At 42.2% G+C, this 71,256-nt stretch overlaps 3 protein-coding genes, 1 long non-coding RNA gene and 2 gene segments (V, D, J or C); 1 reads left to right on the forward strand and 5 right to left on the reverse strand.

Annotated features, from left to right (window-relative positions):
- Positions 1-21,502: 21,502 nt before the first annotated feature.
- Positions 21,503-24,534, reverse strand: LOC139172778 (uncharacterized). Its single transcript, XM_070762002.1, is given in 5 exon segments — positions 21,503-21,559; positions 21,562-21,875; positions 22,051-22,180; positions 23,819-24,216; positions 24,397-24,534. Coding segments are annotated over 5 exon segments (948 nt in total). The 5' UTR covers positions 24,446-24,534.
- A 10,213-nt stretch (positions 24,535-34,747) lies between these two features.
- LOC139173224 (uncharacterized) lies at positions 34,748-39,028 on the forward strand. 2 transcript variants are annotated; one of them, XR_011559998.1, is made up of 3 exons: positions 34,748-34,998; positions 36,149-36,200; positions 38,296-39,028. It is a non-coding gene; the product is annotated as an uncharacterized lncRNA (long non-coding RNA). The 2 variants fall into 2 exon arrangements; XR_011559999.1 differs by having other exon boundaries at positions 34,751-35,018.
- A 901-nt stretch (positions 39,029-39,929) lies between these two features.
- LOC139172779 (immunoglobulin lambda variable 6-57-like) lies at positions 39,930-40,489 on the reverse strand. The segment is given in 2 exon segments: positions 39,930-40,270; positions 40,441-40,489. Coding segments are annotated over 2 exon segments (390 nt in total).
- A 1,459-nt stretch (positions 40,490-41,948) lies between these two features.
- LOC139172780 (immunoglobulin lambda variable 3-12-like) lies at positions 41,949-44,330 on the reverse strand. The segment is given in 3 exon segments: positions 41,949-42,162; positions 43,008-43,380; positions 44,275-44,330. Coding segments are annotated over 3 exon segments (633 nt in total).
- A 13,498-nt stretch (positions 44,331-57,828) lies between these two features.
- On the reverse strand, positions 57,829-65,686 carry CHCHD10 (coiled-coil-helix-coiled-coil-helix domain containing 10). Its single transcript, XM_070762281.1, has 4 exons — positions 65,534-65,686; positions 60,312-60,540; positions 58,977-59,127; positions 57,829-58,029 (listed from the first exon to the last, which is right to left on the reverse strand). The coding sequence occupies exons 1-4, from the start codon at positions 65,572-65,574 to the stop codon at positions 58,010-58,012; spliced, it is 441 nt and encodes a 146-aa protein (XP_070618382.1). The 5' UTR covers positions 65,575-65,686; the 3' UTR covers positions 57,829-58,009.
- Positions 65,687-67,835: 2,149 nt separating this feature from the next.
- PEBP1 (phosphatidylethanolamine binding protein 1) overlaps positions 67,836-71,256 on the reverse strand; it is a 6,517-nt gene continuing 3,096 nt past the window's right edge. The window contains exons 2-4 of the mRNA XM_070762869.1: positions 70,218-70,327; positions 69,988-70,088; positions 67,836-68,943 (exon numbers count right to left, since the gene is read on the reverse strand). Of these exons, the coding sequence (XP_070618970.1) occupies positions 68,726-68,943; positions 69,988-70,088; positions 70,218-70,327 (429 nt within the window). The 3' untranslated portion in view covers positions 67,836-68,725. The remainder of the gene's footprint in view (positions 68,944-69,987; positions 70,089-70,217; positions 70,328-71,256) is intronic.

The raw sequence follows: 71,256 nt of genomic DNA on the forward strand, positions 1-71,256 counted from the left end.
TTGACTTTGTCTCAGATTGGTCTAACACCTGGCAACTTCAAATATCAACCAACAAATGCTCTGCCCTCCACATCGGCAAAAAGAATCCAAACCTCATATATAAACTGAATAAACAAATTCTCACAGCCAACCCACACTCAGTAAAAGACCTTGGAATGCTAATATCAAATGACCTAAGTGCTAAAGCCCACTGCAATAATATCACCAAAAAGGCTTCTAGAGTTATTAACCTGATCCTACGTAGTTTCTGCTCCGGCAATCTCACACTACTCACAAGAGCCTACAAAACTTTTGCCAGACCCATCCTAGAATACAGCTCATCTGTCTGGAACCCATACCACATCTCGGACATCAACACCCTTGAAAAAGTCCAAAGATATTTCACCAGAAGAGCCCTTCACTCCTCCACTCTAAACAGAATACCCTACGAAAATAGACTAACAATACTGGGTCTAGAAAGCTTAGAACTACGACGTCTAAAACACGATTTAAGTATTGCCCACAAGATCATATGCTGCAACGTCCTACCGGTCAATGACTACTTCAGCTTCAACCACAACAACACAAGAGAACGCAACAGATTCAAACTTAATATGAACCGCTCCAAACTTGACTGTAAAAAATATGACTTTAACAATTGAGTTGTCGAAGCGTGGAACTCATTACCGGACTCAATAGTGTCAACCCCTAACCCCCAACATTTCTCCCTTAGACTCTCCACGATTGACCTCTCCAGCTTCCTAAGAGGTCAGTAAGGGGCGTACATAAGTGCACTAGTGTGCCTTTCGTCCCCTGTCCAATTGTCTTTCCTTTATCTCATATATCATATATATTTTTTTCCTTTCATATATCTTCTCCTCTATTTTTACATATTATCTTTATATATATATTACTTCATGTCTATTCCCTCCCATATGTATTGTGTAATGGACAAATGAATAAATAAAATAAATAAACAAACATGAGGAACTGTATTAAGGGGCTGCAACATTAGAAAGATTGAGAGCTCATGCAGGAGCTTGTCTTGGGTCTTCTTCTCAATTTGAAAGTCCCCAGTCACAAGTCAAGGCATGTTGATTCTTGGTCCGGGCCAAAGAGGAAGAGAGGAGGTTTTTGTCACACTTCCCCATAAGAGTTCACCATCGTGCAACTGATTGCCTGCACTGTTCCAGCTGGCACAGTAATAATCTCCCTCGTCTTCAACCTCCACATTGGTGATGGTCAAAGTCCCTATACTCCCAGATTTGGTGGCGGTGAACCGATTGGGGATCCCTTCCCCTCTGCCTTGTCCGCTACATTGAATATGGCGAGGTACTTCTTCTGGTTTATGTTGATACCAGCTAATGCCATAAGAAGTCTGACTAGTTGTGCAGGAGAGTTTAATGGTTTCACCCCGGGATACAGAACTTGTCGTAGGTTGAGTCCAACTTAATTGAGCATCAATGCCTTTGAAGCGGAAGATGGAGAGAGAGAAAGAGAGAGAGAGAGAAGGGGGAAGAAAGACTGTTAAACTGATATATCTTCCTTTGCTTTGAGCCATTTAGAAGGGTCCATATTCTTTTGGGAATCACAACCAAATCCTCTCTTTTCCTAGGAAAACTTTACCTGTGCAGTAAATGAGGAGTGCAAGCAAGAAAATGGACCAGACCATGGTCATCTTTGTCAAGAAAGGTCCTTCTAGAAAACAAAATTGTAACCTTCTTCAGATCTTCTCCTTTCGTTTCCTTAAATGCCCCTGTCTTTCTCCTTTCATGCAAATGAGATCTCCCTTCATTGGTTCTACTCGACTATTTTATTCCCCAAAAGGATGATGAAGTTTTCTAGTGAAGTCAATGAACATCAGAGAGATTTCCATATGCCAGATATGGAACCACGGAGAGGGTCAATGTCTGTGGAGATTATAAGTCATGTGGATCACTCTTGTCTCAAAGGTGTTTTTTTCAAAAGGCAACTGGACTGTTTTAGCCTTGAGGAAGAATGAGAAAACATTTTCACTTCTTATGCAAAGAAGCTTCATCAGTTCATTGGTCCAGTTGCCTTTTGCAAAAGCACCTTTGAGACAGGGAGGCAATAAAATTAAAAAGTTCCCAATTAAAAAATCAAAGCATGTGGTTTTGGGAAACAGAGAAACATCTAGATAGGTTCACTAGTCAGATAAAGAGATGTACAGTGGTACCTCATCATACGAACTTAATTGGTTCCAGGAGGAGGTTCGTAAGGTGAAAAGTTCGTAAGATGAAACAATGTTTCCCATAGGAATCAATGTAAAAGCAAATAATGCGTTCAAATCCTTCAGGAAAATCCCAAACTTTAGAAGGGAGGTGAACAGAGGGCAGGGAGGAGCAGCTAAAGGGGGCGGGTGGAAGAAGCAAGGCTAGGCTAAAGGGTGAGTGGGAAGGAAGAAAGGCAAGGGGGCGCCCCTCCCTTTTCTTTCTTCAAAAGACACCCTTTCAGTGCCTTTGCAAGCACGTTGTTCTCTGCAAAATCTTTCCTCCTCCAAGCCGCCCCTCCCTTTTCTTTCTTAAAAAGACACCCTTTCAGTGCCTTTGCAAGCACGTTGTTCTCTGCAAAATCTTTCCTCCAAGCTGCCCCTCCCTTTTCTTTCTTCAAAAGACACCCTTTCAGTGCCTTTGCAAGCACGTTGTTCTCTGCAAAATCTTTCCTCCTCCAAGCCGCCCCTCCCTTTTCTTTCTTAAAAAGACACCCTTTCAGTGCCTTTGCAAGCACGTTGTTCTCTGCAAAATCTTTCCTCCAAGCTGCCCCTCCCTTTTCTTTCTTAAAAAGACACCCTTTCAGTGCCTTTGCAAGCACGTTGTTCTCTGCAAAATCTTTCCTACTCCAAGCAGCCCCTCCCTTTTCTTTCTTCAAAAAAAGGGGGGGGAAAGAAACCCCTTCATCCTAGCCGCAGCTGCTTGGGTTCATAAGGTGAAAATAGTTCGGAAGAAGAGGCAAAAAAATCTTAAACACCGGGTTCGTATCTTGAAAAGTTCGTTAGAAGAAGCATTCGTAAGATGAGGTACCACTGTACTATTTTTCCCTGAATTTGACCCGGGAAATGTGAAAAGCTAATCTCTAAAGGCAAACACCGAGTCCTGGGAAATACGAGTTCTTATCAAACTTCCCTAAGCTTTCAGTAAGGAACAGGAAAAGGATCAGAGCAAAAAGGTGTTGCTGGACCTTCTAAAGGAAGATCATTGGGATAGGGTGGTCTTTTCCTCCTCCTCCTCCTCCTCCTCCTCCTCCTCCTCCTCCTCATTATTTAGACTTGTATGCCACCCTTCTACGAAGACTTGAGGCAGCTTAAAAGGTACAGTAGAAAACAATGTGTACACAATGTGTCTTTCTTCTATGGTGGTTATGTCCAGAGACAAAAAAATATTGGAAAACAATTGGTTATGTCAAATAACAAACATAAAAATAGAATATACACCAGAGGGTTTTTTTTACTTGGCATTATGAGAGGGTTTTACTCTAAAAATGTAAAATACTAAATCCTGCATATAACAACAGCGGCAAGGATTGTATTCGCACAGAATTGGAAAAACCCACAACTACCTGAAGACAACGAGATCATCAAGAAAATATACGAGTGCGCAGAGATGGACAGATTGACAATGGAATTAAATAATCAAAAAGATTCGGACTACTATGAAATCTGGACAAAATGGTATCAATGGCCAAAAAAAAAGAAACTCAAACTAAACACCGAAATAAAACACCAAGAAGTTCAAAAACAATTAAAAGACAATGTTGATTAAAATAGAAACATAGAAACATAGAAGACTGACGGCAGAAAAAGACCTCATGGTCCATCTAGTCTGCCCTTACACTATTTCCTGTATTTTATCTTACAATGGATATATGTTTATCCCAGGCATGTTTAAATTCAGTGACTGTGGATTTACCAACCATGTCTGCTGGAAGTTTGTTCCAAGCATCTACTACTCTTTCAGTAAAATAATATTTTCTCATGTTGCTTTTGATCTTTCCCCCAACTAACTTCAGATTGTGTCCCCTTATATATGATGCTGATTATATGCTGTATATATGATGCTGATTCACCTGTAAATATGATTATGTATTGTTTTTAAAATGGAAAAAAATTCAATAAATATATTTATATATTAAAATAGAAAACAATGTGTACACAAATCTAATTAATTAAAACTATAAGCTAAGATCCCACTATTTTAAAAACAGTCAACCAACTCAACCACACAACCACACATCACATTTGGTAGTCAGGAGGGGGGCGTGATCTAATTGCCCCAAGCCAGACGACATGACTTAAGACTCTTGTGGAAGGCGAAGAGAGTGGGGCCAGTGCGAATCTCTGTAGGGAGCTGATTCCAGAGGGCCGCCACAGAGAAGGCTCTTCCCCTAGGCCCCGCCAGATGACATTGTCTGGTCGACAGGACCTGGAGGAGGCCAACTAAAACACGATTTGAGTATTGCCCAATACTCATATGCTGCAACATCCTACCGGTCAATGACTACTTCAGCTTCAACCGCAACAACACAAGAGCACGCAACAGATTCACACTTAATACGAACCGCTCCAAACTTGACTGTAAAAAATATGATTTCAACAATCGAGTTATCGAAGCGTGGAACTCATTACCGGACTCAATTGTGTCAACCCCTAACCCCCAACACTTCTCCCTTAGACTCTCCACGATTGACCTCTCCAGGTTCCTAAGAGGCCAGTGTGCCTTTCGTCCCCTGTCCAATTGTCTTTCCTTTCTCTCACTTATCATATATATTCTTTCTTTCATATATCCTCTCCTCTAAGTTCACTTTTACCCTTATATATATTACTACATGTCTATTTTTCTTCCTATGTATTTGTGTATTGGACAAATGAATACATAAAAAAAAAACCTCTGTGGGACCTAACCGGCCGCTGGGATTTGTGTGGCAGATTTATATCGACTATAATTGTTCATTGGTCCTCGCATCACATTTCACAGAAGCAGGCAGGGCGGAAAAAGGGAAATGAAATGAACAGGAGAGTTTTTGTCTCACTTCCTCATCTGAACGAACCACTGTGGAACTGGTTGACTGACCAGACACCACAATAATAGATGGCTTCATCTTCAACCAGAACCCCATTGATAGTCAAGGACATCGTGTTTCCCGATCTGGACCCAGAGAAACGTCTGGGAACTCCTGGTGCTTTGCTAGTGGTATAAGTGATGATTCCTCGATGCCGTTGTCCAGGGAGCTCCTGGGTCCACAAAGGGTAGTGTCCATCCCCAAGAGTCCCTCCGTCATGTCGACAAGATAGGGTGACCGTGCCTCCAGCTGGGACAAATTCTGCATCCCTCAGGGTATGCAGTTGTTGGAGGCTGGGACCTGAAAGAGAGCGAGACGTTGGTTTGTACAACAGAGAGTCAAAAATGGCCAACTCAGCAACCCAACAAGGAGGTTCTTCTGAGTTTAGCTCTAGACAGGGTTGTGCTTCCTTCCAAAGAGATTTCTCTTACCAACAGAGATCAGGATGATGGAGAGAAGAAGTAGCTGGGACATGGTGGGAGAACTCGATGGTCCAAGCCCGTCTCTAAATCAACTGGATTTCCCACTGCCCACCTCTCCTAAATCCCCAAAGGACAAGAGACCAGCCCCTCATGCAAATGTCTTGCTCTTCAACTACCAAGCCAGCCCTCTGGGTGTCTGGTTAAAGAGGGGATGACCAATTGCTAAGATACATCTTGTCTAAAATTAATAATTTCTTGAAGCAGGAGGAAAGGAAGAGACGAGAATGAGCTATGTAATAGATGGGAAGCTGCCCTGCATTCATTCCATGGACCTGTCTTGATCTTTTTGACTTTACGAAGCCCAAAATGTAAACGCAAATTAGATTTTTAGGTGTTTCAGTAGTGAATTTTTAGTACATTTAAATATTAAATATTAGATTTTTTTTCATGTATTGTATTCTTTGTTGTGAGCTGCTCTGATAAATAGATAGAAATCAGATAGATAGATAGATAGATAGATAGATAGATAGATAGATAGATAGATAGATAGATAGATAGATAGATAGACAGACAGACCTGTATTTGGACAAATAGGGGATGTATTGGAGGTTATGTATCCCACACTCTATTTGGCATGTGGACTAGGGCTGGTCATAAGTCATCCACATATTTTTTTTTCCCTTAATTTCTGGACTATTCCCTTGGAAGCAGAATTGTTGGACCTGACCATTTCCTATAATCCTGCACTATTGACTTATTCTGCGGAGAATCAGTGTCCTTTTCCCTCCCCCACTCTCAAGAGCCACATCTGGCCATGCTTTTGCTTATGTTATATGTAGCTCAAAGATGAAAGGGCAGCAGCACCCCCTACTGGCCACAGATTTTGCAACATCTGCAATTTTATTTTATTTATTATTTATTTACTCATTTGTCCAATACACAAATACATAGGAAGAAAAATAGACATGTAGTAATATATACAGTATAAGGGTAAAAGTGAACTTAGAGGAGAGGATATATGAAAGGAAGAGAATATATAAGATAGGTGGAAGAAAGGAAAGACAATTGGACAGGGGACAAAAGGCACTCCAGTGCACTTATGTACCCCCCTTACTGGCCTCTTAGGAACCCGGAGAGGTCAATCGTGGAGAGTCTAAGGGAGAAATGTTGGGGGTTAGGGGTTGACACAATTGAGTCCGGCAATGAGTTCCACCCTTCGATAACTCGATTGTTGAAATCATATTTTTTACAGTCAAGTTTGGAGCGGTTCGTATTAAGTTTGAATCTGTTGCGTGCTCCTGTGTTGTTGCAGTTGAAGCTGAAGTAGTCATTGACCGGTAGGACATTGCTGCATATGATCTTCTGGGCAATACTCAAATCGTGTTTTAGGCGCCGTAGTTCTAGGCAATCACCTGTAGCTTCTCCAATTTTAAACCTTATCCTTTGATAGTTTTTACTCAAGCAATGGAGGACACAGACCGCGGATCTGTGGGCTTTCTGTTTCCTGTTGCAGTAGTCCCCCTCCCTCTTCACAGGGACAGAGAGACCTCTGTGCAAATGGAAATGAACCTGCAGAGGTTTCTCTCCAGTAGTTTCCCCAGCCGCCAATCAAAGTATCTTGCTTCTTGTTTCAGACTGAAGAGGAAGAGAGGAGGTTTTTGTCACACTTCCCCATAAGAATTCACCACTGTGGAACACATTACCACTCCAGCTGCCACAGTAATAATCGGCCTCGTCTCCAACCTCTGCATTGGTGATGGTCAAAGATCCTGTTCTTCCAGACTGGGTGGCAGTGAATCGATTTGGGATCCCTTCTCCTCTGTTGCAGCTGCTACAGTGGACAAAGTGAGGGGATTCTCCTGCTTTCTGTCAATTCCAGTGAATGGTGTCGGTACTCTGGGTTGTGCAAGAGAGAGTAACGGTTCCACCTGGGGACACAGAACTTGTCGGAGGCTGAGTCCAAATTAACTGACCATCAATGCCTTTAGGGGAGAAAAAGAGAGAAATACTCTTTGATTCCTTTGCTCTTAGACATTTCCAGGGAACCAGGTTCTTATGAGAATCACAGCCAAATCCTCTCTTGGCCCAGGAATACTTTACCTGTGCAGTAAGTGAGGAATGCGAGGAAGACCACAGCCCAACCCTTGGTCACCTTTGGAAAGGAATGTCCTTCTAGAGATGAAACTTCTAACCTCCTAAATCTCTTTTCCTTTCCTTAAATGTTTCTGCTTGGCCACTTCATGCAAATGAGGTCTACACCGATTGTTTCCGCTAGAATATTTTAAATCCCCCAACGCATTCTGAGATCTTCTAGTTTAGCCAATGAGAAGAGGACAGATTTGCAAAATGTTCTGAAAATTAGGGAGACTTAAAAGCTTGCCATTAAACCTGACCGCATTATTGGGGATATAGGAACATGATCTTGAATGTTTCTTTGAAAAACCTACATTTGACATGAATGGGTCATGGAAATGCTTATATCGCCTGGTGTACCAGTTGCGGCCCTATCTGGACCGGGACTCACTGCTCACAGTCACTCATGCCCTCATCACCTTGAGGTTCGACTACTGTAATGCTCTCTACATGGGGCTACCTTTGAAAAGTGTTCGGAAACTCCGGATCGTGCAGAATGCAGCTGCGAGAGCAGTCATGGGCTTACCTAGGTATGCCCATGTTTCACCAACACTCCGCAGTCTGCATTGGTTGCCGATCAATTTCCGGTCACAATTCAAAGTGTTGGTTATGACCTTTAAAGCCCTTCATGGCACTGGACCAGAACATCTCCGAGACCGCCTGCTGCCGCACGAATCCCAGCGACCGATTAGGTCCCACAGAGTGGGCCTTCTCCGGGTCCCGTCAACTAAACAATGTCGGTTGGCGGGCCCCAGGGGAAGAGCCTTCTCTGTGGCGGCCCCAGCCCTCTGGAACCAACTCCCCCCGGAGATTAGAACTGTCCCTACTCTCCTTGCCTTTCGTAAGCTCCTTAAGACCCACCTTTGTCGTCAGGCATGGGGGAACTGAGACATCTCCCCCGGGCATATACAATTTATGAATGGTATGTCTGTATGTATGTTTGTTTAGAAAATGGGGTTTTTAAAATATTTTTAAACAGTAATTTAGATTTGTTGTAAATTGTTTTCACTTTGTTGTGAGCCGCCCCGAGTCTGCGGAGAGGGGCGGCATACAAATCTAAATAATAAATTAATAATAATAAATAAATAAATATGTCTAAACAATGTCATTTGGCGGGACCCAGGGGAAGAGCCTTCTCTGTGGCGGCCCTGGCCCTCTGGAACCAGCTCCCCGAAGAGATCAGAATTGCCCCCACCCTCCTCGCCTTTCGTAAGCTCTTTAAAACCCACCTCTGCCATCAGGCATGGGGGAACTGAGATATTCCTTCCCCCTAGGCCTATACAATTTATACATGGTATGTTTGTGTGTATGTTTGGTTTTTAATAAGTGTTTTTTAGTGGTTTTAAATATTATATTTGTTACATGCTGTTTTAACTGTTGTTGTTAGCCGCTGCGAGTCTACGGAGAGGGGCAGCATACAAATCAAATCAAATCAAATCAATCAATAAATAAATAAATTTATTGTTAGAGTTGAAAGGGACCATGAAGGCCATCAAGTTCAACCCCCTGCCCAAGCAGGAACCCTAGAGCACACCAGTCAAGTGGCAGTTCAATCTTCTCTTAAAAATGTCCAGTGTTGGAGTTCACAACGTCCGCTGGTAGGTTGTTCCATTGGTTGATCGCTCTGACCGTCAGGAAGTTCCTCCTTATCTCCATGTTGAATCTCTTCTTGGTCAGCTTCCAGCCGTTGTTCCTCATCCGGCCCTCTGATGCCCTGAAAAATAAAGTGATCCCCTCCTCTCTGTGACATCCCCTCGTATACTTGTAGACTGCTATCATATCCACTCTGGCCCTCCTTTTCTCTAGGCTATCCATGCCCAGTTCCCTCAATCTCTCTTCGTAAGTCTTGGTTTCCAGTCCCTTAATCATCTTATTCTCCTTACAGAAGGTGTCCCAAGCTCTTCCTTAATGTTTTTAACACTTTGATTCCAGGTAGAGATCATATGTATGTCCTGAGCATTATGCTTGTTTGTGTTTTCCCTTCTTGACTTCCATGGTGAGGTTGAAGTAAAGAGGTACCTGCTCATCAGAAGAGTTTCATGGTTTCAGTGGCCCATTCATCTCCCCCTGTAAGAACATATAGCACATGGTTTATGCAGTTCAACATCTAAAGTATGAGAACCACATCTGAGTGTGCCAATCTTTGCAAGGTGTTCATCCTTACATCCTCTAACCTTGACCCAAACATGCCCCAGTGGCCACTTTTTAACCTGTGTCAAATTTCCAATCTAGCGTTGACCCAGCAAAAATCGTCTGGCGGGACCCAGGGGAAGAGCCTTCTCTGTGGTGGCTCCGACCCTCTGGTACCAGCTCCCCCCTGAGATTAGAATTGCCCCCACCCTCCTTGCCTTTCGTAAACTCCTTAAAACCCACCTCTGTCATCAGACATGGGGAAATTGAAACATCTCCCCCTTGCCCATGTTGTTTTGATGTTTGATTGATTGTGTGCTTGTTTTTTATATATGTTGGGGTTGTTTTTATGAATTTCTTAACCTAAAACTGTAATTGGATTGGTGGGTATTGGATTTGTCACTATGTACTGTTTTTGCCATTGTTGTGAGCCGCCCCAAGTCTGCAGAGAGGGGCGGCATATAAATCCAATAAATCTAATCTAATCTAATCTAATCACCGGTAGCTTCTCCAATTTTACATCTTTTCTATCCACAATTTGTACTTATACCAGGGAGGATTGAGACCATGGGTCTGTGGGCTTCCCTTCACCCTTCTCATTCACACTCCTGCCTCCATCCTCCCTCTTGCTGGGAATTCTTTGCAGATGAAGATGAACCTGCAGGAGCTTAGCGGGGGTCTTCTCCTCAATTTGAATGTCCCCAGTCACAAGTCAAGGTATGTTGCTTCTTGTTTCGGGCCAAAGAGGAAGAGAGGAGGTTTTTGTCACACTTCCCCATAAGAGTTCACCACTGTGCAATAGAGAAGCACCACTGTTCCAGCTGGCACAGTAATAATCTGCCTCGTCTCCAGTCTCCACATTGGTGATGGTCAAAGTCCCTATACTCCCAGATTTGGTGGCGGTGAACCGATTGGGAATCCCTTCCCCTCTGCCTTGTCCACTACATTGAATATAGCGAGGTACTTCTCCTGGTTTATGTTGATACCAGCTAATGCAGTAAGAAGTCTGACTAGTTGTGCAGGAGACTGTAACGGTTGCACCCAGGGATACAGAACTTGTCGTAGGTTGAGTCCAACTTAATTGAGCATCAATGCCTTTGAAGCAGAAGATGGAGAGAGAGAGAGAAAGAGAGAAGGGGGAAGAAAGACTGTCAAACTGATATATCTTCCTTTGCTCAAAGCCATTTAGAAGGGTCCAAATTCTTTTGGGAATCACAGCCAAATCCTCTCTTGGTCTAGGAAAACTTTACCTGTGCAGTAAATGAGGAGTGCAAGCAAGAACACGGGCCAGACCATGGTCATCTTTGTCAAGGAATGTCCTTCTAGAAAAGAAAATTGTAACCTTCTCCAGATCTTCTCCTTTCGTTTCCTTAAATGCCCCTGTCTTTCTCCTTTCATGCAAATGAGATCTCCCTTCATTGGTTCTTCTCGACTATTTTATTCCCCAAAAGGATGGTGAAGTTTTCTCGTGAAGTCACTGAACACCAGAGAGATTTCCATATGCCAGATATGGAACCACGGAGAGGGTCAATGTCCGTGGAGATTCTAAGTCATGTGGGTCACTCTTTTCTCAAAGGTGTTTTTCTCAAAAGGCAACTGGATGGTTTTAGCCTTGAGGAAGAATGAGAAAACATCTTCATTTCTTATTCAAAGAAGCTTCATCAGTTCATTGGTCCAGTTGACTTTTGCAAAAGCACCTTTGAGACAGGGAGGCGACAGAATTAAAAAGATTTCAATTAAAAAATCAAAGCATGTGGTTTTGGGAAACAGAGAAACATCAGCAGTAGCCACGGCGAAAGTGATCTCGGAGTCTTGGTGGATAATCAACTAAACATGAGCCAACAATGTGCAGCAGCAGCCAAAAAAGCCAATACAATCCTAAGCTGCATCAACAGGGGAATACACTCCAAGACCAGGGAAGTCTTAATACCACTCTACTACGCCCTGGTCCGACCACACCTGGAGTACTGTGTTCAGTTCTGGTCACCACACTTCAAAAAAGACATTGAAACTCTTTAATCTCAATTAAAAAATCAAAGCATGTGGTTTTGGGAAACAGAGAAACATCAGGATAGGTTCACTAGTCAGATAAAGAGATGTACTATTTTTCCCTGAATTTGATTGATGTGGGTCATCAAAGGTGTCTCAAAGGTGAATTTGATTGATGTGGGTCATCAAAGGTGTCTCAAAGGTGTTTTTTCAAAAGGCAACTGGACTTCTTTTATCCATGAGGAAGAATGAGAAAACATTTTCACTTCTTATTCAAGAAACTTCATTTCAAGTTTCAGATATGCAGGGAAATTTTTTTACAGAGCCTCAAAATTCATTTCGGGTCCTTTTAGACCCAAGGAGAATACCACGATTAAAGTATTAAATCCCCTATTGAGTTTGCTTTTCAGAGGATGGCTGGGAAGGTCATATAAGGTGACCACATGAAAAGAGGATACTAAAAATGTCAAAAAATATATTCCGTGGCTGTGTGCGATTCTTTTTATTCATTTATTTTTTTATTTTGTCCAATACACAATGAGCGTTTTAGTGGGTATATATCTATATACACATAGTAAAATACATGATGAAGGTTATAGAGGAGATACTCATAGTAAAATATATCTAAGAAATAATAGAAAAGAAGATAAAGTAATAGAACATATCAAGGAAAGAATAGAAGAAGAGATATAGGAATAGAAGAAAAGTATAGGAGATATAGGAGAGCAATAGGACAGGGGAAGGAAGGCACTCTAGTGAACTTGTACTCGCCCCTTACTGACCTCTTAGGAATCTGGAGAGGTCAACCGTAGATAATCAAAGGGTAAAGTGTTGGGGGTTTGGGGATGACACTATGGAGTCCGGTAATGAGTTCCACGCTTCGACAACTCGGTTACTGAAGTCATATTTTTTACAGTCAAGTTTGGAGCGGTTAATATTAAGTTTAAATCTGTTGTGTGCTCTTGTGTTGTTGTGGTTGAAGCTGAAGTAGTCGCCGACAGGCAGGACGTTGCAGCATATGATCTTGTGGGCAATACTTAGATCTTGTTTAAGGTGCCTTAGTTCTAAACTTTCTAGGCCCAGGATTGAAAGTCTAGTCTCATAGGGTATTCTATTTCGAGTGGAGGAGTGAAGGGCTCTTCTGGCGAAGTATCTTTGGACATTTGTTAAACCCTCTGCAACCAATGTTGAGCGAAGGCCTTCAAGGAAGGCTGTGGCACCTTCTGGTTTTTGTCACAGTTCCCCATAACATACAACTACTGTGTACTGAAAATCGGTGTCACGAGTCAAACAGTAATACTCAGCCTGGTCTTCTGGTTGAACGTTGGAGATGGACAAGGTGGCCGAATTGGAGGGAGAATCGATAGAACCTGAAAATCGCTCAGGGATGCCATCAGGTCTCTGAGTATCTAAATAGACCACCACTTTGGGTTTACTGCCACGTTTCTGCTGATACCAGCTGACATACTGGTCAGAAAGAAAACCCCCAGCCCTTATACAGGTGATCCTGACATTTCCTCCAGGGGCTACCATCAGGTAAGGGGGTTGAGTCATGGTGAACTGGGCCAAGGCACCTGCAGGGGAGGTAGAAAAAGAATGAAATGCAACCAAGATGCACTCAGAGGGAAATTATTTACAGTAAGCCCTTACCTATCGCTGGTGTTATGTTCCAGACCCGGCCGCGATAGGTGAAAACCGCGATGGGGAATTTATCGACTGATAGTACTTATTTAAGTATTTATATTGTAATTGTTTGGTAAGTTTTCATTGTTTTAAGTGTTTATAAACCCTTCCCACACAGTATTTATTTTAGATACAGTATTTAAATACAGTATTTATAATTTTAGATTTTTTTTTTTTTTAAACCTGCCGATCGAGTTCGGCTGGCTGTTTAAATCTGCCGATCGGCTTCCTCAGGAAACCGCGATGAAGTGAAGCTGCAGTAGGTGAAGCGCGGTATAGCGAGGGACTACTGTATTTTATTATTATTATTATTATTATTATTATTATTATTATTATTATTATTTTATTTTATTATTTTACTTTACTTTACTTATTTTATTTTATTTATTTATTTATTTATTTATTTTTTATTTTATTTTATTTTATTTTATTTTACTTTACTTATTTTATTTTATTTATTTTATTTATTTATTTATTTTTATTTTATTTATTTTATTTATTTTATTTATTTTATTTATTTTATTTATTTTATTTATTTTATTTATTTTATTTATTTTACTTTACTTTACTTTACTTTACTTTACTTTATTTATTTTATTTTATTTTATTTTATTTTATTTTATTTATTTATTAGATTTTTATGCCGCCCCCTCTCTGTAGACTCGGGGCGGCTCACAACAACAACAAAACAATTCATGACAAATCTAATAATTTAAAAACATCAAAAAAGAACCCATTATTAAAGCAGATATACACACAAACATACTATACATAAATTGTATAGGCCCGGGGGAGATATCTCAATTCCCCCATGCCTGACGACAAAGGTGGGTTTTAAGGAGTTTACAAAAGGAAAGGAGGGTGGGAGCAGTTCTAATCTCCGGGGGTAGCTGGTTCCAGAGGGTCGGGGCCGCCACAGAGAAGGCTCTTCTCCTGGGCCCCACCAAACGACATTGCTTAGTCGATGGGACCCAGAGAAGGCCAACTCTGTGGGACCTAACCAGTCGCTGGGATTCGTGCGGCAGAAGGCGGTCCCGGAGATATTCTGGTCCGATGCCATGAAATGTTTTTATTCAAGTGAAGAAAGTAGCGAGGAGAAAGGAACAATTCCAGCAAAGTAGAAATCTTCAAAGAAAGAGAAGAGAATGCTAGATCTTGGCCACTCAACAGGATACTTTACCAGTGAAGTAGGTGAGAGGGAGGAAGAGGAGGAAGAGAAACGGTTGGGCCATGGCAGAGAAACGGGCAAGGACTGATCTTCTGAAAGCGACGTTCCTTCTAGGTGGACCTCTTCTCCTCCCTCTTAAGTTGAGCTGCAAGAAAGAGAGGCTGCAAAGGAATGCAAATACTCTTCCTGTTTCTCCCCTTTTAAAGCCTCTCGATCAGTGATGGTGAACCTTTTTTCCCTTGGGTGCTAAACATGCGAGTGCCCATACCCATAATTCAATGCTCGGAGAGGGCGAAAACAGCTTCCACCACCCTCTGGATGCCCTCTGGAGGCCAAAATTGGAGGCCAAAAACATTGGGAAGAAGAATCTGAACTCCAAATACGAACTGAATAATCAAATTATCACAGATAATCCCCCCTCGGTTAAAGACCTTGGTATACTAATAACAAAAGATTTAAGTGCCAAAGCCCACTGCAACAACATAGCCAAGAAGGCTTCCAGAGTTGTAAACCTAATCCTACGTAGCTTCTGCTCTGGCAATCTCACACTACTTACCAGAGCTTACAAAACTTTCGCCAGACCCATCCTCGAATACAGCTCATCTGTTTGGAACCCATATTGCATCTCCGACATCAACACCCTTGAAAATGTCCAAAGATACTTCACCAGAAGAGCCCTTCACTCCTCCACTCAAAACAGAATACCCTACGAGACTAGACTCTCAATCCTGGGCCTAGAAAGTTTAGAACTAAGACGCCTTAAACAAGATCTACCGTAAGTATTGCCCACAAGATCATATGCTGCAACGTCCTGCCTGTCGGCGACTACTTCAGTTTCAACCACAACAACACAAGAGCACACAACAGATTTAAACTTAATATTAACCGCTCCAAACTTGACTGTAAAAAATATGACTTCAGTAACCGAGTTGTCGAAGCATGGAACTCATTACCGGACTCCATAGTGTCATCCCCAAACCCCCAACACTTTACTCTTAGATTATCCACGGTTGACCTCTCCAGATTCCTAAGAGGTCAGTAAGGGGCGAATACAAGTGCACTAGAGTGCCTTCCATCCCCTGTTCTATTGCTCTCCTTTATTTCCTATACCTTTCTTCTATTCCTATATCTCTTCTTCTATTCTTTCATTGATAGGTTCTATTACTATACTTTCTTTTCTATTATTTCTTAGATATATTTTACTATGAGCATCTCCTCTATAACCTTCATCATGTATTTTACTAGATAGATAGATAGATAGATAGATAGATAGATAGATAGATAGATAGATAGATAGATAGATAGATAGATAGATAGATAGATAAATAAATAATGGTCGGTTTCCCAACTCCTGGTGGGCCAAATAGGCTCATGTTTCGCCCTCCCCAGGATCCAAAGAGTACTAAAAAGGCGAGAGTAAAAACGTTATCCCCCCATCCTCCTGGAGGCTCTCTGAAAACCAAAAATGCCCTTCGAGAGCCTTGCTGCAAGCCAAAAATCAGCTGGCTGGCACACACATGCACATTGGAGCTGAGCTAGGTCAATGGCTCCTGTCCCAGCAGATATGGCTCTACGTGCCACCTGTGGCACCTGTGCCATAGATTCACCATCACTGTTCTAGATGTATTTCAAGGACAAGGGCAAGAGGTGATTGGCAGGAGATGTCATTGGTGAATCTCCACTGGAGGAAGGAGAAAGGCAGAGAGGCCAGTCCTACCTCTCTTCCCATAACATCCAGAATTCACCTGTATTTTAGGATGCCCAAATTTCATTGTAAGGCACTGAAAGAGTGGATCAAACACCAAGTAACCACACACAACCATACAAGACACACACATTTTTCTCTGCTTACATCATCTCCATTTCAGGTTCTCCAAGACTGCTTCAATGCCTTTTTTTACAGCAAGACGACAAACCTGTTATTTATTTATTTATTTTTATTTATTTATTCATTTGTCCAATACACAAATACTTAGGAAGAAAAATAGACATGTAGTATTATATATAAGGGTAAAGTGAACTTAGAGGAGAGAATATATGAAAGAAAGAAATTATATATGATAAGTGAGAGAAAGGAAAGACAATTGGACAGGGGACGAAAGGCACACCAGTGCACTTATGTACGCCCCTTACTGGCCTCCTAGGAACCTAGAGAGGTCAATCGTGGAGAGTCTAAGGGAGAAATGTTGGGGGTTAGGGGTTGACATTATGTTATTTTTATTCTTTACTAAAAAATCGACATGCATAGCCACCTGCCCCAATGTGAAATGAAACTTCAGAGAAAGCTTAAGATATTTTCTTAGTTCTTTGCCAATTTCTGTTTTGACTGTGATTCTGAGGACCCCATCAGGGCGCAAAGAGTAATAACCAGCCTCATCTTCTGCATGGAAGTTGGAGCTGGACAAATGGCTGAATTGGATGGAGGGTCAATAGAATCAGAAAAATCACTCAGGGATTCCAGAAGAGAAAAATAACTGTGGAAACTGAAGGGAGATTTCCCAGTGGAAGATTGCATGTTTGGACTAAGAAGGCAAAGAGAAGCTGAGTTGCCATCAGACAGAAATAGAGTTTATTAAAGTTAGGAAAATAGAAAGGAGGAGGAGGTCCAAATTGCCACACAACTAGAAATGTTCCTTGGATGAGAAATCAACACTGAGCTACTCATACGTAGAAAAATCATATTACTGGTGTAGGGGAGGAGTAAGACCCAAGGAGAAAAGTTTGGGCCATGGCAGAGAAGTGGGCAACAATCAAAACTGTGAAAGCAACATTTCATTTCAATTGTCCCTTTCTCTATTTTTATATTAAGTTGCAAGAAGAGGTGTTGCAAAATAATAAAAATAAATAATCCAACAATCCATTTCTTTGGGGTCCCCTTCATTCATTACTTCAAGAACTAAAAAGGGATTCGCATAGAATCTCATTTTAAGACTCCCCTATGGGGAGGGGTGGGTATTGAAATGGGTCAGCTGCTCCCCCCAATTCAAGGAAGTCACCCGATTTATGAAGTTAGTACAGGGTGTGCTGAAAATAAAGGGGTGGGATTCACCCCAAACATGCTCCGAGTCTCCAGAGAGGGGCGGCATACAAATCTAATAAATAATAAAATAATGATGCTAACCCCTCCCGAAATTCAATTCAGCATGTGGTCATCTCCATTAAGGGACCTGATTCCTTCTTGAATGTACACCTTCTGCACAGGCACCCATAAATTTATGACACAACTGAAACCAGCGAGGAGGTTCCATTTCAAGACTGCTTCAATGCTTTTTTACAGCAAGAATTCAAACCTGTTATTTTTATTTTTTACTAAAAGTCGACATGCATAGCCACCTGCCCCAATGTGAAGTGAAACCTCAGAGAAAGGTTAAGATATTTTCTTAGCTCTTTGCCAATTTCTCTTTTGACTGTGATTTGGGGGACCCCATCAGGACACAAACAGTAATAATCAGCCTCATCTTCTGCATGGAAGTTGGAGGTGGACAAGTGGCTGAATTGGGAGAAGGGACAATAGAACTAGAAAAATCACTCAGGGATTCCAGAAGAGAAAAATACTTTTGCAAATTAAAGGGAGATTTCCCAGTGGAAGATTGTATGCCTGGACTAAGAAGGCAAAGAGAAGCTGAGTTGCCAACAGAAAAAATACAGATTATTAAGGTTAGGAAAATAGAAAGGAGGAGGAGGTCCAAATTGCGACAAAACTAGAAATGTTCCTAGGAGGAGCTGGTCATACGAAGCAACATCTTATTAGAATAGAATAGAATAGAATTTTATTGGCCAAGTGTGATTGGACACACAAGGAATTTGTCTTGGTGCATATGCTCTCAGCGTACATAAAATAAAATATACATATAAAATAAAATATTACTGGAGAAGGGGAGGAGTAAGAAGCCAAGGAGAAACGTTTGGGCCTTGGCAGAGAGGTGGGCAACAATTAAAACTGTGAAAACAACCTTTCATTTCAATTGTCCCATTCTCTATTTTTATATTAAGTTGCAAGAAGAGGTTTTGCAAAACAATGCAAATATATTCTCTATCGATTTCTAAGGGGTCCCCTTTCATTCATTCCTTCAAGAACTAAAAAGGGGATTCACATAGAGTCTCATTTTAAGACTCCCCTTTCGGGTGGGTTAGAGTATTGAAATGGGTGAGCAGCTCCCCCAATTCAGGGAAGTGACCCGACTTATGAAGTGTGCTAAAAACAAAGGTGTGGGATTCACCCCAAACACGCTAACCCCTCCCCAAATTCAATTCAGCATGTGGTCATCTCCATTAAGGTCCGTGATTCCTTCTTGAATGTACACATTCTGCACAGGTCCCCACAAATTTATGACACATCTGAAACCAGCGAGGAGGTTCTTACATGAGTCACATCCAACTTTATGACTTCTTTGACCATGGTTGCTAAGGAAATCACCAGTTGTTAAATGAATCTTGCAGTCATTAAGGGAATCTGGTTTCCCCCCACTGGCTTTCTTTGTAAAATGCAAGATGGGAAGATGATAGAGGGGATCACATGAAAAGATGATGCTCAAAACATCAAAAAGACATCCCCTGCCTGTGCAATTCTTTTGTAAAACCACCTGCAACTAATGTTGAGTGAAGCATTCAACGGAGTCTGAGACACCTTATGGTTTTTGTCCCAGTTCCCCATAAGGTTGAATCACTGTGGGCTGATAATTGCCATGATAAGACGAACAGTAATAGTCAGCCTCATCTTCTGGCTGAACGTTGGAGATGGACAAGGTGGCCGAATTGGAGGAAGAATCGACAGAACCCGAAAATCGCTCAGGGATTCCAGAAGGTCTGGAAGTATCTTGATAGATCACTGTTATGGGTTTAGTGCCAGGTGTCTGTTGATACCAGCTCACATAGTAGCTGGATATGCTGCCCCCTGCCCTGGTACAGGTGATCCTGACTGTTCCTCCAAGAGATACCGACAGAGAAGGTGGCTGAGTCATGGTGAACTGGGCCAGGGCACCTGCAGGGGGAAGAAAAGGGAATGAAATACAACTGAGAGGCAACCAGAGAGAAAAGTTTTGATTCAAGTGAAAGAAAGGGAAAAAAGGGGTGAGGAGAAGGGAATAAGTCCAGCAAAGTAGAATTCTTCCAAGAAAGAGATGCTAGATCTTTGGCAGCCAACAGGATAGTTTACCAGTGAAGTAGGTGAGGAGGAAGAGGAGGAAGAGAAACCGTTGGGCCATGGCAGAGAAATGGGCAAGGACTGATCTTCTGAAAGCAACGTTCTTTCTAGGTGGACCTCTTCTCCTCCCTCTTAAGTTGAGCTGCAAGAAAAGGAGGCTGCAAAGGAATGCAAATACCCATCCTGTTTCTCCCTTTTAAAGCCTCTATGTGTATTTCAAGGACAAGGGAAAGTGGTGGCAGGAGATGTCATTGGTTGGTCTCCACTGAAGGAGGAAGGAGAACGGCAGAGACTCCAATCCCACCTCTCTTCTCATGACATCCAGAATTGATCTGTATATTAGGGTGCCCAGATTTCATTGTAAGGCAGTGAAAGAGTGGATCAAATTCCAAGCAACCACACACAATCACAGGAGACGCACAAGCTTTAGTCTGCTTACATCATCTCCGTTTCACGACTGCTTCAATGCCTTTTTACAGCAAGAAATTAAACCTGTTATTTTTATTCTTTACTAAAAACCGGCATGCAGAGCCACCTGCCCCAATGTGAAGTGAAACCTCAGAGAAGGCTTAAGATATTTTCTTATTTCTTTGCCAATTTCTCTTTGGACTGTGATTTGGGCCTCCCCAACAGGCCATAACTAGTAATAATCAGTCTCATCTCCTGCATGGAAGTTGGTGATGGACAAGTGGGGGAATTGGGTGAAGGGTCAATACAACCATAAAAATCAATCAGGGGTTCCAGAAGAGAAAAATAGCTTTGCAAATTTAAGGGATATTTCCCAGTTTAAGATTGTATGCCTGGACTAAGAAGGCAAAGAGAAGATGAGTTGCCATGTTGTGAGACGGTCCGAGTGCTTGGAGAGGGGCAGCATACAAATCTAATAAATTATTATTATTATCAGACAGTAAAAAAAGTTTTTAAAGGTTAGGAAAATATAAAAGAGGAGGAGGTCCAAATTGACACCAAATTAGAAATGTTCCTTGGAGGAGAAATCAACATTGAGCTCCTAATTTGAAGCAATATCCTACTACTGGAGTAGGGGAGGAGTAAGAAGCCAAGGAGAAACGTTTGGGCCATGGCAGAGAAATAGGCAACAATTAAAACTGTGAAAACAACCTTTCATTTCAATTGTCCCTTTCTCTATTTTTATATTAGGTTGCAAGAAGAGGTTTTGCAAAACAATGTAAATATATTTATCGATTTCTTCGGAGACCCTTTCATTCATTCCTTCAGCAACAAAAACAAATAGAATCTCATTTTAAGACTCCCCCATGGGCTGGGTTATGGTGTTGAAATGGGTCAGATGTTCCCCCCAATTCAGGAAAGTGATGCAACGTAGGAAGCTACAGCAGGGTGTGCCAAAAACAAAGGGGTGGGCTTCACCCCAAACACGCTAACCCGCATGTGGTCATCTCCGCTAACCAGCATGTGGTCATCTCCATTAAGGGACCTGATTCCTTCTTGAATGTACACCTTCTGCACAGGTATCCATAAGTTTATGACACATCTGAAACCAGCGAGGAGGTTCTGACATGAGTCACATCCAACTTTACGACTTCCTTGGCCATGGTTGCTATGGAAATCACCTGTTGTTAAATGAATTATGCAGTCATTAAGCAAATCTGGTTTACCCCTCTTGATTTTCTTTGTAGAATGCAAGCTGGGAAGATCATGGAGGGATCATATGAAAAGATGATGCTCAAACCATTGAAAATACATTCCCTGCCTGTGTGCAATTCTTTTAAAACCACCTGTAACCAATGTTGAGTGAAGCATTCAAGGGAGGCTGAGACACCTTATGGTTTTTGTCCCAGTTCCCCATAAGGTTGAATCACTGTGGGCTGATAATTGCCATGATAAGACGAACAGTAATAGTCAGCCTCATCTTCTGGCTGAACGTTGGAGATGGACAAGGTGGCCGAATTGGAGGAAGGATCGACAGAACCAGAAAATCGCTCAGGGATTCCAGAAGGTCTGGAAGTATCTTGATAGATCACTGTTAGGGGTTTAGTGCCAGTGTTCTGTTGATACCAGCTCACATAGTAGCTGGATATGCTGCCCCCTGCCCTGGTACAGGTGATCCTGACTGTTCCTCCAAGAGATACCGACAGAGAAGGTGGCTGAGTCATGGTGAACTGGGCCAAGGCACCTGCAGGGGGAAGAAAAGGGAATGAAATACAACTGAGAGGCAACTAGAGAGAAAAGTTTTGATTCAAGTGAAAGAAAGAGAAAAAAGGGGGTGAGGAGAAGGGAATAAGTCCAGCAAAGTAGAAATCTTCCAAGAAACAGATGCTAGATCTTTGCCAGCCAGCAGCATCGTTTACCAGTGAAGTAGGTGAGGAGGAAGAGGAGGAAGAGAAACCGTTGGGCCATGGCAGAGAAATGGGCAAGGACTGATCTTCTGAAAGCAAAGTTCCTTCTGGGTGGACCTCTTCTCCTCCCTCTTAAGTTGAGCTGCAAGAAAAGGAGGCTGCAAAGGAATGCAAATAACCTTCCTGTTTCTCCCTTTTAAAGCCTCTAGGTGTATTTCAAGGACAAGGGAAAGTGGTGGCAGGAGATGTCATTGGTGAGTCTCCACTGAAGGAGGAAGGAGAAAGGGAGACTCCAATCCCACCTCTCTTCTCTTGACATCCAGAATTGATCTATACTTTATGATGTCCAGATTTCATGGTAAGGCAATGAAGGAGTGGCTCAAACACCAAGCAACCACACACAACCACACAAGACACACACACTTTTCTCTGCTTACATCATATTCATTTCAGGTTCTCCAAGACTAGCTGAATGCTGTTTTTATAGCAAGACGTTAAACCTGTTATTTTTATTATTTACTAAAAACCTGCATGCATAGCCACCTGCCCCAATGTGAAGTGAAACCTCAGAAAAAGGTTAAGTTATTTTCTTAGTTCTTTGCCAATTTGGACTGTGATTTGGGGGGCCTCATCAGAACACAAAGAGTAATAATCAGCGTCATCTTCTGCATGGAAGTTGGAGATGGACAAGTGGCTGAATTGGGAGAAGGGTCAATAGAACCAGAAAAATCACTCAGGGATTCCAGAAGAGAAAAATACTTTTGCAAATTAAAGGGAGATTTCCCAGTGGAAGATTGTAAGCCTGGAATAAGAAGGCAAAGGGGAGCTGAGTTGACAACAGACAATAATACAGATTATTAAGGTTAGGAAAATAGAAAGGACGAGGATGTCCAAATTGCCACAAAACTAGAAATGTTCCTAGGAGGAGCTGGTCATACGAAGCAACATCTTATTAGAATAGAATAGAATAGAATTTTATTGGCCAAGTGTGATTGGACACACAAGGAATTTGTCTTGGTGCATATGCTCTCAGCGTACATAAAATAAAATATACATATAAAATAAAATACTACTGGAGAAGGGGAGGAGTAAGAAGTCAAGGAGACACATTTGGGCCTTGGCAGAGAAGTGGGCAACAATTAAAACTGTGAAAACAACCTTTCATTTCAATTGTCCCATTCTCTATTTTTATATTAAGTTGCAAGAAGAGGTTTTGCAAAACAATGCAAATATATTCTCTATTGATTTCTAAGGGGTCCCCTTTCATTCATTCCTTCAAGAACTAAAAAGGGGATTCACATAGAATCTCATTTTAAGACTCCCCTATTGGGTGGGTTAGAGTATTGAAATGGGTGAGCAGCTCCTCCAATTCAGGGAAGTGACCCGACTTATGAAGTGTGCTAAAAACAAAGGTGTGGGCTTCACCCCAAACATACTAACCCCTACCCAAATTCAATTCAGCATGTGGTCATCTCGATTAAGGGACCTGATTGCTTGTCTTGAATGTACACCTTCTGTACAGGTACCCATAAATTTATGACACATCTGAAACCAGCGAGGAGGTTCTGACATGAGTCACATCCAACTTTACAACTTCCTTGGCCATTTTTGCTATGGAAATTACCTGTTGTTAAATGAATCATGCAGTCATTAAGGGATTCTGGTTTCACCCCATTGACCTCCTTTGTAGAATGCAAGCTGGGAAGATCATGGAGGGATCACATGAAAAGATGATGCTCAAAACATTCCCTGCCTGTGTGCAATTCTTTTGTAAAACCACCTGCAACCAATGTTGAGTGAAGCATTCAAGGGAGGCTGAGACACCTTTTGGTTTTTGTCCCAGTTCCCCATAAGGTTGAATCACTGTGGACTGAGAATTGCTATTATAAGACGAACAGTAATAGTCAGCCTCATCTTCTGGCTGAACGTTGGAGATGGACAAGGTGGCCGAATTGGCGGAAGAATCATAAGAACCTGAAAATCGCTCAGGGATTCCAGAAGGTCTGCTAGAAAAACTATGGATCACAAGTACTGGTTTAGTGCCAGGCGTCTGTTGATACCAGCCCACATTGTAGCTAGAAATGCTGCCCCCTGCCCTGGTACAGGTGATCCTGACTGTTCCTCCAGGAGATACCGACAGAGAAGGTGGCTGAGTCAAGGTGAACTGGGCCAGGGCACCTGCAGGGGGAAGAAAGGGGAATGAAATGCAACGGAGATGCAGTCAGAGGGAAATGTTTAAATTCAACTGAAAGAAAGGAAGAAAATGACGAGGAGAAGGGAAACAGTTCCATCAAAGTAGAAACCTTCCAAAGAAGAAAAGAAGATGGTTAATCTTTTCCAGGTAACAGGATATTTTACCAGTGAAGTAGCTGAGGAGGAAGAGGGGGATGAGATGCTGTTGGGCCATGGCAGAGAAATGGGCAAGGACTTATCTTCTGAAAGCAACGTTCCTTCTAGGTGGGCCTCTTCTCCTCTTGCTTAAATTGAACTGCAAGAAAGAGAGGTTGCAAAAGAATGCAAATACCCTTCCTGTTTCTCCCCTTTTAAAGCCTCTAGATGTATTTCAAGGACAAGGGGAAGTGGTGGCAGGAGATGTCATTGGCGAGTCTCCACTTTATCATCAGCCTATAAAGAAAACTATTACAAATTGTTTTACAGGTGGTATTTACCACCGGCGAGATTAGCCAAAATTTACCCAGCACTACAAAACATATGCTGGAAATGTAATAAGGAAAAAGGTACTTTCTTCCATATGTGGTGGTCCTGCCCTAAAATTCAAAAAACCTGGGAAACAATTCACAAATGGTTAAAGGAAATTACAAAGGAGGAAATAGAATACTCTCCCGAGGGCATGCTTCTCGGAATTTGGAAAAGATCATACTCTAAACAAACTCTGTTCTTATTGACTCACATAAACACAGCGACAAGAATCGCCATAGCGCAAACATGGAGGAATGATCAGACTCCCAATGTAAATTTAATAATAGACAAGATATATACATGTGCAGAAATGGACGAGATGACAAACCTACTTAAGGGAAATAGAATTAACGAATCCAAACATATGTGGAGCAATTGGCACGAATGGATTCAAAAGAAAATATTTATATAACTTTTTACAAAATAGCAGTACAAACCCCAAAAAATTAAAAATACCATCTGAATGTTATTATCTTGTTTGATATTGCATAGTATTAAGACAATATTATTTATATAACAACTGTAACAGGTTAAAAAAAAAAGCTGGATAAGATCTGTAAATTGAATAAACAACTTGTGATATATGTATCTAAAAAACAATAAAAAGATTTGAAAAAAAAGAAAGAAAGAGAGGTTGCAAAGACATGCAAATATACCCTTCCTGTTTCTCCCTTTTAAAGCCTCTAGATGTATTTCTAGGACAAAGAAAAGGGGTGACTGGCAGGAGATTTCATTGGTGAATCACCACTGGAGGAGGAAAGAAAAAGGGAAAGGAAGAGAAATTCCATTTCTCTTCTCTTATCGTCCACAAATGATCTATATTTAAGGATTCCTAGATTTCAGTATGCTGCAGCCTAAACAAAGGATCTGATAGGCAAACACCTTTCACTGCAAGAGTAGATTTGAAGTTTATTCCAGGGGTCGACAAAGTTGTTCAGAATCTAGGAGCCAGCCAAAAAATTTAGGAGCCAGAATTTTTTTTAAGCAAACTTGGTTTTTAATTTAACAAAAAAAACATTACAAACGTTATAAACAACATTTTACTTTTAAAGATAATAAATATTATATTTTGATATTTTAGATTTTAGGCAACATTCTAGTGTTTTTCACTTTGCGTTTTGTGGCCATGAACATGCCTTGTGATTTTAGAGCTGAAGTACCAGTGGTCCACAGCCTTGGCAGGATCAAACGCCTTCACAGATGGCCCATTCATGGTGATCATAAACAAGTCACTTAAACTTTCTTCTTGCATCCTTGATCTGAATTTATTTTTGACCATGTTCATCAAACTAAATCCTCTTTCACAACATGAGGTTGAGACAGGGAGCACCGCTACAATCGACAACAGGTTTCCCAGAACTGGAAATCTCTCGGTGTTGGAGAGTGCCAAATCCAGAAGCTCACACAGTTTCTTTCCTTTTCCAAGGACCTTAAACTCATACCACTCATTGAGGAGTGAGTGAATGCATTGGTCATCACTTTCAGGTGGAGATAGCTGTTTACGAAAATGATGAGCCAATGCAGTAATCTCAACCACACCGTAGTCCGGTGTGGTTGAGATTACTGGCCCGAAGGGAAGGAGCGGTTCGGGTTCCCCCCTCTCTCTTTCTCTCTCTCTCTTCTCTTTCTCTCACTCACTCTCTTTCTATCTCTCCCTCTTTCTCTCTACCTTTCTTTCTTTCTCTCTCTCCCTTTCTCTGTCCCTCTTTCTTTCTCTCTGTTCTTCTCTTTCTTTCTTTCTTTCTCTCTGTCCCTTTCTTTCTCTCTGCCCCTCTCTTTCTCTCTCTCCTTCTCTATCTCTCCCTCTTTCTCTCTCCCCCTTTCTATCTCTCCTCTTCCTTTCTCTCTCTTTCTCTCTCCCTTATTTTTTCTCTCTCTCTCTTTCTCTCTCATGCACCACACCAGCAGCAGAGAGAGAAAGAGAGAGGTAGAGATCGGGCGCGTTACCGGGTGGTGGAGGCGGTGTGGGGCCATGTGTGTGTGTGTGAAGATGGGGAAGGGGGGGAGTTTTGAGGAAAAGATGGAAACGCCTCGCCCCAAAGAGGGAGCGAGAGAAACGCGCTGGAAGCGAGCTAGACAAATGGGTGGAGGCCAAGGTGAAGCCGGATGACAAGCAAAGCAGGTCCGCCTCCTTCGCAGAGGGGCGCGAAGAAGGTTGGCGCAACCCAACGTCAAAAGTTTGCTGAAGTCCACTGGCAGCCCATCTTCGTGGGCGGGTGGGCGGGCGGAGGGGCGAAGTGTTCAGCGAGCTCTTCGTCGCCCTCCGCTCTCTCTCTTTCTCTCTCATACACCACGCCAGCAACAGAGAGAGAAAGAGAGAGAGCGGAAGGCGGCTTGCTGGTCCACGCTCGCCTGGATAAGCGGTCCCGCATGGCCCCAGCGCCGTGGCCACCACCGGGAAGTCGGAGAGCAGCTTCTTGACGAAGCAGCTCGCTGAGGAAGTTTGCCTGGCCCACACTCGACGACTCGTCCACCAGGAAGACCAGCTCCAAGCGGTCGCTCTTCTCTTGCAACTGCCTCACCTGCCGCTTGAAAGCACGCCCGAGTTTCTCCACTCGGTTGCCCGCCGCTGCAGCGGGAGACTCCGCCAACGACGTCCCGGCGGCGCCCGTCTTGAACGGAGCCGAGAGCGCTGCTAGGGAGCTCAAGTTGAAGGGGCGGTAGAGGTTGCGCGGCTGCCCGGGCGTCCATGCCAGAGCCCCGCCGACCCACAAGCACATCCCGGCGAGCCACCACATCCCTCCGGGCTCGTCCACCGTCTATGATTAAAGTCATTTAAAAAAAAATTCCCTCGAGTTTCCTCATGTCGGGCCCGCGCCTTTCCCCCCCAGACGGCGGAAATCTCCTCAGTCGCCTCACCACGGCGCGCACGTGGCGAGGGCTGGCGCGCGTTTGTCTCGGTTTGGCGCTTTCCCGCTTAATAATAAAATAAAATTATAATTACCCTCCTTTCGCCACCCCCCTTGTAAGCCCTTCTCTACCTCTCTCTTTCTCTCTCTGCTGCTGGTAAGGGCAGGCAGCCGGCAAGAGGGAGGGTACAGACTGGGCATGTGCAAGGAGCCGCTGACTGCGGGCCCCAATTTGCCCGGGGCCCGGTACAGCGGTCCCAGTAGTACCCGTCTATCGGCGGCCCTGCGTCTGTGTGCGGTGGGGGGGAGTGAAGGGGTTCGAGTAGGAGGCGGAATGGAGGCAAGGGGGGGAGGGAGAGACGCACGCAAGCGCAGGGGACGCTGGGAAAGCAGCTCGCTCCGAGGTTGATGGGCGGAGCTACGGAAGCCAAGATGTACCATTTCTGGGTGTAAACACAAGGCGGGAAAAATATACTGTATACATACAGTACAGCAGGCAACATTTTCTAGGCGCCAGACAACATTTTCTAGGCGCCACTGGCGACCAGGCGCCTGGGTTTGTCGATCCCAGGTTTATTCTATCCCATTCATCCCTATTCAGTAAAAGAACTTGGAATACTAATATCAAACGGCCTAAGTGCTAAAGCCCACTGCAACAATATCGCCAAAAAGGCTTCCAGAGTTGTTAACCTGATCCTACGTAGCTTCTGCTCTGGCAATCTCACACTACTCACAAGAGCCTACAAAACTTTTGCCAGACCCATCCTTCAATACAGCTCATCTGTCTGGAACCCATACCACATCTCGGACATCAACACCCTTGAAAACGTCCAAAGATATTTCACCAGAAGAGCCCTTCACTCCTCCACTCGAAACAGAATACCCTACGAAAATAGACTAACTATCCTGGGTCTTGAAAGCTTAGAACTGCGGCGCCTAAAACACGATTTAAGTATTGCCCACAAGATCATATGCTGCAATGTCCTTCCGGTCAATGACTACTTCACCTTCAACCGCAACAACACAAGAGCATGCAACAAATTCAAACTTAATATTAACCGCTCCAAACTTGACTGTAAAAAATATGACTTTAACAATCGAGTTGTCGAAGCGTAGAACTCATTACCGGACTCAATAGTGTCAACTCCCAACCCCCAACATTTCTCCCTTAGACTCTCCACGATTGACCTCTCCAGGTTCCTAAGAGGCCAGTAAGGGGCGTACATAAGTGCACTGATGTGCCTAACGTCCCTTGTCCAATTGTCTTTCCTTTTCTCATATATCTTATATACAGTATTCTCTCCCTCTCATCTACTTCTCTTCTTTTTTACTTACTATCCTTATATATATTACTTAATGTCTATTTTCTTCCATATGTATTGTATATTGGACAAAGAATAAATAAAAATAAATAAAATAAATAAATACATCCTCCCCAGTAACCTACTGATGATTTGAATGGGGTCTTCAGCCCCTTACCCAGCATAGAACCCTGAGGGCCAGTGCAGAAACAACATAGAAATTGGACATTTTATTCTTTACTAAAAATCAGCATAGCCACCTGCCCAATCTGAAGTGAAACTTCAGAGAAAGCTTAAGATATTTTCTTAGCTCTTTGCCAATTTTTCTTTTCACTGTGATTTGGGCACCCCCATCAGGGCACGAAAAGCAATAATCATCTTTTATAGGAAAGTTGGAGATGGACAAGTGGCTGAATTGGATGAAGGGTCATTAGTACCAGAAAAATCAAGACAGATACTTGATGGTACATTTAACAGCAGCAGCTAGAATGGCATACGCTCAAATGAAATTAAAGTCAAGAAATAAACTACAAGAAGAAGGGATTATAATTGACTGGTGGCAATACGCTCAGATCCAGTCCAGATTTCAAAGAGACAGTATAACATATATCTTTAATAAGAATAGAAATTTCTTAGATAACTTATTAGTTAGTGTTGTGATTCAGCCTGAGGCTCCTCAGGGACCGGCTGGAGCTCTGCCGGATCCATGCCCAGAGGAGGAGGACAGTGACCAGGAGGGGGAGGACCAGGCAGACGGGGGAGAGGAACGTCAGGAAGAGGAGGAGGGAGAGCAGCCTGAGACCCCCGGGGGGGGGGCTCTCCCCAGCTAGTAGCCTGGATTCATTGGATGAAGACACACAGGCTATAATAGACATGAGGCAGAGACGTGCAGCTCAAAGAAGGGGCCAATTAGAAAGGTATTTCCATCCCTGAATTGGCAACAGCTGGGTTTGGGTGTGGTTCTCCTCAGCAGGGCTGAAAAGGCAGGCCCGCCCTTACAGTCTTGTGGAGAGTTATCAACTGGGAGTCCTGTGACCTTGCTTCGATTCTTGGCATCTCTGATCTTGGCTTGTGGCCTAGAAGGCTGAAAGACTTGGGGGAGGCGTGGGTTTTATTATCTCCAGTGTTGTTTTTGCCAGCAAGAATCCTGTTTTATTGCCTGGCCTTCGTGAAACCTCTGTGAAGCTTCATCATGTTTCTGTCTGTAAGAACAGTTTTTGTTACCTGTGTTTGCTTTCCAGTATATAAACTGCCTTTGCTTTTTACCAGTGTGTCTGCCTACTCTTTTTGGTTGGTGTTGGCGTCTGGGGGGACCCAGATAGAACAGTTACCAACCAGACTAAATTAATAGGGAAAGTTTATAAATATCTGATTGCCCATAAAAATATAGATTTGACATTAAAGGACAACATGATAAGTTGGTGCAAAAATATTGGTAAAGAAATAGATATAGACACATGGGAAAATGTTTGGATTTGAAATTGGAAAATGACAAAATCAGTTTCCCTAAAAGAAAATCAAATTAAAATGTTCTATAGGTGGCACCTCCCACCAAATAGGATAGCAAAAATGTTCCCAAAGACATCTACATTATGCTGGAAATGTAAGAAGGAAATAGGTTCCTATTACCATCAATGGTGGATGTGTAGCAAAGCTAAGCTTTACTGGAAAATTATAGAAAGAATAATAAAAGAAATAGTAAAACAGGAGATAGAAATAACCCCGGAATTTTACTTACTGGGTATAACCAATCAGAAATATAAGAAAGAAATTTTACATTTAGTTATTCATATTTTGACCACGGCCAGGATAATATATGCGCAAAATTGGAAAGGGGAAAACATCCCCAAAGAAGAAGAAGTTATTAAAAAATATTAGATTGCGCTGAAATGGATATGATGACAAGACAGTTAAAAGATCAAGAAGAAACAGAATTTTATGAGATATGGAACGAAGTGTATACAGTATATGGATAAACAAGAAGAAATTTTAACATTAACAGTAAAAATAAATAAATAATGGTATTGTATTAGTAGAGTTATGATTTAAGTGTTATGTTAGATTTATTAGGGATAAGATTTAAGAGTTATGAATTACAAAGTATGAAGATTTAATATAAAAAGTTAACCAAATTTCTTCTTTTCATTTAAAGTAATAAGTTGATTTTAAACTTTTTTGAATGTATTGAATGTATTTTTTGTATTGAAATTTTACTTCAAGAATAAGCAGGGAAGATACAACCCCAATTTTATGTTAAATGTATGTTTGTCAGTTTTCTCTATTTTAAGAAAACTTAATAAAATATATTGAAAAAGAAAAGAATAGCATACGCTCAAAATTGGAAGCAGGAACACCCCCCCTCCTTCGACATTAAATTTGATAATTTAAATACATGAAGTAGCAGAGATGAATAAGTTAACATTGGAACTCCAGGAAAAAGACCATACAGAATTTCACAACACATTGGACAGGTGGTATGCCTGGTTATACCAAAAATAATATTTGAAACTTTAACACTATATACACTTCAAAAAGAAAACGAATAAAAGTAAAAAGTAATCTTATAAATCCTTGTTAACAATGGTCAACCAAGTAAGCAAACTGTTGCTAAACTCCCCCATTGATTCCTATTGAAATACCAATTCACAGTAATGACAAATAATGCAACCCAGAAAAAGAAACACAAAGAGATATAAACCATGCAATTTATAAATCATAGTTTACAATAAAGTTAGAAAATGAAATAGAATAAAATATAGATAGGCTGTAAGGAACAAGGTTCAGCAGCATAGCAGGTCTATATGTTAAGTGTTAGATGCATAAGTTCTGATACCAAAGTAATAATAATAATAATTATTATTATTATTATTATTATTATTATTATTATTATTATTTATTAGATTTGTATGCCGCCCCTCTCCGAAGACTCAGGACAGCTCACAACAGTAATAAAAACAGTATAACAATGGAACAAATCTAATAATAAAAATTATATTAAAAAACCCCAACTGTTAAAAACCATACGACACATACATACCAAACATAAAATATAAGAAAGCCTGGGGGAGATGTCTTAGTTCCCCCAAAGTAATCTATATATGATAAAGCAGTATGCTCTTGTCTGTTATGTTTTTGTTTGTATTTTATTTCATTTATTTTATTTATTCGATTTTTATGCCGCCCTTCTCCTTAGACTCAGGGCGGCTTACAACATGTTAGCAATAGTACTTTTGAACAGAGCCAGCATATTGCCCCCACCATTTGGGTCCTCATTTTACCCACCTCGGAAGGATGGAAGGCTGAGTCAACCTTGAGCCGGTGATGAGATTTGAACCGCTGACCTACAGATCTACAGTCAGCTACAGTCAGCTTCAGTGGCCTGCAGTACAGCACTCAACCTGCTGCGCCACCCCGCTGGTTTTTTTTGTCTTTGTTTTTGTTGTTTTAAATGTAAATATTCAATAAAGATATTTTTTTAAAAAAAGAACCAGAAAAACCACTCCAGAATTAAAGGGATATTTCCCATTGGAAGATTTTCTTTCAGACATCATATATCAAAAATTCCTCCATTTGTGTCATTTAAGCAGAATTCCTAGAAAGCAAAGCAAAACAAGCCAGTCCTGAATTTGTTTTTCCTTAAAAAGAAACTGGAAAAAATAACAAATTCAATATTTGCACAAGACAATAAAACCAAATGTTGCTTGGCAAGATTGTAACATGGGGTGGGGGAGAGATGCAAGCAAAACACCAAAACACAGAAAAGGGGGCTTGGATTTTAGGTAAAAAGGACCCAACGATTATTGCAAGAGAGGTAGTCCCCATCAAACCCCAATGGTGAAAAACTGCTTAATGGGATCTGAAGTCCAAAACATTTTCTATAGTGTGTGTGTCTGTGGGTGGGTGTAAAAAAAAATCATAATTTTGTTTTTCTTATTTATTAAATTTCCAGATTTTCTTTAAACAATGAGCATTTTGAGGGGGCGCAATCTGTTGCAAGAAAGGATGATCCCTATCGACACCCCCACCCTGGAAGTGGCTGATGGGACTTGTAATCCAAATCATCCCCACCCAATACAGATAGCCCTTGAGTTATGCCCACAATTGAGCCCAAAATCTACATTGCTATGAAACATTTCTTAAATGAGTTGTCCCGTTTTACATCCTTTCTTGCCACCTTTGTTAAGTGAATCACTGCAATTGTTAAGTAACATGGCTGTTAAGTGGATTTGGCTTCCTTATTAACTTTGATTGGCAGAAAGCTTTTTCCCAAACACCATCACTCTGCTAAACAAATAATTCCCTCAACACTGTAAAACCATTTCCTAATTCTGCACTATTATTAATCTCCTCATTGTTCTCAACAACCATCTCCTCCCTCAAACGACTGCATGATTGTAACTTTGCAACTTATCTATCTTTACAATTTATATTAACTGGTTCCTAATATGATTTGATTGCTTATATGTACCCAGACTATCATTTAGTATTGGACCTCATGATTCTTAACAAATTTATCTTTTCTTTTATGTACACTGAGAGCATGTGCACCAAGACAAATTCCTTGTGTGTCCAATCACACTTGGCCAATATATATATATGATTGTGTGATTAGACACACAAGGAATTTGTCTTGGTGCACATGCTCTCAGTATACATAAAAGAAAAGATAAATTTGTCAAGAATCATGAGGTACAACACTTAATGATAGTCTGGGTATATATATTGCTCACAAAAATAAAGGGAACACTCAAATAATACACCCTAGATCTGAATGAATGAAATATTCTCATTGAATATTTCATTTGCACAACTATTCCATTTGCACAACAACATGTAAAATTGATTGTCAAGCAGTGTGGCTTCCTAGGTCGACAGTTTGATTTCACAGAAGTTTGATTTACTTGGAGTTATATTCTGTTGTTTAAGTGTTCCCTTTATTTTTTTGAGCTCTGTCTGTCTGTCCGTCTGTCTGTCTATCCTATCTATCTATCTATCTATCTATCTATCTATCTATCTATCTATCTATCTATCTATCTACAGTACAGTATCTATCTACAGTATCTATCTATCTATCTATCTACAGTATCTATCTACAGTATCTATCTATCTATCAATCAATCTATCTATCTATCTATCTATCTACAGTATCTATCTGCAGTATCTATCTATCTATCTATCTATCTATCTATCTATCTACAGTATCTATCTATCTATCTATCTACAGTATCTATCTATCTATCTATCTATCTATCTATCTATCTATCTATCTATCTATCTATCTACAGTATCTATCTGCAGTATCTATCTATCTACAGTATCTATCTATCTATCTATCTATCTATCTATCTATCTATCTACAGTATCTATATCTATCTATCTATCTACAGTATCTATCTATCTATCTATCTATCTATCTATCTATCTATCTATCTATCTATCTATCTATCTATCTCTCCAGAGCATGATACCAATAAACACACACACACACACACACACACACATATTCTATTATTCCCTATTGAGAGCAGGCAATCTAATTTCATTTTTAATGTGGGCCAATGTGCCTATAGTTTTTTTTAAAAAGACAATAAAGGTTACCTATCTATCGTATCTTACAGACACTTATTTTACACACCGACACACACCGTGCCCAGGCCGTGTGCCTGCCTGCCTGCCTTCCTGATTCCAACCCCACCCTTGTCACCTGTGAGGCCGCAACACACCTGGCCATGATAAGCCACCTACCTTTTCCCGCCAAGCTCTCTCGGACCGCCCACCCCGGCTGCGATTGGCTGCTTTGGAAACCCTGTCCCTCGGATTGGCTGAGCGGCCAATCTATCCCCCACCTCACCCCTCTCCTCCGAGGGGTGGGGACATTTTAAAATGTCCGTCGGGCTCCTCAGGCTGAGGTAAAAACAGCGCGGGCCGCTGCCTTCTTTTCGTCTTTTTCCCCCCTCTCGAAGGAGACAGTGGTGCGGGCCGTGGGAGGATCGACCCGTCTCTCCCCTATGGCGCCTCCGCAGCCAAAGGCTTCGCAGATTTAAACCGCGAAATTTTAGCCCAGGTTGAAGTTCTTAAAAAGAAAACATGTAGAGCACTACTTACTTCAAGTAAGTAGTAAAAAAAACAGGTAGTTAAAAAAATGGATTTCACTGTTTTAAATATAAAAATTACCTTAAAACTGATCTTGCTTTGGGTGGGGGGGAAGTGATTTTGGGGGGAACCTGGAGTAATTTTAGTCAATGCTCAAGTTCTTAAAGCCCCTGGCCAAATAAAGTACACATAAACATGTGAAGGACTAGCTACTTCAAATAAAGGCAAAAATTAAATTACTTCAAGCCCAAGAGCTGACCCTTGTTTTCAGGAATAAAGCAAATTCTTGGGATCTGAGATAATTCTAGCCAAGGCTCAATTCCTTAAACAAAACACGTAAGAGGATGAGCTACTTCAAGTAACTAATGGCAAAAGTTACCTAAAATTGAGTCAGGTTTGGGAACTGACCTGACTTTCTTGCAGGAAGGTAAAGGGGGTCCTAAGGCAATTTTAGGGATGCCTTCCTGTTCCTGGAGAGTAAGAGAAACTCCTGGAGCTGGAGGTCATATCTTTGGGAACAGTAAAAACCAGGGGTCTGATGTCTTCTAAAGGGTACAACATTCCAGTTCATTCTATCTTGCCTTCTTTCAATCATTTATTTATTGATTTTATTTTATTTTATTTTATTTTATTTGTATGCCGCCCCTCTCCGCAGACTCGGGGCGGCTCACAACAATAACAAGAACAATGTAAGAACAAATCTAATAATCTAAAAAACACTAAAAAACCCATTATTAAAAGCAAACATACACACAAAAATACCATGTATAAACTGTATAGACCTGGCGGAGATGTCTCAGTTCCCCCATGCCTGACGGCAGAGATGGGTCTTAAGAACTTTACGAAAGGCAAGGAGGGTGGGGGCAGTTCTAATCTCCGGGGGGAGCTGGTTCCAGAGGGTCGGGGCCGCCACAGAGAAGGCTCTTCTCCTGGGTCCCGCCAAACAACGTTGCTTAGTCGACGGGACCCGGAGAAGACCAACTCTGTGGGACCTAACCCATCCAGACCTCAACAGCCTCCAGGCACCGGCACATCACTTCCACTGCTTCGTTGACTTTATCATAGGATAAAGAACATAAAAAGACCTTTATAAAATGGTTGAACTGTTTTGTACTCTCTGAACATCAGGTGGTCATTTGGTGACGTTGATTTTTTAAATTATTTCAGAGGCACTCTAGTGAAGGAAATCACAACAGACAGGCAGTGGAAGACATCAAAGGTAAGTCAGTTTTATTAACATTCCAGTGCTTAACCAAGAAGCCTGGCAGATACTATTGGCAACATGTGTTTTATTACTGCATTGCAAAAACTTTTGGGCCTTGCTAAAGCTTACTCTAAGGCATGTTTTAGCGAATTTTTTTTGGGGGGGTACACAAAGTATAGATGATTAAAAATGTAACAAAAGTATCTAAAACATACAAACAATTTTTGATGTGAGATCATTTTAGCCATTGGCTGTGGTAAAACTAGAAGAGCCCCCACCAGCATTTCCCATATCAACACACAGTGTGGAGATGGGGGTGATGGCCCCTGCTTGTGGAGGTTGTTCAGTCCCTGAGCTTCCAGCCTGGTGCTCAAACTGAATGAGCCTGGTAGCTGGCCACTGCCTGTCTCATTCAATCCCTGAACACACACACTGGGAGACTCACACCGGACAGCTGACCCTTTCAGTCCCTGAGTGAGCAGTGAGGGTGAATCACCTGGAAGACGCAGCTGTAAGCCTCCTCCAGTCCCTGAGGACCCCCTCACTACTCCGACTGGAAGGGAATCCCTTTGGATCGCCTCCCTCCCACCTTCTCTTTCTTAGAAAGACCACCAGTACCAGTCAGACTTCTTAGAACTGAAAGTAAAGCTGGTGATGAACTGTATACAAATGAGAAGATTTGTGGCTTATGGTTGAAATAATAGTTTCCTGGTGTTCTCTGAGCTTGGTAGTTTCTTTCACATATTTATTTATTAGGGAATATGAGTGCTAGGAGAGAGGGGTTTATTCTCAACTCGTGTTCCAGCGGCTTGCAGTTTCAGTGCTGTTGAAAATGGTCTTGGAGATTCTTTGGTTGGACCACTCGTTGATTCGGATATTGTTCACTCTTTTTTTAGTCAGATAGTAACCTTGGGAGTTAATCTATGCTCAGTGTTCCTTGCTGGTGAGGAGGTGTTTTGATTATCTTGATTCCTTTAGGCCTTGTTGACTGTCACTTGTGCACAGATACATAGTTTATTTCTAGGTATGAACTGATGGTAAATTTACTAGAGTGCCCGGTGTTTAGAAATTTCATAGTGTTGTTACACTTGGTTTTGTTACACTGGTCAGTTTCCCAGGTGAAGCTTTGGTTGAGTGTCTTAACAGGTTGTGAAACTAAGGAGTTTGTGCTATGATTGTGCTATGAAATGTTGGTCATTATCTATAAAGCCCTTCATGGCACCGGACCAGGGTATCTACGAGACCGCCTTCTGCTGCACAAATCCCAGCGACCAGTTAGGTCCCACAGAGTTGGTCTCCTCTGGGTCCCGTCAACTAAACAATGTCGTTTGGCGGGACCCAGGGGAAGAGCCTTCTCTGTGGCGGCTCTGACCCTCTGGAATCAGCTCCCTCCAGAGATTAGAACTGTCCCCACCCTCCTTGCCTTTCGTAAACTCCTTAAAACCCACCTCTGCCGTCAAGCGTGGGGGAACTGAAACATCTTCCCCTGCCTATGTAGTTTTTGTGTATGATGACTGTATGTATGTTTTTATATATTGGTGTTTCTTGTTTTTTAGACTTTTTTAAATGTATTATTGTTATTTTAGATTCCAACTATTAGATTTGTTATTATATATTGTTTTTATCATTGCTGTGAGCTGCCCCGAGTCTACGGAGAGGGGCGGCATACAAATCTAATTAATAATAATAATAATAATAATAATAATAATAATAATAATAATAATAATAAATTTTATACTTTTCTCACCAGGTTAATTTTAGCAATAGCAAGGATTCTTAAAACCAGGCAGAAAACCAAATCAGCCCAATTTATGTGGCTGTTGGAGGATTATAAATTTTACAGTTTCCTTGCCTGGCGTAATGTGGCCATGGTGATGGTTCTTAGAACCAGGCAGAAAACCACAACGGCCCAATTTAAATGCTGTGGCTGTTGGAGGATTATAGATTTTACAGTTTCCTTGCCTGGCATAATCTGGCCATGGCAATGGTTCATAGAACCAGACAGAAAATCTCAATGGCTCCATTAATGCTTGGTGTTCTTCGATTTTATAATTTCCTTGCCTGGAGTAATTTATTAATGGAAACTTGCATTTTCATTTCGAAACCCAAGGACCCAGAGTATGGAGACGCACTCGCTGCAAGATGCTTGAAGTCCAGTTTGAAGTTTCCACAGTCTCTGCTGATTTGGGGAGCCATGTCATCTGATGGTGTTGGTCCACCGTGCTTCATCCAGTCCAGGTTCAACACAGCCATCTTCCAGGAGATTTTGGAGCCCTTTCTGCTTCCTTCCATAGACGAGATTTATGGGAATATTTTCCAGGAGACCTTGACACCTGCCCACACTGTGAAAGCACCAAAACCTGCTTCAATGACCGTGGGATTACTGTGCTTGATTGGCCAGCAAACTCGCCTGACCTGAACCCTATACAGAATCTATTGCCGGGAGAATGAGAGCGAGCAGTGCAGAAGATCTAAAGGCCACTGTTGAAGCATCCTGGTCTTCCATAACACCTCAGCAGTGCTACGGGCTGATAGCTTCCATGCCACGTCACATTAAAGCTGTAATTTCTGCAAAAAGGTCCCAAAACAAATACTGGCTACAGATGCATGCTTATATTTTTCAGAGGTCCCATATTGTTCTATGTACAATCCTTGTTTTATTGATTGCATGTAATATTCTAATTTTCTGGATTTGAGGTTTTCATGAGCTGCCCAACATGATTATCACAATTATGACAAATCACAGCTTGAACTATCTTGTCTTTCATGTAATGAGTCTCTCTCTCACATGTTAAGTTTACCCTTTTAAGTTGCATTACTGAAATAAATGAATGTTTGCACGAGTTTTCAAGTTTCATCTGTATACGGGTCAACCACAATTTATGACCCCAATTGAACCCAGAATCTCTGTGGCTAAAAGCAAGGAGGGTCTTACATGAGACACATCCAATTTTACAACTGTCTTTGTCATGATTGTTTAAGCAAATCATTGTAGGTGGATCTGGGTTCCGCCATTGACTTTCTTTGTAGAATGCTAGCTGGGAAGGTCATATACGTCCTCGGAGGGAGGCAGCATACAAATTTATTTATTCATTTATTTATTATTTAGATTTGTATGCTGCCCCTCTCCGCAGACTCCGGGCGGCTCACAGCAAGATACAGCAAATCATGACAAATCCAAATAAATTTAAAATATTTAAAAAGATTTAAAAAGAACCCCATTTATTAACAAACACACACACAAACATACCATGCATAAATTGTACATGCCCGGGGGAGGTGTTTCAGTTCCCCCATGCCTGACGGCAAAGGTGGGTTTTAAGGAGTTTACAGAAGGCAGGGAGAGTAGGGGCAGTTCTAATCTCGGGGGGGAGTTGGTTCCAGAGAGTCGGGGCCGCCACAGAGAAGGCTCTTCCCCTGGGGCCCGCCAACCGACATTGTTTAGTTGACGGGACCTGGAGAAGGCCCACTCTGTGGGACCTAATCGGTCGCTGGGATTCGTGCGGCAGAAGGTCATGTCGGAGATATTCTGGTCCAGTGCCAAATCCAATAAGTAAGTAAGTAAGTAAGTAAGTAAGTAAGTAAGTAAGTAAGTAATTAATTAAATAGTGATCACATGAAAAAAGAGGATGCTGAAACTGTCAAAAATACACGCTCTGGCTGTGTGCAATTCTTTTGTAAAGCCATCTGCAACCTATGTTGAGTGAAGCATTCAAGGGAGGCTGAGACACCTTCTGGTTTTTGTCACAGTTCTCCATAAAGTGGAATCACTGTGCTCTGAAGATTGCTATCATAAGACAAACAGTAATAGTCAGCCTCATCTTCTGGTTGAACGTTGGAGATGGACAAGGTGGCCGAATTGGAGGAAGAATCATAAGAACCTGAAAATCGCTCAGAGATTCCAGAAGGTCTGCTAGAATGATTATAGATCACAAGTACTGGTTTAGTGCCAGTGTTCTGTTTATACCAGCTCACATAGTAGCTACCAATGTTACCCCCTGCCCTGGTACAGGTGATCCTGGCTGTTCCTCCAGGAGATACCGACAGAGAAGGTGGCTGAGTCATGGTGAACTGGGCCAGGGCACCTGCAGGGGGGAGAAAAGGGAATGAAATACAACTGAGAGGCAACCCGAATGTTTAAATTCAGATGAAATAAAGGGGGGGAAAGTGGCGAGGAGAAGGGAATAATTCCAGCAAAGTAGAAATCTTCCAAGAAAGAGATGCTAGATCTTTGCCAGTCAACAGGATACTTTACCAGTGAAGTAGGTGAGGAGGAAGAGGAGGAAGAGAAACAGTTGGGCCATGGCAGAGAAATGGGCAAGGACTGATCTTCTGAAAGCAAAGTTCCTTCTAGGTGGACCTCGTCTCCTCTTGCTTAAGTTGAGCTGCAAGAAAGAGAGGCTGCAAAATTATGCAAATACCCTTCCTGTTTCTCCTTTTTAAAGCCTCTATTTCTATTTCCAGGAACAAATAAAAGAAGTGATTGGCGATTTCATTGGTGAGTCTCCACTGATGGAGAAAGCATGAAAGTCCAACTCCACCTCTCTTCCCTTAGCTTCCAGAACCAATCTGCCTTTTCAATAATAAATAATAATAATAATAATAATAATAATAATAATAATAATAGTAGTAGTAGTAGTAGTCGTAGTCGTAGTCGTAGTAGTAGTAGTAGTATAAATAAAAATAGTATTATTTATTATTATTATTATTAATTAGATTTGTATGCCGCCCCTCTCCGGAGACTTGGAGCGGCTCAAAACAACAAAACACAGTACAAATCCAATGATTAAAAACAGTTTAAAACCCTTAATATAAAAACAGTCATACATCCCAGACAAACCATACATAAAACGGAAAGGCCAGGTGGTTTTAAGGAGTTTGCGAAAGGCAAGGAGGGTGGGGGCAGTCCTGATCTCCGGGGGGGAGTTGAATCCAGAGGGTCGGGGCCGCCACAGAGAAGGCTCTTCCCCTGGGTCCTCCCTCCTACACTCGGCCATTTCACATGGAGCATCGTTTCATCGGGTAGGTTTAAGAATTCAAAACATTTCACAGTAAGTGTAAAGGTACGATACATGCACGGAACAGTGTGGGAATGGTTATTAAGGGAATGGGAAAGGTTTATGTAGCGTAAAAGTGTGTGGGAGGGTTTATAAAGCCTTAAAATAGTGTATAAATACTTAAATAAATATAGCGTCCCTACTTCGCAGATTTTCCTGGTCCTGGAACATAACCCCCGTGATAAATGAGGGATCGCTTTATATGAAAGCAGAATAGGTAGTTATTTTACTTATTTGTTTTGTCAATTACGTGTTGAAGGCATTCAAAGCTATAACAGTGTTTGTATACATGATACTAGTAAGAGAAACATTAGGACAGGGGACGGAAGACACGCTGGTGCACTTATGCACGCCCCTAACTGACCTCTTAGGAATCGGGAGAGGTCAACAGTGGATAATCTAAGGGAAATGTTTTGGGGGCTTGGTGATGATACTACAGAGTCAGGTAGTGAGTTCCAGGCACTAACCACTCAGTTGTTAAAGTCATATTTCCTGCAGTCGAGTTTGGAGTGGTTTACTTTAAGTTTGTATCTGTTGTGAGCTTGTGTGTTGTTGTGGTTGAAGTTGAAGTAGCTGTTGACAGGAAGGACGTTGTGGCAGATGATGCTATACATTGCCTGCCTCTGTGCAATTCTTTTGTAAAAACCACCTGCAACCAATGCTGGGCGAAGCCTTTAAGGAACTCTGAGCCAACTTCTGGTTTTTGTCACAGTTCCCCATAAAATGCAATCGCTGTGGGGGTCAAATTGCCATGATAAGACAAACAGTAATGGTCAGCCTCATCTTCTGGCTGAAGGTTGGAAATGGACAAGGTGGCCGAATTGGAGGAAGAATCAGTAGAACCTGAAAATTGCTCAGGGATTCCAGATCTCCTAGGATCTCCATAGATCACTGTTAGGGGCTTAATCTCTCTCCTCTTTCTTCTGTTTCTTCCTCTCTTCCTTTCTTATCATTCTTCTGTCTCTTCCTCTCTTCCTTCCTTTCTTCTCTGTCTCTGTCTCTCCTCTTTCTTTCTTTCTTTCTTTCTTTCTTTCCTTCTTTCTTCTGTCTTTCTTCCCTGTTTTCCTTCCTTTTCTTTCTTCTGTCTCTTCCTCTCTTCCTTTCTTCTCTTTCTTCTATCACTTCCTTCCTTCCTTTCTTCTCTGTCTCTCCTCTTTCTTCTCTCTTTCTTCCCTCTCTTCTTTCCTTCTCTTTCTTCTATCTCTTTCTCTCTTTCTTCTATCTCTTCCTCTTTCTTTCTTTCTTTCTTTCTTTCTTCTCTCTCTCTCTCCTCTTTCTTTGGTCTCTTCCTCTCTTCCTTCCTTTCTTCTGTCTCTACTCTTTCTTTCTTCTCTCTTTCTTCCCTCTCTTCCTTCCTTCTCTTTCTTCTGTCTCTTCCTCTTTCTTCTCTCTCTCTCCTCTTTCTTCAGTCTCTTCCTCTCTTCCTCTCTTCTGTCCCTACTCTTTCTTTCTTCTCTCTTTCTTCCCTCTCTTTCTTCTCTTTCTTATTAATTTTTCTCTTTCTCCCTTTCTTCTCTCTCTCCTCTCCTCTTTCTTCTATCTATCCTTTCTTCCTTCCTCCTCTTTCTTCTGTCTCTTTCTCTCTTCCTTCCTTTCTTTGTTCTGTCTCTCTCTCTCTTTCCTTCTCTCTTCCTCCCTCCCTCCCTCCCTCTCTCTCTCTCTCATGATCCTGCACCAGTGTAAGTAAGTTGTAAGTTGAGGACTGCCTGGACAGTATGTGAAATTCGAAAAGATGGAAGCAAAAGAATTGTGGGTTGATTCCTGCCCTCTTGGTTCCTCTGGGCGGAGGGCAAGGTTTTGTGTTTCAGTTCTGCATCTGAAGGCAACAGTGTGTAACTGTTCGTTATGCCACACGGCACAGAAATAATCCCCTTCGTCGCCCGCCTCAATATTTGAAATGGTCAGCTTTGCATTGTTGCCATAAGTGTCTGCAACGAAGCGGTTGGGAATCCCCGGAGCTCTTTCCCGGGACTTGTAGATGAGGAGCTTCGGAGTCTCTCCTTCTTTCTGCTGGTACCAGGATGGGTTTGAAGGGCTGATGAACTCCACCCCTTGCAGGGTGCAGGTGATGAGGGCTTGTCCGGCAAGGGCCGCCGAAATGGGGCTGCTTTGGGTCATCTGAGCCCGGGAGAGTACCCCTGCAGAGAATGAGATGGTCAGCCTCCCATCTTGCAAGACCACAGAGGAATCCTGTGTTGTTGCAAACTGAAGAGGAGGAGGAATGAAGTGTCCAATGAGAAGCATTTAAGGGAAAGGAAGAAAAAAAGAAAGAAAGAAAGAAAGAAAGAAGAGGAGGAGGAATGAAGTATCCAATCAAAAAAAAATTAAGGAAAAGGAAGAGAGAGAAAGAGAGAAAGAAAGAAAGAAAGAAAGAAAGGAGGAGAAGGAATGAAGTGTCCAATCAGAAGGATTTAAGGGGGGGGGAGAAAGAAGAGGAGGAGGAATGAAGTATCCAATCAAAAGCATTTAAGAGAGAGAGAGAGAGAGAGAAAGGAAGAAAGAAAGAAGGAAAGAAAGAAAGGAGGAGAAGGAATGAAGTGTCCAATCAGAAGGATTTAAGGAAAGAAAGAAAGAAAGAAGAGGAGGAGGAATGAAGTATCCAATCAAAAGCATTTAAGAAAACGAGAAAGAGAGAGAGAGAGAAAGGAAGAAAGAAAGAAAGAAAGGGAGGAGGAGGAGGAATGAAGTGTCCAATCAGAAGGATTTAAGGAAAGAAAGAAAGGAAGGAAGGAAGAGAAAGAAGAGGAGAAGAAGAAGTAGAAGTAGGAGAGTAGTACGAGTAGTAGTTAAGGCTTCCTCCTTGTATTTTCCCAACCATGACTTTCTGACGTAGATTGAGCTGAGAGAGAGTAATTAGTCTATTTAGCTGGTTTCCATGCCTTGCATCAGAGTAGACCAAAAGGTCTCCAAATTTCTAATCAAGCACCTTCACCATTATGTTATACTGGTTCTCCCACGCTGTTTTCTCAAACTTTTTTTAAAAGTGCCTCTACAAAAAAAACCCCTCAACTTCAACCCTTCCCCATGCTCACCAAAGCAAGAAACTAGGACAATGATGCCTCTATAGCATTTCTCCATGGCGATTGAATTGAGAGCAGAGCAGCTGAGCAAAGTTCTCCCATTCTTCTCATTTAAAGACTTCTGAGGGCTAGGAAAAAACGTCCTCTATGCAAATCTGCACTTCCTTCCTGGAGTGGAATGATTGTGGGTCCAATGTAATTTTTTTAAGGGGTTTCTTTTGGGGCCAGCACAGTGAAAGAAATAATTTAACAAATAGAAACATAGAAACATAGAAGACTGACGGCAGAAAAAGACCTCATGGTCCATCTAGTCTGCCCTTATACTATTTTCTGTATTTTATCTTACAATGGATATACAGTATGTTTATCCCAGGCATGTTTAAATTCAGTTACTGTGGATTTACCAACCACATCTGCTGGAAGTTTGTTCCAAGGATCTACTACTCTTTCAGTAAAATAATATTTTCTCATGTTGCTTTTGATCTTTACCCCAACTAACTTCAGATTGTGTCCTCTTGTTCTTGTGTTCACTTTCCTATTAAAAACACTTCCCTCCTGGACCTTATTTAACCCTTTAACATATTTAAATGTTTCGATCATGTCCCCCCTTTACCTTCTGTCCTCCAGACTATACAGATTGAGTTCATGAAGTCTTTCCTGATACGTTTTATGCTTAAGACCTTCCACCATTCTTGTAGCCCGTCTTTGGACCTGTTCAATTTTGTCAATATCTTTTTGTAGGTGAGGTCTCCAGAACTGAACACAGTATTCCAAATGTGGTCTCACCAGCTCTCTATATAGCGGGATCATAATCTCCCTCTTCCTGCTTGTTATACCTCTAGCTATGCAGCCAAGCATCCTACTTGCTTTTCCTACCGCCCAATCACACTGCTCACCCATTTTGAGACTGTCAGAAATCACTACCCCTAAATCCTTCTCTTCTGAAGTTTTTGCTAACACAGAACTGCCAATGCAATACTGAGATTGAGGATTCCTTTTCCCCAAGTGCATTATTTTACATTTGGAAACATTAAACTGCAGTTTCCATTGCTTTGACCATTTATCTAGTAAAGCTAAATTATATTTCTATCTGAAGTAGTGTAAGATTTCCTGCCTAAGCAGGGGGTTGGACTAGAAGACCTCCAAGGTCCCTTTCAACTCTGTAGAAGTAGTAGTAGTTGTTGTTGTTGTTATATTCTGAGTGTATGTCTACTTCTGAGAGTTTCCTTCCTCTGAAGAAGGAAGTCTTCTCATTTCATGCCTGCTTTAAAAGGGACAACCTTGCCAATTGAGGTTTTAGTCCTATTCCTCTCACACTGCTTCTTCCACAGAGGCGAGTAAAGTTACAGTTTGAAACTTCGACACAATCCATTAAGATAAGATTAAGTTGCTCCATCACTAGAGGTTTTCAAAAAGAGATTGAACAGCCATTTGTCTGAAATGGTATAGGCTGCAGTGATGGTGAACTTATGGGACGGGTACCACAGGTGGCAGGTGGAGCCATATCTACTGGCACACGAGCCATTGCCCCAGCTCAGCTCCAACATGCATGTGTGTGCTGACCAGCTGATTTTTGGCTCCCACAGAGGCTCTGGGAAGGCGTTTTTGGCTTCCAGAGAGCCTCTGAAGGGCGTATTTACCCTCCCCAGCTCCAGGGAAGCCTTTGGAGCCTGGGGAGGGCGAAACACGAGCCTACTGGGCCCACCAGAAGTTGGGAAACAGGCCATTTCTGGCCTCCAGAGGGCTTCTGGGGAGGTGGGAAAAGCATTGAACTATGGATGTGGGCACCTGCGCATCTGCAATTGTGCATGTGCACACTCTTTCAGCACCTTAGGAAGAAAAGGTTCAAAGAATGAGCCGGGGTGGCGCAGCAGGTAGAGTGCTGTACTGCAGGCCACTGTAGCTGACTGTAGATCTGTAGCTCAGCGGTTCAAATCTCATCACCGGCTCAAGGTTGACTCAGCCTTCCATCCTTCCGAGGTGGGTTAAATGAGGGCCCAGATTGTGGGGGCAATAGCCTAGCTCTGTTAAAAAAGTGCTATTGCTAACATGTTGTAAGCCGCCTTGAATCTAAGGAGAAGAGCGTCATAAAAATTGAATGAATGAATGAAGGAAGGAAGGAAGGAAGGAAGGAAAGAAAGAAAGAAAGAAGGTGCAAAAAAGAGCAACCAAAATGATTAGGGGACTCGAAACCAAGACTTACGAAGAGAGATTGAGAGAACTGGGCATGGACAGCCTAGAAAAAAGAAGGTCTAGAGGGGACATGATGGCAGTTTACAGATACTTGAGGGGTTGCCACGGTGAGGAGGGGGTCTCTTTATTCCCCAGGGCACCAGAGGGCCGGACGAGGAACAATGGTTGGAAGCTGACCAAGGAGAGATTCAACCTGGAAATAAGGAAGAACTTCCTGACGGTCAGAGCGATCAACCAATGGAACTGCCTGCCAGGGGAGGTGGTGAACTCCCCAACTCTGGACACCTTCAAGAGGAGATTGGACTTCCATTTGGCTGGGGTGCTGTAGGGTTTCCTGCTCAGGCAGGGGGTTGGACTCGATGACCTAACGGTCCCTTTCAACTCTATTAATAAAATAAATAAAATTTTAAGAAAGAAAGAAAGAAAGAAAGAAAGAAAGAAAGAAAGAAAGAAAGAAAGAAAGAAAGATGGCTCTTCTATGACATGTGGACTTCAACTCCCAGAATTCCTGAGCTAGTATGACTGTCTCAGGAATTCTGGGAATTGAAATCCACAAGTCTTCAAGATCTGTGGGGAAGTGTAGGAGAAGTAGTACAGGAGCCCACAATGGGCCCCCAAAACATATGGAAACTCTAGAAAGAGTGCAGAGAACAGCAACCAGGATGGTGAAGGGGCTGGAGGCTAAAACACATGATGAACAGTTGCAGGAACTGAGCATGGCTAGTTTGGACCCAGCTGATAAGTGCAGCAGAGTGGGTTGCTGTGCCCCAGCTGTTTGACTCACCAGGGCTGCAGTAAAATGTAAGTTTTATCAGCTGTTCTCAAACACACCCGCCGTGTCTGCTCAACAAATCGGTTGGATCCTGTCACTGACTTATATTTTATATCTTATATGTAAATTGTGGTATTCTTCCTTCCTTCCTTTCTTCCTTTCTTTCTTTCTTTTCTTTCTTTTTCTTTTCAAACTTAAACCTTTCCTCTCTTTCTTTCTCCTTCCTCTCCTCCCTCCCTTCTTTCCTTCAATTTCCTTCCTTCTCTCTTTCTTTCTTTTCCTTTTCTTTTTCGTTCCTTCCTCTCTTTCTTTCTTTCTTTCTTTTTATCCTTCTTTCTTTCTCCCTTTCTTTCTCCTTCTTTCCTTCCTTTTTCCATTTCTCCTTCCTCCCTTTCTTTCTTCGTTCCTTTCTTTCTTTCTTTCTTCCTTTCTTCCTTCCTTTCTTTCTTTTCTTTCTTTTTCTTTTCAAACTTAAACCTTTCCTCTCTTTCTTTCTCCTTCCTCTCCTCCTTCCCTTCTTTCCTTCTATTTCCTTCCTTCTCTCTTTTTTTCCTTTCCTTTTCTTTTTCGTTCCTTCCTCTCTTTCTTTCTTTCTTTTTATCCTTCTTTCTTTCTCCCTTTCTTTCTCCTTCTTTCCTTCCTTTTTCCCTTTCTCCTTCCTCCCTTTCTTTCTTCGTTCCTTTCTTTCTTTCTTTCTTCCTTTCTTCCTTTCTTTCTTTTGTTTCTTTTTCTTTTCAAACTTAAACCTTTCCTCTCTTTCTTTCTCCTTCCTCTCCTCCCTCCCTTCTTTCCTTCTATTTCCTTCCTTCTCTCTTTCTTTCTTTTCCTTTTCTTTTTCGTTCCTTCCTCTCTTTCTTTCTTTCTTTTTATCCTTCTTTCTTTCTCCCTTTCTTTTTCCTTCTTTCCTTCCTTTTTCCATTTCTCCTTCCTCCCTTTCTTTCTTCGTTCCTTTCTTTCTTTCTTTCTTCCTTTCTTCCTTCCTTTCTTTCTTTTCCTTTTCAAACTTAAACCTTTCCTCTCTTTCTTTCTCCTTCCTCTCCTCCCTCCCTTCTTTCCTTCTATTTCCTTCCTTCTCTCTTTTTTTCTTTTCCTTTTCTTTTTCGTTCCTTCCTCTCTTTCTTTCTTTCTTTTTATCCTTCTTTCTTTCTCCCTTTCTTTCTCCTTCTTTCCTTCCTTTTTCCCTTTCTCCTTCCTCCCTTTCTTTCTTCGTTCCTTTCTTTCTTTCTTTCTTCCTTTCTTCCTTTCTTCCTTTTCTTTCTTTTTCTTTTCAAACTTAAACCTTTCCTCTCTTTCTTTCTCCTTCCTCCCCTCCCTCCCTTCTTTCCTTCTATTTCCTTCCTTCTCTCTTTCTTTCTTTTCCTTTTCTTTTTCGTTCCTTCCTCTCTTTCTTTCTTTCTTTCTTTTTATCCTTCTTTCTTTCTCCCTTTCTTTCTCCTTCTTTCCTTCCTTTTTCCATTTCTCCTTCCTCCCTTTCTTTCTTCGTTCCTTTCTTTCTTTCTTTCTTCGCCATGTGTCATTGGACACACAAAGGATTTATCTTTGTTGCCTATGCTCACAGTGTAGATAAAAGAAAAAGACACATTTGTCAAGAATCATGAGGTACAACACTTAATGATTGTCATAGGGTTCAAATAAGCAATCAGGAAACAATATTAATATAAATCGTAGGGATACAAGCAACAAGTGACAGTCATACCATCCTAAGTGGGAGGAGATAGGTGACAGGAATGAGAAAAAAAAATAGAAAAAAATAGTAATGCAGACTTAGTAATTTATAACTTACTATTCAGCAGATACCACCTCCTCCAGCAGGAAGAGGACAACATACCAGTTCATGTAGATCTGAACGTTTAGGAACTTAAGAGCAGGGACTTGATTCTTTGATCTTAGAGCTCCTCCTAATGGTTAAGCTTTTGAATCACTTTCTTGGCTTGAGTTGGGTGAGATGGTTCTTCAGCTTGAATGAATCAAACAGACGTTCAGATCAACAAAGGGTTTCCTCCCAGGGGAGGTGGTGACAGATGCAGCAAAAATATTTGTGGTTTCCGGAATCTGAATGACCGTTAACCACAAATAAGAAGTATGGTGAGATAGACGCAGCCCTCACACACAAATAGTTTCCTGTTGGCTGAAGTTGGTTGAGATACTTTCAGATATCTTTGTTTTTGCATGTGTGCTTACCTTGAAAGTGACCGCATGGCTTTCTCTTTCAGGCTCAAATTATTGGAGATCAATTGACCAATTGGTCAACTCAACCCAACCCTGTGTGTTTCAACAGGAACCTTGTCTAATTAACCTAATTATTATTATTATTATTATTATTATTATTATCATCATCATCATCATCATCATCATTATTAGTTATTAGATTTGTATGCCGCCCCTCTCCGTAGACTCCGTAAACTTGGGGCGGCTCACAACAATAACCTAGTTTGGATCCAGACTGAGAATTTATCACCAAATACAAGCTGAATAAACAAGACCTTACAGACAACCCTCACTCCGTAAAAGGCCTTGGAATACCCCTATCAAATGACCTAAGAATACTATCAACCTTGGAATATTGCCAGAGCTCACTGCAACAAGATCACCGAAAAGTCTTCAACGTTAACCTAATCCTACGTAGCTTCTGCTCCAGTAATCTCACACTACTAACCAGAGCATACAAAACTTTCACCAGACCAATCTTTGAATACAGCTCATCTGTCTGGAACCCAAATCGCATTTCGGACATAAACACTCTAGAAAATGTCCAGAGATACTTTACCAGAAGAGCCCTCCACTCCTCCACTTGCAACCAGACTTACAATCCTAGGTTTAGAAATCTTAGAACTACGTCGCCTTAAACACGACCTAAGCATAGCCCATAAAATCATCTGCTACAACGTCCTTCCTGTCAATGACTACTTCAGCTTCAACCACAACAACACACGACTGCACAACAGATACAAACTTAAAGTAAACCGTTCCAAACTCGACTGCAGGAAATACTGTACAACTTTAGTAACTGTTCTGCCTGGGTTCCCCCAGACTTCAACACCAACTAAAAAGGGTAGCAACAGTAACCAAGTAATTAATTCATGGAACTCATTACCCGTAGTATCATCAGCTAGCCCCCTAAACTGAATCACAAGTTTATTTTATTTATTTTATTTTATTTATTTATTTTGTCCAATACACAATGAGAGTTTTAGTGGGTGTATGTCACATTATTTTTTTTGCTGAATTTGAAAATTAAGGGAGACTAGGATAGATCTATTTCGGCCTTATTTTGGCCTCATCGGCTAGCCATACCCTCACTGGGACTTGAACCTGCAACCTATAAACACATAGTAAAATACATGATGATGGTTATAGAGGAGATACCCATAGTAAAATATATCTATGAAAGAATAGAAAAGAAAATATAGTAATAGAACCTATCAATGAAAGAACAGAAGAAGAGATATAGGAATAGAAGAAAGGTATAGGAGATATAGGAGAGCAATAGGACAGGGGACGGAAGGCAATCTAGTGCACTTGTACTCGCCCCTTACTGACCTCTTAGGAATCTGGATAGGTCAACCGTAGATAATCTAAGGATAAAGTGTTGGGGGTTTGGGGATGACACTATGGAGTCCGGTAATGAGTTCCACACTTCTACAACTCGGTTACTGAAGTCATATTTTTTACAGTCAAGTTTGGAGCGGTTAATATTAAGTTTAAATCGGTTGTGTGCTCTTGTGTTGTTGTGGTTGAAGCTGAAGTAGTCACCGACAGGCAAGGACGTTGCAGCATATGATCTTGTGGGCAGTACTTAGATCTTGTTTAAGGCGTCTTAGTTCTAAACTTTCTAGGCCCAGGATTGAAAGTCTAGTCTCGTAGGATATTCTGTTTCGAGTGGAGGAGTGAAGGGCTCTTCTGGTTCCTCCAACTGGTTTGCTAAATTAATGCCGTTATGGCTCAGAGCTGGAGAGCATCTTCAGACCTTAAGTTGAATCCATCCACCCATTGGCCATCTCTTACCAGCTGTCTTGAATGGTTTCCCCAAGGGGGTAGTGTTTTGTTTTCATTGCTTCATAAATGTGTAGCACAGTGGTATTCTGAACCTGATGAAGATAGGCAATAATAGGTGCCTTCATCGGCTGCTTGGACCTCAGAGATGGTTAGATAACAAGCATTGAGGCTGACATCTTTGGAAACCGTAAATCTATCCGAGACCCCAGTTATCCTTTGATTGGGTTCATCTTTATAATACAAAAGATACTTGGGAGGTTTGGGCAGTTGATGCTGAAACCAGCTTATGGTCTGAGTTGCTATGTTGCCACCGGAAAGGGTGCAGGAGATCTGGATTTCTTTTCCCAGGGATGCCGAGACAGAGACCGGCTGGGTGAATGAGATGGTTACATCCCCTGCGAGTTGGAAGACACAAGCAGAATGCATAGATCAGGATAGGATGTCCCTTTCTGGAGGTTCTTGAGATGATGCTATGGATCCTAGAATCTATCCTTTGTAACTCGGATGGACAAGTAATAGAGACAGCAAGTTGTCCTTTGGTATTTTTTGACCAGTTCTTGGACCAGTTCCCTCAATTTTCCCTGACCACTCATCACGCCTAGAATTGCCACTCCAAACTCTTCTATGAAATCTCCAACTTTTAGTCCTTCCTCGGTTTTTTTTTCTAGCTAATACTTGAGTCAACCCAAGTATTTTACAATTACTGCCCAACCAAGAGCAGTTGATAGAAAGAACGGTGGTAGATGCTCTCGTAGAGAACCTCAGAGAAGGTCTACAAAAACCCAACCAGGTTTGGAACCTTTGGAGACATGGACAGCTTTAAGAAGCTGGAATTCGGTTCGCGCTCGCTCCCAAAGAAAACAAAACGGTCAGCTGTCCAAGATTTTGTTAACCTATTATCAATAAAGTAAGAATTCCCAAACTCATGGATTCTCTTTTCTCATCTGGCCAACTTGAAGGACCAACAGGTTCCCTCTCCCACCCATTATGTTTCTATATTTTTTCCGACCTTTCCTTGGTGTGTTTCTTTTTCTTCTTACCAGATCTATCCTTCCCAAATCACCCATCCATCATGGGACCAGTTAATCGTGTCTTATACTTAGAAACATAGAAACATAGAAGTCTGATGGCAGAAAAAGACCTCATGGTCCATCTAGTCTGCCCTTATACTATTTTCTGTATTTTATCTTAGGATGGATATATGTTTATCCCAGGCATGTTTAAATTTAGTTACTGTGGATTTATCTACCATGTCTGCTGGAAGTTTGTTCCAAGGATCCACTACTCTTTCAGTAAAATAATATTTTCTCATGTTGCTTTTGATCTTTCCCCCAACTAACTTCAGATTGTGTCCCCTTGTTCTTATACTCTCCCAGTTCCATAAGATCCAATGCAATTTAATCTACATTTATCCCCCTCTCCCTTATAATATCCATAATTAATTTAACCTGCATTTATCCCCCTCTCCCTCATAATATCGTCCAAGAATGAAGCCATTTGCAGCCAAAGCTTGCTGCTTGGGCATAAAATATTACCCCAAGCGTTTGCAGTCAGGAACCCCAGAAGCAAGAAGGCGCATGCTAGCAGCGTCATATTAGAAATCAGTTTTGCAAAGTTGACAATCTTCAAAATAAAAACCTTTGGGAGAGAAACTTTGAAAATACAACTAATTATAGACCAGATGTCCCCTCCCTCCAATAAAGAATGCAAACGAACTCTGGGGTATTTGCATATAACTTCCCCAAACTGTGGGAAAGGATTAATAAGGATGGTTACCCGGGCTATGCTATAGCCAGCCTGTGCTGGTTCATGACAGTGCGCTGTTAATTTTGGGGGAAGTTTGATAGCCAGCTAGCAGCAGAGTTAGCCCCTCTGCAGCTGTAGCACCCATCAGTCGTTTGGCAGCTGGCAATGAAGCACAGTGGGTAGAGCTTCTTGTGATACATTTACCAGCACATCAATGGTGGTATAGATAGTATCCAAATTACAACTGTAAGGGAATCTTTCTTTCTTTCTTTCTTTCCTTCCTTCCTTCATTTATTTATTTATTGGATTTGTATGCCGCCCCTCTCCGCAGACTAAGGGTGGCTAACAGCAATAATAAGACAGCGTACAATAATAATCCAATAATAAAAACGATTAAAAACCCATTAATATAAAAACCAAACATACATACAGACATACCATGCATAAAATTGTAAAGGCCTAGGGGGAAAGAGTATCTCAATTCCCCCATGCCTGGCGGCAGAGGTGGGTTTTAAGTAGCTTACGAAAGGCAAGGAGGGTGGGGGCAATTCTAATCTCTGGGGGGAATTGGTTCCAGAGGGCCGGGGCCGCCACAGAGAAGGCTCTTCCCCTGGGTCCCGCCAAGCGCCATTGTTTAGTTGACGGGACCCGGAGAAGACCCACTCTGTGGGACCTAACTGGTCGCTGGGATTCGTGCAGCAGAAGGCTGTCCCTGAGATTTGTATTAGATTTGTATGCCACTCTTCTCCGAAGACTCGGGGCAGCTCACAAGATACAGTATAAAACAATGCGTACCAATCAAATCTAATTAAAAACTACAAGCTAAAAAACCCAGTATATTAAAATAAATCAACCAGTTCAGTCACAACCATACATCACGTTTATTGGTCAGGGGGTCGAGATCTAATTGCCCCAGGCCTGGAGACATAATTGAGTCTTGAAACTCTTCTTTTTCTTTCTTTCTTTTTTCTTTCTCTTTCTTTCTTTCTTTCTTTCTTTTTTCTTTCTTTCTTTCTCTTTCTTTCTTTTTCTTTCTTTCTTTCTTTCTTTTTTCTTTCTTTCTTTCTTTTTTCTTTCTTTTTCTTTCTTTCTTTCTCTTTCTTTCTTTTTTCTTTCTTTTTTTTCTTTGTCTTTCTCTCCTCTCTCTCTCTCTTTCTTCCGAAGCAGCTTTAAAGGAGAGCTGATCAGAAGAGACGCGCCTTGCGTTGAATCAGGGTATCTCCCCCACCACCACCTACCCACCCCAAGGTTGCCTCACCCTTGGCAGGCTGTGAGCGTTAATCTCCAAGCATTGCCAGACTTAACCTGACACTAGTGCCCTGGCTTGCTCTGTGTCATAAGCCAAGATCTAAATTAAGACCAGCCAAGGATCACACACTTAAGCTGAACCTGCCTCCACCTCTCTCCCCTTCCTTCTGACCCCGCAGTGTTATCTCCCACATCCAGCATTTACCAACCGAAAAATAACAATAGAAACATAGAAACATAGAAGTCTGACGGCAGAAAAAGACCTCATGGTCCATCTAGTCTGCCCTTATACTATTTTCTGTATTTTATCTTAGGATGGATCTATGTTTATCCCAGGCATGTTTAAATTCAGTTACTGTGGATTTATCTACCACGTCTGCTGGAAGTTTGTTCCAAGGATCTACTACTCTTTCAGTCAAATAATATTTTCTCATGTTGCTTTTGATCTTTCCCCCAACTAACTTCAGATTGTGTCCCCTTGTTCTTGTGTTCACTTTCCTATTAAAAACACTTCCCTCCTGAACCTTATTTAACCCTTTAATATATTTAAATGTTTCGATCATGTCCCCCCTTTTCCTTCTGTCCTCCAGACTATACAGATTGAGTTCATGAAGTCTTTCCTGATACGTTTTATGCTTAAGACCTTCCACCGTTCTTGTAGCCCGTCTTTGGACCCGTTCAATTTTGTCAATATCTTTTTGTAGGTGAGGTCTCCAGAACTGAACACAGTATTCCAAATGTGGTCTCACCAGCATTCTATATAGCGGGATCATAATCTCCCTCTTCCTGCTTGTTATACCTCTAGCTATGCAGCCAAGCATCCCACTTGCTTTCCCTACCGCCTGACTGCACTGTTCACCCATTTTGAGACTGTCAGAAATCATTACCCCTAAATCCTTTTCTTTTGAAGTATTTGCTAACACAGAACTGCCAATACAATACTCAGATTGAGGATTCCTTTTCCCCAAGTGCATTATTTTACATTTGGAAACATTAAACTGCAGTTTCCATTGCATACAGACAGGGCTCTTTCAAGGCCCAGCACAGTTGGAATAAGTCCAATACTCTTCCACAACAGAAAAGATATACTGAAGAAGCAGAAAACATCCAACCCATGGGTCAAGCTGGATCACTCCTCTTTAAGTTCCATTACTGCCCATTCCCATATGTTTATTTTATTTATTTATTTATTTATTTTGTCCAATATAAATTGAAAGTTAAAGAGAATAAAAACATGTACAGTAGTCCCTCGCTATATCACGCTTCACCTACTACGGCTTCACTTCATCGCGGGTTTTCAAGAAATATTAATGAGGAAAATAATTCACGGATCTTCGCTGGTTCGCGGGTTTCTGAGGAAGTCGATCGGCAGATTTAAACAGCCCGCGGAACTCGATCGGCAGGTTTTTCAAAAAAAATATATCTAAAATTGTAAATACTGCATTTAAATACTGTATCTAAAATAAATACTGTGTGGGAAGGGTTTATAAACACTTAAAACAATGAAAACTTACCAAACAATTACAATATAAATACTTAAATAAGTACTATCAGTCGATAAATTCCCCATCGCGGATTTCACCTATCGCGGCCGGGTCTGGAACGTAACACCAGCAATAGGTGAGGGCTTACTGTAGTAGTAAATATCAGGGAAAGGATAGAACAAAAGATATGAGAATAGAATATGTCAATGAAGAATAGAGAAGAGGATATATGAATGAAAGAAAAGATATATAAAATATATAAAAATGGACAGGGGACGGAAGGCACTCTAGTGCACTTATGCTCGCCCCTTACTGACCTCTAAGGAACCTGGTGAGGTCAATCGTGGATAGTCTAAGGGTAAAGTGTTGGGGGTTGACACCAGAGAGTCCGGTAATGAGTTCCACGCTTCAACAACTCGATTGCTAAAGTCATATTTTTTACAGTCATGTTTGGAGCGGTTGATATTAAGTTTGAACCTGTTGCGTGCTCTTGTGCTATTGCGGTTGAAGCTGAAGTAGTCGTTGACAGGCAGGATGCTGCAGCTTATGATCTTGTGGGCAATACTTAGATCATGTTTAAGGTGTCGTAGTTCTAGGCGTTCTAGACCCAGGGTTCTAAGTAGGGTATTCTGTTTCGAGTGGTGGAGTGAAGGGCTCTTCTGGTGAAGTATCGTTGGTCATTTTCGAGGGTGTTGATGTCTGAAATGAGGTGTGGGTTCCAGACAGATGAACTGTATTCGAGGATGGGTCTGGCGAAAGTTTTGTAAGCTCTGGTGAGTAGTGCGAGATTGCCGGAGCAGAAGCTACGTAGGATCAGGTTGACAATTCTAGAAGCCTTTTTGGCAATATTGTTGCAGTGGGCTTTGGCACTTAAGTCATTTATTTATTTATTTATTTATTTATTTATTTATTTATTTATTTATTTATTTATTTATTTATTTATTTATTTATTCACTCACTTACTCACTCATTCAATTTTTATGCCGCCCTTCTCCTTAGACTCAAGGCGGCTTACAACATGTTAGCAATAGCACATTTTAACAGAGCCAGCCTATTGCCCCCACAATCCGAGTCCTCATTTGACCCACCTCAGAAGGATGGAAGGCTGAGTCAACCTTGAGCCAGTGATGAGATTTGAACCGCTGACCTTCAGATCTACAAGTCAGCTTCAGTGGCCTGCAGTACAGCACTCTACCTGCTGCGCCACCCCGGCTCAACTGATATTGTATTAGTATACAGTATTAGTATTCCAAGGTCTTTTACTTGCTATGTGCTAATACTGCTGTCTGCTAATAATATACTATATTGCTGGGTGCTAAACATTGGTCTATGGATTGTATTATGGTATTGTATGGAACTGTGTGTGATATTAATGGTTGGATATATATGTAGCTGACTTTATATGATGGTTAGTCTATTGCAATGTTTTTCAACCAGCGTGCCGTGGCACACTAGTGTGCCGTGAGACATATTCAGGTGTGCCGCGAAGCTCAGAGAGAAAGAGAAAGAAAGCAAGAGAGAGAAAGAGAACAAGAGAGAGAGAAAGAAGGCAAGAGAGAGAAAGAGAACAAGAGAAAGCAAGCAAGAGAGAGAGCAGGAGAGCAAGAGAGAGAAAGAAAGCAAGAGAGAGAGAGAAAGAGAGGGAGGGAAGGAGAGAGAGAGAAAGACATAGAGGGAGGGAGAGAGAGAGAGAAAGAGAGCAAAAAAGAGAGGAAGGAAGGAAGAGAAAGAAAGAGGGATGGAGAGAGAGAAAGAAAGAGGAAGGGAGAGAAAGAGGGAGAGAGAAATATAGCGAAAGGGAGGAAGAGAGAGAGAGAGAATTCTTTGTCCAAACTTTTTTTAGCCCCCACCCCACCCCCACCCCGGTTCAATGTGCCCCAGGGTTTTGTAAATGTAAAAAATGTGCCGCGGCTCAAAAAAGGTTGAAAATCACTGGTCTATTGTATATGTTGTGAATGATATTTATACCTTTACTATGTTGGTCTGTGTTATTGGCTGAACAACCACCATTGGCACATACGCTGTGTTTCAAGTTCGGTGTTCTAACACTGGGTATAAGCCCAGCGTGGAGTGCTAATAAGCCCAATTCACATGGACTTAAACAGACAGAAACAGAGACTCAGGTGCTAGCTTTAAATAAACCATCTGCTTTTATTGGACTTTCCTCTGTACAAAAATCAATTTATCCTTGCATTTTAAAACCTTTCCTTTCTTACAAATCTACAACTGGGAAAACCAGATTGAGCTGGCTAATTATCTTGTCCCTGTTGGGATCCCTTGTGGCTCAGTGCTGGCTCTTCTCATGTCTTCACAAAAGGGAAGCCACACCTGCGAAAGAAAGACAGGACAAGTTGACGTCAATCTGCCAGACGTTTTCATAAAAGTGATGGAGACACTCTGGCTGAACAGGGCCAAAAATTGCACCCAAGGATGGACAGGGAATGGGATTCCAGATCTTTATTTGGGAAAGTAAAAGTGAAAGGGAAGGAAGGAAGGAATGCGATGACAATGAGGAAGAAAGGGAAGGAAAGAAAAGGAAGGAAAGAAGATGAGAATGAGAGGAAGGAAGAAAAGAAGGAGAGGAGAATGAGAGGAAGGAAGGGAGGGGGGAGGAAGTGATAACAATGAGGAAAGAAAGAAAGGAAAGGAAGTAAGTAAGATGAGAATGAGAGGAAGAAAAGGATATGAAAATGGAAGGAAGGAAGGAAGGAGATGACAATGAGGAAGAAAGGGAAGAAACGAAAGGATGGAAGGAAGATGAGAATGAGAGGAAGGAAGAAAAGAAGGAGATGAGAATGAAAGGAAGGAAGGAAGGAAGGAAGGAAGGAAGGAAGGAGATGACAATGAGGAAGAAAGGAAAGGAAGGAAGGAAGAAAAGAAGGAGATGAGAATGGAAGGAAGAGAAAGAAAGAAAGAAAGAAAGAAAGAAAGAAAGACAGACAAGGACCATTGACTTATGAGATTGACGGAGGTGAAGGTCCAGGATGTGACAGATGGAGTTATACTGTTTTGGATGGAATGGGGTGAGGAAAGAAATAAAAATGTGGTACATTACTTTCTGGGCAACCCTCACAGTATGGAGGTGTCTTAAACAACCTGACTCCTTACTCACACACCTAATTTAAATCCTCCATCAATCTAGCTGCTTGGGGCATCTGAGGAAGTGAAATGCAGCTCACCAAAGCTAACGCCTTTCTCATAAGTGGTGGAGCAACCAGACTCCTTCCAACCTTCGCCGACACGTCTCCTTTCTCTTCCACCTCGTTAATACTCACCGTTGACTTGCTTGCATTGCTTCAAGGCTTCGTTGAAGCCCTCGCACAAGGTCAGGTCACTCTGGTTGGTTGCACAATCCAGGAACTGCCTCATCTCGTAGAGGCAAGGGCCATACTGAGATGGCTGGTGGCTTGGAATCTGCCTGGACTCCTAGGAAGAGGCAGAAGAAAATGCAATTTTTAAAAAATATGCTAGAATGTGCAGAAATGGATAGGTTGACATTCAAGATTTTTTTAAAAGATACAGAATACTTTTTAACATGGGGTTTGTTTTATTGATGGTTGGATAAAAGAAGTAGAAACTGTATACTACACATAGAAACACTATATTACACAGCAAGTACATAGACCAATATTTTATCACAGAGTAATATATAGCACACAGCAATAGCAAGACTAACCATTAAAGCCAACAACAACCACCCAGCAGAGCAACACATCTGACTCCCTTTTATGGCTAACTGCAGCACTAACTCTTGAAGTACCATTATATTAATTCCTTCAAACATACATTGCTGGTTAGTTCATATATTGACAAACCCAACCTTGTCGGTACTATGTGAACTACAGTAGTACCTCTAGATACGAGTTTAATTCATTCCAGAACCGAGCTCGTATGTCGGATCAACTCGGATCTCGAACAAATGCCTTTAGACTTTGTTTCTCCCCCCCCCCCCCGCCGAGATAACCAGAAGCAAGGATTCTTGCGCCACCTAGTGGAAGCTCGGCTCGTATCCCGAATTTGAGCTCGAGTGTCGAACAGAAATTTCGCTCCTGTCGTGGCTCATAACTTGGAATACTCGCATGTGGAGCAGCTCGTATCTAGAGGTACTACTCTATAGTAATATCTCGTTTTTCATGGAGGATGCGTTCCAAGACCACCCGTGAAAAACGAATTCCCGTGAAGTAGAGGAAAGATATTTTTTTGTCTTTAACAAGTATTTGGAGTTTTAAAACCCAGCCTTTGCACTAAACAGTCATTCTATAATGTTTCTCAGCTGGGACTACATGGGATATCCTACCAGTTTCTTTAATAGAGTACGGTAGTACTGTAGAAGAATTTTATGCATTTTTAATGGATGTAAAATTTTCAATGGATTTAAGCCCCCTTTGAAAACCCGTGAAGTAGCGAGGGATTACTGTACATAGTACTGACAAGGTCCATCATCTCCGAGAACCACGTTCCCAGGCTCCCCTTCCTCCTTTCCTACAAATCCCACTAGGATGATCTCCCAAAAAAGCCTCCACCAACGCTACTCAACGGCTTCATGTCACGTGTCAGACCTGACTCCATTGTACGTGTTGTGGGAACGGGGCCTGAAATTTGAGTCTCACCTGAACAGGGCTGCTAGCCGCTTTGGCGGGCTGGGAGGAGCTGCTGTCGCCACTGAACGCTCCCGTCAGAGCGCCTCCGACCACGTGGCCCACGGCGGAGCCCACGGCCACCCCTGCTGCTGTGGTAGCCATCTGGGCCATCAAGCCAGGTTGCTGAGGCTGAGTCGGGGCGGCCATGGCGGAAGGAGGAGGATGAGCAGGAAGAGGAGCGTGAGAAGCTACTGCATTGCTGGGATGGAGAGAGAAAAGGGAGAAGGTGAATTTTTGCAGCATTTGTTCGTTTGTATGCATGTACAGTGGTACCTCTACCTAAGAAGGCCTCTACTTAGGAACTTTTCTAGATAAGAACCGGGTGTTCAAGATTTTTGTTGCCTCTTCTCAAGAACCATTTTCCACTTAACAAACACGAGCCTCCAAAACTGTAACCGGAAAATGCGGTGAGAAGCCTCTGTGGGGCCTCTCTAGGAATCTCCTGGGAGGAAACCAGGCTGGAAAAGGCATGGAGAAGCCTCTGTGGGGCCTCTCTAGGAGTCTCCTGGGAGGAAACAGGGCCAGAAAAGGCGGGAAGAAGCCTCTGTGGGGCCTCTCTAGGAATCTCCTGGGAGGAAACAGGGCCGGAAAAGGCGGTGAGAAGCCTCTGGGGGGGCCTCTCTAGGAATCTCCTGGGAGGAAACCGGGCTGGAAAAGGCAGGGAGAAGCCTCTGTGGGGCCTCTCTAGGAGTCTCCTGAGAGGAAACTGGGCCGGAAAAGGCGGGGAGAAGCCTCTGTGGGGCCTCTCTAGGGAATTTCCCCCCAGAGATTAGAATTGCCCCCACCCTCCTTGCCCTTTCGTAAGCTTCTTAAAACCCACCTCTGCCGCCAGGCATGGGGGAACTGAGATACACTTCCCCCTAGGCCTTTACAATTTTATGCATGGTATGTCTGTATGTATGTTTGGTTTTATAATAAGGGTTTTTAACTGTTTTAATATTGGATTGTTATATGCTGTTTTTATTACTGTTGTTAGCCGCCCCGAGTCTACGGAGAGGAGCGGCATACAAATCCAATAAATAAACAAACAAACAAATCTCCTGAGAGGAAACAGGGCCGGAAAATGCGGGGACAAGCCTCCATGGGGCCTGTCTAGGAATCTCCTGGGAGGAAACAGAGCCGAAAAAAGGCAGGGGAGAAGCCTCCGTGAGGCCTCTCTAGGAATCTCCTAGGAGGAAACGGGGCCTCCACCCTCCCTCTGGTTTCCCCAATCGCACACATTATTTGCTTTTACATTGATTCCTATGGGAAAAATTGCTTCTATATCTGCCCCCCCCCCCAAATATCTCTTATTTTCTCATAGCTCCACCCAATTTTCCCAAAGTCCTCAACATCTTTTTGTTTTTTTGGTAATGCGGTGACCAAAATTGCATGTGGTTATTCTAGGTGTGGCTTTACTACGGATTTATAAAGCGCTACTAAGACTTCGTGTGGTTTTGATTCTCTGCTTATACAACTGAGGATTGTATTCGCTTATATTGGCTTATGCAAAAAAGCCTCCACGGCTGAGCAGGCAGTAAAACCTCCCTCTCCCAGCAACCTCTTCCTCGGTGTGGCTTTCGGGTCAGCAGCTTATATTCGGTGTCTCACCTGACCTCGATTCCCTTTTTAGCTGAATCATCCCGAAGTCCAGCAAGTCTGGACGAACAAATCTCCTTTTTCCATTCACTCATAATCCACCCAGGTCACCTGTTTTGCCTAAATGTGTCACAGGTAATTTTCCAAAAGCGACCTTGACTTTCTTGGCTCTCTCCCTCCCCCCTTTTAAAAACATTCATTTTCTTTTCTATGGTACTGAAAAAGCTTCTTGGATGAGAAGAGAAATGTTTTCAAAGGAGAAAGAGCAAAAAAAACCAAACCCCAAGGCAGGCCCGTTGCCTTTTAGTAAAGCACCTTTGGGGAAAATGTGACCCGAATGCGAATCTCCACAGAAATTCTTTCCCAAACTTTTTCACAAAATAGGTCCTATACAACACAGCCACGTGAAGGGTCTCTCTCTCTCCCTCTCTCTCTTTCTTTCTCTTTCTCTCTCTCTCTTTCTCTTTCTCTCTTTCTCTTTTTTCTCTCTTCTCTTTCTCTCTCTCTCTTTCTTTCTCTTTCTCTCTCTATCTCTCTCTCTTTCTTTCTCTTTCTCTCTCTCTTTCTCTCTTCTCTTTCATTCTCTTTCTCTCTTTCTTTCTCTTTCTCTCTCTCTCTTTCTCTTTTGTTCTCTTTCTCTTTCCTTTCTCTCTCTCTCTTTCTCTTTCTCTCTCTTTCTCTCTCTCTCTTTCTTTCTCTTTCTCTCTCTCTCTTTCTCTCTCTCTTTCTTTCTCTTTCTCTCTTTCTTTCTTTCTCTCTCTCTTTCTCTTTTGTTCTCTTTCTCTTTTGTTCTCTTTCTCTTTCTTTTTCTCTCTCCTCTCTCTTTCTTTCTCTTTCTTTCTCTCTCTTTCTCTCTCTCTCTTTCTCTCTCTCTCTTTCTCTCTCCCTTTCTTTCTCTTTCTCTCTTTCTCTCTCTCTTTCTCTCTCTCTTTCTTTCTTTCTCTCTCTCTCTCTTTCTTTCTCTTTCTCTCTCTCTTCTCATCTCTTTCTCTCTCTCTTCTTTCTCTCTCTCTTTCTTTCTTTCTCTCTCTCTCTCTTTCTTTCTCTTTCTCTCTCTCTCTCTTTCTCTCTCTCTTTCTTTCTCTCTCTCTCTTTCTTTCTCTTTCTCTCTCTCTTTCTCTCTCTTTCTTTCTCTCTCTCTCTCTCTAGAATAGAATAGAATAGAATAGGAGAAGAATAGAACAGAACAGAGCAGAAGAGAATAGAATTCTTTATTGGCCAAGGAATTTGTCTTTGGTTCATATGCTCTCAATGTACATAAAAGAAAAGAGACATTTGTCAAGAATTGTGATTGTCATAGAGTACAAATAAGCAATCAGGAAACAATATCAATATAAATAATAAGGGATACAAGGAACAAGTTACAGTCATACAATCATAAGTGGGAAGAGATGGGTGATAGGAAGGATGATACTATCGACTGATAGTAGAAGTAATGCAGTCTTACACACACACACACACACACACACACACACACACGATTTAAATAGGGACACCTCTAAGCTGATCCGTCTGCCTGGAAGCTTCTTTGGGGAGCTTTAAGTAGACTTTGCCACTTTATTTTTGTCATTGTGCAAGGAGAGCAATATCCCATACCCCTGAGCATGGACAGAGGACTCCAAGAGAGAGGGAGCCCCCCCCCCAAAAGACTTTTGAAATCTTCTGAGACCCACCCGTGGCCTTTTAAACACAATCCTCCCCAAGATGGGGTTCCCCAGAGCATGCACAGAGCGCTCCATGTCTCCTTGGAGGAAAGAGTCCAATAAAGAGAGAACCCCCAAAGTTTTAGAAATTGGCTGAGACCCCACCCGTGGCCTTTTAAATATAAGCAGCCCCCCATTCTCCCAAAGATAGAGCTCTCCTGAGCATGCACAGAGCGCTCCCCAACTTCCTTCCTTGGAGGGAAACGTCCAGGTTTTGCCCCGTGTAATATTTTGAGTGTCTATGCGACGTTTCGGTGAAATCACATTCACCATCATCAGGCTGAAGTTTTAAGGCTTCGTGCTGCTGTAAATTTACAGCAGCACGAAGCTTAAAACTTCAGCCTGATGATGGTGAATGTGATTTCACCGAAACGTCGCATAGACACTCAAAATATTACACGGGGCAAAACCCGAACTCAGAACAATCTACACACACACACCAGGGTAATCCAACAGAAAAAACATATAGCCCCTCCCTGTTACAAAGCTGAAGGGATCAGATCTGGTGGCCTAGCCCTAGAGGTTAATTCTCTGCCTTACAAGGCAAGAGGCCCCAGGATCAAATCCCAGTAAGGGTAAGGCTAGCTGATGAGGCCAGAACAAGGCTGAAATAGCGCTATACTAGTCTCCCTTAATTTTAAAATTTCAGCAAAAACAAGTGAGATATATATACAGTATATATAATTTATACAAATAATATAAATTTATACAAATGAAATAATTTTTATTTATTTATATAAATTATTTATTTATAAAAATAAATATAAATTGGCTGAGACCCCACCCGTAACCTTTTAAACACAAGCAACCCCTCATCCTCCCCCAAATCGAAGCTTCCTTGAGCATACACAGAGGGCTCCCTGTCTTCTTTCCTTGGAGGGAAGAGTCCAATAAAGAGAGAGAGGGAAGCCCAAAGCTTTTGAAATGTATTTATTTATTTTTATTTATTTATATAAAATTTATATAAATAATATAAATTATAGAAATAAAATATTTTTATTTATTTATTTATATATATATAAATTATTTATTTATATAAATATAAATTGGCTGAGATCCCACCCGTAATGTTTTAAACACAAGCGCCTCCTTTGTCTTCCCCAAATCGAAGTTCTCCTGAGCATACACAGAGCGCTCCTGCCTTCCTTCCTTCGAGGGAAGAGTCCAAGAGAGACAGAAAACTCAAAAGCTTTTGAAATTGGCTGAGACCCCACTTGCAACTTTTTAAACCCAAGCACCCCCTTGTCCTCCCCAAAGACATATGCTGCAACGTCCTGCCTGTCGGCGACTACTTCAGCTTCAACCACAACAACACAAGAGCGCACAACAGATTTAAACTTAATATTAACCGCTCCAAACTTGACTGTAAAAAATACGACTTCAGTAACCGGGTTGTCAAAGGGTGGAACTCATTACCGGACTCCATAGTGTCATCCCCAAACCCCCAACACTTTACCCTTGGATTATCCACGGTTGACCTATCCAGATTCCTAAGAGGTCAGTAAGGGGCGAGTACAAGTGCACTAGAGTGCCTTCTGTCCCCCTGTCCTATTGCTCTCCTATATCTCCTATACCTTTCTTCTATTCCTATATCTCTCTTCTATTCTTTCGTTGATAGGTTCTATTACTATATTTTCTTTTCTATTCTTTCATAGATATATTTTACTAGGAGTATCTCCTCTATAACTGTCATCATGTATTTTACTATGTATATACCCACTAAAACCCTCATTGTGTATTGGACAAAATCAATAAATAAAGACAGGCTCTCATGAGCATGCACAGAGCGCTTCTCCTGCTCTCTGACCTTGGAGATGGGTCGTTGGGCTTCTGACCGGCGGGGGGGGGGTCGAAAGAGTCCCCTTTTTTAAGGAGAGAAAAACTGGGCTAAATCTCCCCCCCTCCCCTTACCTGGCGGGGCGAGGCGCCGCGCTCCGGCTGCCCCTGGGCATGGGTGAGGTCGGCGGCTGCGGTTGCACCGGCAGAGACGCCCGGAATCTCCTTGAACCTGGCTGTGTGTGACGCAATCGCCTTCTGGAACAACCCCCACGTGCTTCCAAAAGCGGGAGGCGGAGAGGCTCTTCTGCGCAGGCGTAAGACAGGAGCTCCGCCGCTCTCGCCCCGCCTCCCCTGGAACACCCCCCACGTGTTTCCAAGGGGAGGCCCTTCTGCGCAGGCGTAAGGCAGTAGCTCCGGGCGACTGCCCTCGCCTCGCCGCAGAGCTAGGAAAAAGGTTAGAGCGACCCAACCAGTCTCTCGCGGGACTCAATAATAATTTATTAATAATAATTTATTAGATTTGTATGCCGCCCCTCTCCGTTTATGGACTATCCTTTCGGTCGTTTTCTTTCTTGAGGTATTTAAAAATAAAAACACGTCTCCAGTAAAAATACGCAATGGAATAGGAATGGGAGGGAGGGAAATGGAAGAAAGAGGGAGGAAAATTGAAGGGAAGGAGGAAAATGGGTGGGAAGGAGAGAAGAAAATGGAAGGCAGGAGAAGGGGGGAAATGAAGGGAAGAAGGAAAATTAGAGGAAGGAAAATGGGTGAGGAGGGAGGGAAATGAAAGAAAATGGCGGGGGGAGGATGAAGGAAAGTGGGAGGGAAGGAGAGAGGGAAATGGAGAGGGAGGGAGGAAAATGAAGGGAAGAATTGAGGGAAGAATTAATTTAAAAAGGTGACAAAAGAATTTTGGCTCCCTACTTCTGAGGAACTGAGGTGTCCACTCTTCACTTTTTGTGTATCTATGGCTCCTTGGGCACTTTTTGGCCTTGGGCCTAGCACAAAAATTTAGCTTAATTTTGTTTTCTGCACATGCCCTGAAGCAGTCTCACGAGAGGACGCTCACACACGTGCAATTTCGACATTTTTTTTTTTTGCTTATAGCATGCGTGGAAGTAAACCCCCCCCCACCAAATTCACATGCCTGAGAGCATCCCCTCATGAGATTTTGGCACTTTTTTGCCCCCCTGCACATGCGCGAAAGCAAAATCATGCAAGAGATGTGTGCAAGTCTACGTAGCAATTTGTGCAAATCAGCGCACCAGTATATAGGCAGTTAAGAGGAACTTGCCCTTGAAACAAACCAATTTGCCTAATATCATACAACTAGTCCTCATAGAGGCATAGAAGATTGACGGCAGAAATGGTCCATCAACTCTGCCCTTATACTATTTCCTGTATTTTCTTAGGATGGATATATGTTTATCCCAGGCATCTTTCAATTCAGTTCCTGTGGATTGACTAACCACGTCTGCTGGAAGTTTGTTCCAAGCATCTACGACTCTTTCAAATAATATTTTCTCACGTTGCTTCTGATCTTTCCAACTAACCTCGGATTGTGCCCCCTTGTTCTTGGGTTCCCTTTCCTATTAAAAACACTTCTCTCCCCGAACCTTAGTTAACCCTTTAACATATTTAAATGTTCAACTTATGATTCATTTAGTGACTAGTTACTGTGGCACTGAAAAAAAGGGACATGACCGTTTTTCACCCTCACAACTGTTGCTCATGTGATCAAATTCAGATCCTGTTTTCCCCCCCGAACGCCATCACTCTACTAAACAAATAATTCCCTCAACACTGTCAGACTTTCTACTAAATCTGCACTTCTATTCTACTACTTTTTCTCATCATCCCTTTCACCCATTTCCTCCCATGTTGACTGTATGACTGTAACTTGTTGCTTATATCCTAAGTTTTTTATTAATATTGCTTCTTCATTGCTTATTTGACCCCTATGACAATCATTAAGTGTTGTACCACATGATTCTTGACAAATGTATATTTTATTTTATGTACGCTGAGAGCATATGCACCAAGACAAATTCCTTTGTGTCCAATCACACTTGGCCAATAAAAATTCTATTCTATTCTATTCTATTCTACTCTATCCTTGCCAAAAGACTCACATTTATGACAGCTGCCGTATACTGGGCGACCTTTTGACAAGCAAAAAGGGAAGGCCTGATCACTTAACAACTGTGATACTAAACAACTGCAGTGGTTCAACAACTGTAGCAAGAAAGGTCTAAGGTAGGGCAAAATTCCCTTTAAATTGATATTAATTTAAATGATTTAATTTACATGTTTCCCTTAAGGACAGAAATTTGGCACTCAATTGTCATAAGTCAAAGACTATCTATATAGTCACTAAGCAAACCAAAAGAACTGGGTTTAAGTGAATGATTAAGCCATTAAAAGCCTAACACGGTTAATGAGCCAAGCTTTAGAATTGAATTTATTCTGGGTTAATCCAGCCTAGGTATCTATGAAAGAACAGTATAAAATATGAAGGCAACCCTCATTTTTAATGGAAAATTTCTCAACAAGAGCAAAGCAAATTGATAAAGGTAGAAACTTTTGCTTCTCAACGGGCAGCTACAGTATCAGGGAATAAGTATACTAAATATGAAATATGGTGAAACATCCAATGTACTCTATTTAACAGCAATTTAGCTGGGAAGAAAAAAATGCTATCCAGAAATTATTATCGGTAAAACGAGGAGAAATCCAACTTGTACAATCCGGCTTTCTAAAACAAACACAAGACCTTTAATATCCAGTTACAGCAAGAGTTCATCAAGATAACCAAATTGCAAACAAACTTAAGATCCGTAGCCAAATTCCTCTTTAATGGAAAATCACTGGAAGCAGAGATTACAGAATAGCTTTAGTTGCAAACCATGGTGTTTCAAACTTAGGATAAGAGATGCTTATTTTTCCAGTTTTATGATATTCTCAATTTCTCCGGCACTTTCCAAATGCATTGGGCTCCACAATCCCATTGCTGGCTAGAAATACTGTCGTTATCATTGCATTGACTCCCCCTTCAAAGCCAGCTAAGCTGCTCCGATATTAAAATCATTATTAGAAATGGGTGTTTTCTATTCTCAGGATGGAAGCTTCCCAAAAGTAACAAGGGGATGTGCAATTCATTTGCAGCTTTTTTAAAAGCTTTTAAAACCATAAAAGCTGCTGATTAAATGGCCCCGTAATGAATTAACGTAGATTAATTCATATTACCATTCAACTGGGAATTTGTTTTCAGTAGGCCAAAAGGGGAGAAATTTCCAAGAAAGAGGAACTAGGGCACGAAACATTTTATTTCCCAGACAGCTGCTCGTAGAGTTTTGGCACGTAGTCATCCCATTCGGCTTGGTAGCAGGTGCCCGCTACAGGGGTAGGCAGCTTGTATTTCTTGCGGAAGGTCAGTATTTTGAAGTTACCACGCTTGTCTCCCGAACGGTTACTCAGGATGGGCTCGTTGCAAGTCAGCGGCTGGTGCTGTTCGTAAACCAGCCAGACGTAGCGGTGAAGGCCTGAAAATGCACAGGGGGGAAAATTGAGAAGCAGAAACCCTACACTTTCAATTCAAGGGTTCAATCCGGCCCTCTGCCAGCCTCCTCGGGGCCTATTGAGGATGGACTGGATGAATGGGAGAGAAAAATGGAGGGGAGGGAGAGGAGGAATGGGACAATGGAAGAGAGGGTGGATGGGAGGATGGATAGATAGGAGGAAAGGTCATAGGATGGAGGGATGGGAGGATGGAAAATTGTATGGATAGATGGGAGGGAGGGAGAATGGATGGATTGATAGATGGGAGAAAGGAATTGGATGGATGGGAGAAGTGAATGGATAGAAGGAAGATGGATGGATCTATCACCCATCCATCTACTATCATGCATCCATCATCTATCTATCATCATCTATCATCTATCTTTTTGTATCATCTATCAATCATCTATCATCTGTCTGCTGTCTATCATGTTTACTATGTATTATTTATCATCTATCTATATCGTCTACCATCTATATGTATGTATCTATCTATCTATCTATCTATCATCTATCATCTGTCTATTATCTCTGTCAATCATCTACCATCTATCTATCTATTATCTATCTATCTATCTATCCATCCAATTTATCTAAAATCTATCTGTCTACTATCTATCTATATTCTATCTGTCTATCTATCGTCATCACATCTATCATTTATTTATCTATATGCATCTTCTATCTATCTATCTATCTATCTATCATTTATCTATCTACCCATCCAATTTATCTAAAATCTATCTGTCTACTATCTATATTCTATCTATCTGTCTATCTATCTATCTATCGTTTATCTATCTACCCATCCAATTTATCTAAAATCTATCTGTCTACTATCTATATTCTATCTATCTGTCTATCTATCGTCATCATCATCTATCATTTATCTATATGCATCTGCTACCTACCTACCTACCTACCTATCTAATTGTAAATTGAGATACTTGTTCAGTAACCACTTTTTGAAAGATAAAGCACAGAGCAACTACTCACTTTCTCTTGAAAGGGACTCGCTGGTCGCTTACCTGTTCCTTTGGGAGGCCCAGATCCAACATAGTCAGACAAAACGTGCCCACTGTCAATGTCATTGCCTTTCATGTTGGTCACCAAAAAGTGGTGCCACTCCCTTAAAAAGAGAGAGAGGGAGAAGAGAATTGGGTCTTTGCATCTGCAAATCCCAGCTTGCAATATGCAAAGAAATGTGCCTCTTTCACAGGGTCTCCCAGTATTTTCCAAGCACCCCCAACTCACTCACCTGAATTTGGGTGCTTTCCTGCTGGGAGCATCAGGATCCGTAAGAACCAAAGTGTATAATTTATCGGGGTTGCAATTCTCCCACTCGATCAGGCTCGGCCGATTCTTGACCTGCTCAAATAAACAAGAATAAAAATTTTGCTCCTTTTTAAAAACAGGGGGGAAACCAAAAAGAGAAAACCAGAAGAGCCAGGGTGGCACAGCAGGTAGAGTGCTGTACAGTGATCCCCCGCTCGTTGCGAGGGTTCTGTTCCAGGACCCCCCGCAACGAGCGGGTTTTCGCGAAGTAGCGCTGCGGAAGTAAAAACACCATCTGCGCATGTGCAGATGGTGTTTTTACTTCCGCAGCGCTAGCGAGGAGCCGAAGATTGGGGGCGGCGCGGCTGTTTTAAAACGTCGCCGCCGACATGGGGGGCTTGCCAGCACCCCCCGGACCCCCAACCCGGGTTTGGGGGGCTGCTAGGAAGCCCCCCATGCCGGCGGCGACGTTTTAAAACAGCCGCGCCACCCCCAATCTTCGGCTCCTCGCTAGCGGGCAGCAAGCGGCAGACAAGCCGTTCGCTGGCGCCGCTCGCTCGCGCTTCCCAGCTGAGTCCTGAAGCGAATTCGCTTCAGGACTCAGGTGGAAAGCGGCGAGAATGAACGGCGTGGGCGCTCGCTCTCGCCGCTTTCCAGCTGAGTCCTGAAGCGAATTCGCTTCAGGACTCAGGTAGAAAGCGGCGAGAGCGAGCGCTAGCGAATGGCTTGTCCGCCGCCCCGCTCGCGCGTCCCGCGCCCACGCCGTTCATTCTCGCCGCTTTCCAGCTGAGTCCTGAAGCGAATTCGCTTCAGGACTCAGGTGGGAAGCGGCGAGAATGAACGGCGTGGGCGGGCGAAGGGCGGGCGGCAGCGAGGAGTTTGCGTGGGCGGTGGGGAAACTCCTTGCTGATGCCCGCCGCTCGCCCTCCCGCCAGCAAGAGGGGGAAGACCCAGGGAAGCCGCCCAGCAGCTGATCTGCCGGGCGCCATCTCCGCATGCGTGCCCATAGAAAAAAAGGGCAC

Source organism: Erythrolamprus reginae, chromosome 10 (genome assembly GCF_031021105.1).
Source record: "Erythrolamprus reginae isolate rEryReg1 chromosome 10, rEryReg1.hap1, whole genome shotgun sequence".
Taxonomy (NCBI): domain Eukaryota; kingdom Metazoa; phylum Chordata; class Lepidosauria; order Squamata; family Dipsadidae; genus Erythrolamprus; species Erythrolamprus reginae.

Bases quoted from the DNA above. Each gene is read 5' to 3' on its own strand.
- CHCHD10 (XM_070762281.1), bottom strand. From the start codon at position 65,574: ATGCCCAGGGGCAGCCGGAGCGCGGCGCCTCGCCCCGCCAG. The intron at 60,541-65,533 runs GTAAGGGGAGGG...TCTCCATCCCAG, and splicing joins GCGGCGCCTCGCCCCGCCAG to CAATGCAGTAGCTTCTCACG. The intron at 58,030-58,976 runs GTGAGTATTAAC...TTTCTTTCGCAG, and splicing joins GCAATGCAAGCAAGTCAACG to GTGTGGCTTCCCTTTTGTGA.